Source organism: Anopheles maculipalpis, chromosome 3RL (genome assembly GCF_943734695.1).
Source record: "Anopheles maculipalpis chromosome 3RL, idAnoMacuDA_375_x, whole genome shotgun sequence".
Lineage (NCBI taxonomy): Eukaryota > Metazoa > Arthropoda > Insecta > Diptera > Culicidae > Anopheles > Anopheles maculipalpis.
Genome location: NC_064872.1, coordinates 87,909,862 through 87,969,638, shown reverse-complemented (window position 1 = coordinate 87,969,638; position 59,777 = coordinate 87,909,862). Strand labels below are relative to the sequence as shown.

The 59,777-nt window shown below is 43.7% G+C and overlaps 7 protein-coding genes across 14 annotated transcripts; 6 read left to right on the top strand and 1 right to left on the bottom strand.

Annotated features, from left to right (window-relative positions):
- Window positions 1-2,554: 2,554 nt before the first annotated feature.
- On the top strand, window positions 2,555-4,366 carry LOC126561152 (ribosomal L1 domain-containing protein CG13096-like). The gene is made up of 2 exons (XM_050217097.1): window positions 2,555-3,390; window positions 3,467-4,366. Exons 1-2 carry the CDS (start codon window positions 2,555-2,557, stop codon window positions 4,347-4,349), a joined length of 1,719 nt encoding a protein of 572 aa, XP_050073054.1. The 3' UTR covers window positions 4,350-4,366.
- Window positions 4,367-4,432: 66 nt separating this feature from the next.
- Window positions 4,433-5,569, top strand: LOC126561151 (uncharacterized). Its single transcript, XM_050217095.1, has 4 exons — window positions 4,433-4,437; window positions 4,599-4,651; window positions 4,723-4,972; window positions 5,038-5,569. Exons 1-4 carry the CDS (start codon window positions 4,433-4,435, stop codon window positions 5,567-5,569), a joined length of 840 nt encoding a protein of 279 aa, XP_050073052.1.
- A 1,436-nt stretch (window positions 5,570-7,005) lies between these two features.
- LOC126561644 (hippocampus abundant transcript 1 protein) lies at window positions 7,006-33,471 on the top strand. 6 transcript variants are annotated; one of them, XM_050217917.1, is made up of 10 exons: window positions 7,006-7,305; window positions 29,570-29,665; window positions 29,976-30,166; window positions 30,263-30,404; window positions 30,472-30,663; window positions 30,736-30,944; window positions 31,033-31,119; window positions 31,208-31,305; window positions 31,382-31,747; window positions 33,228-33,466. In XM_050217917.1, exons 1-10 carry the CDS (start codon window positions 7,225-7,227, stop codon window positions 33,320-33,322), a joined length of 1,557 nt encoding a protein of 518 aa, XP_050073874.1. In that variant the 5' UTR covers window positions 7,006-7,224; the 3' UTR covers window positions 33,323-33,466. The 6 variants fall into 6 exon arrangements, with proteins under 6 accessions (XP_050073874.1, XP_050073876.1, XP_050073875.1 ...); XM_050217919.1 differs by lacking the exon at window positions 33,228-33,466 and adding an exon at window positions 32,121-32,243; XM_050217918.1 differs by lacking the exon at window positions 33,228-33,466 and adding an exon at window positions 32,121-32,225 and having other exon boundaries at window positions 31,382-31,759.
- A 3,314-nt stretch (window positions 33,472-36,785) lies between these two features.
- On the bottom strand, window positions 36,786-37,722 carry LOC126562683 (brachyurin-like). Its single transcript, XM_050219246.1, has one exon. It carries the CDS (start codon window positions 37,704-37,706, stop codon window positions 36,786-36,788), a length of 921 nt encoding a protein of 306 aa, XP_050075203.1. The 5' UTR covers window positions 37,707-37,722.
- A 1,667-nt stretch (window positions 37,723-39,389) lies between these two features.
- LOC126561150 (brachyurin-like) lies at window positions 39,390-40,328 on the top strand. The gene has a single exon (XM_050217094.1). The coding sequence runs from the start codon at window positions 39,408-39,410 to the stop codon at window positions 40,326-40,328; it is 921 nt and encodes a 306-aa protein (XP_050073051.1). The 5' UTR covers window positions 39,390-39,407.
- A 1,279-nt stretch (window positions 40,329-41,607) lies between these two features.
- On the top strand, window positions 41,608-50,854 carry LOC126562743 (uncharacterized). Its single transcript, XM_050219320.1, has 5 exons — window positions 41,608-41,704; window positions 44,375-44,510; window positions 44,850-45,075; window positions 49,217-49,423; window positions 50,533-50,854. The coding sequence occupies exons 2-5, from the start codon at window positions 44,401-44,403 to the stop codon at window positions 50,851-50,853; spliced, it is 864 nt and encodes a 287-aa protein (XP_050075277.1). The 5' UTR covers window positions 41,608-41,704; window positions 44,375-44,400; the 3' UTR covers window position 50,854.
- A 5,172-nt stretch (window positions 50,855-56,026) lies between these two features.
- On the top strand, window positions 56,027-59,548 carry LOC126563248 (flightin). Of its 3 annotated transcripts, XM_050219879.1 has the most exons (5): window positions 56,110-56,169; window positions 57,576-57,732; window positions 58,081-58,233; window positions 58,340-58,422; window positions 59,479-59,548. In XM_050219879.1, exons 2-5 carry the CDS (start codon window positions 57,614-57,616, stop codon window positions 59,532-59,534), a joined length of 411 nt encoding a protein of 136 aa, XP_050075836.1. In that variant the 5' UTR covers window positions 56,110-56,169; window positions 57,576-57,613; the 3' UTR covers window positions 59,535-59,548. The 3 variants fall into 3 exon arrangements, with proteins under 3 accessions (XP_050075835.1, XP_050075834.1, XP_050075836.1); XM_050219878.1 differs by lacking the exon at window positions 59,479-59,548 and having other exon boundaries at window positions 56,027-56,154; window positions 58,340-58,496; XM_050219877.1 differs by lacking the exon at window positions 59,479-59,548 and having other exon boundaries at window positions 56,108-56,169; window positions 58,340-58,496.
- The last annotated feature ends 229 nt before the right edge of the window (window positions 59,549-59,777 follow it).

Genomic DNA, 59,777 nt, shown 5'->3' with positions numbered 1-59,777 from the left:
CTAATTACCATTTGAAGTGGAATGAAGTGAATCTTACTCCTCTGATGCTCAATTGTGTCTCATTTATGTCCGCGAAGGTTAACACACCACACAGCTCGTCACCCCCCGGAGAACATGTCTTTTTTGTTGCTGATTCGGGTTCATAAAACGTGACAAATATAAACAAGGGTTGAAAGCGCATTGTTGTACCACGTTGGCTTCGGATGCTGGCCGCGGTCAAAATCCGGTCCCTATTTGGTGGAGTAAGAGGTGTGAAAGCCGATGACACTGACATTGGGACTAGCGCTCGTCGGTAACGATTGCATCATGCGCATTCGGTTGCAACCAACACACGGGACGATGCACTTTCCGGTCGAGCATTACTATCATCCCCTTCGCAAGGGAAAGAATCTCAAACGAGGGGGTGAGATGAGAAGAGATTAATGTTCCCTCTTTCTCTCCCTCGCTTTCACGTAATCGAAGCAACCATTTGAAACAAAAGCGGAGAGATGCACTTTGGACTTTCCAAGGTGAAGTTCTATGCTGTGGCCGACTTAGAAGCTTCCTTTTATACTATCTTCGCGGCAGTTTGAGGACGTTGCCAGTTTACCAGGTTCGATGAGCGAGAGTTTACTTACCTCGTGTGGTCCGGTCCGTTCGATACACCCACTGCCTTGTGTAACCTTCTGAGGCGTGATGATTGAGAATGTTTTAAGGATTTTCTGTACGCTGTCCATACAGTAGGCGAAGTGTTGAATTAAAGCACCGTACAAAAAACAACTTGGAGTAAGCGTGTGGCTGCCTCAATCGGGGCGACCGTCAATTATATTTACGCCCCAGCACAGTGTGCCTGTGGAGCACAGCGACAGCCAGCTCCACGCCGCGACACATATGCGCAACAAACTTTCCACGAACACACTGACGTGCGCATTCACTAACGCTGGTGCGTATTTTTTCTATTCACACTGCTTCAAATTTCTTTGAACTGAACACGAAATACAGCATAAAAGTGAGGGTGAAAACAAACGAAAAAAAAAACAAACTCAATTACAAGAAGGGTGGTTTTGAGAGGGACGACACAACACTGCATACTTTTGCCTGTTCCGCAGGTTTTATTAGCCCGACGCGCACACCACTACTCTCGCACACAGTTGGGTCGCACCGCTGTTGGTTGCGTTGGAGACGGGGTAAAAGCTGTACGCATCTACACAACCCTTGACGGCGTGAACAATATATTTAGCAGGAATTGCTCTCGCTCGCTTGATGGGTGATAATTTAAATAATTTAAACGGAACAATGGAACAAAACGAAAGGATGTGTGGAAATAAATGCCCGAACCGTCGCTATACACTTTTTGTAACCATAATCTTGAACTTTTATTTCATCATTTTTCCCTCTCCAATTGCAAACACACGAACACAAAACCAGTTAAGGATGGCAGAATCTACCACCCAATGGAAGGCGCTGGGTTAAGAGAGGGGATGCAAAATTCTGCAATTGCACCAGCAAAACATTTAATAACTTGCAGCTGGGCACGTCGTCCTCACACGTCGCCACTCGTTAACGGTCACACATCACATAAATAGCAGGCGTTGCGTTTCTACACTATAGCAACAGGAAAGGAAAGTTATGCACCGCGACTTGCGATTCGATTCGTGCTGTGTGATGAGCAAATCGTCACGATTCCTGTACCAACAGACACGCAACAAAACACCCGTGGAGGGAAACTGATTTCTATAGAGGCGCAGCAATGTAATTCTAATGAAAAATTAGCACATATTAAAGCAATGCCAAACACGGAAACACGGCACCGGCACGACGGCGTTTTTGGGAGGGAATTTTCGGCGCGACTCACAAAAACGTTTATTGTTGTTTAGCGCGAGGCCCAGGTTTGCTCGGTAAACAAAGCGGCGGTGGCGAACCTGTCGCCACACGGAGATGGATGCTGCGGAAGAAATTTTATTCTGGCAATTTTTTAAGCACACTAACCTAACAGCACACACTCTCACAACACAGGGTTTAACAATAATTCGCTTTCTTGAGGAACGGTTTTTTTTTATAATAAACACCACAAACGAGACGACAAACGCACAAACGAAGATAAAATTAAGACACGTCCGCGCGCACCGAGAGCTGCAGTGAGAAAATAGATGGCCGTTGTTTTGTGTCCATTGCAGCCCGTGATGTTTTCTTGAAATTGAAGTGACACGCACACCACGATGAATGGATTTCAGTACGCTGCAGGGCTCGCTAAACTGTACATGTTGATGTTGTCTCTTTTTTGATTGCCTTGTGAGGGGTCGTTTATAAACTTATATATTTTAATTTAAATATGGAAATATTAAAGAAATCGTTTATTACAATTATTCCTAAACCTGTTCCTGAGTTGTAGACCATTTTTGCTTCACAAACCCAAAACAACAAATGTTATTTGGGACATGTCAAAATGCCTCGTGGACAGCACACAGCTGTCAAAACCGAAACGTCAAACAACAAACAACACGCGCACCGTACGGCGCTCACAGCACGTGCGTCCTGTTCAATTTACTAAAAGTTAATTTTTATTCACGAAAAGATGAAGGTGAAAGTAGCTAAAACTTTAAAACCTGTCGAGAAGAGTCAAGCGCTTCTGAAGAAATCAAAATCCGGCATACAAAAGACGAAAAAACTGAAGCCCGCACTGAAACCGTCCACAGCGAAGGTAGCGGTTGCGAGTGGTATGAAAGCGGCTCCCGGCGAAGAAAAACTACCCGCAAAGCCTGCATTTTCTCTTTTACTTAAACCGAAAAAGCAAGCCCAGCAGAAGAAATCTACTACAGGGAAGCAGCAAAATAAGCAAGAAAATGCTCCTTCACCGACGAAGCAAAAGAATGGAACCGGTACGGCGAATAAGCAAAAGAACGCTAAAAGTGTACCGGTGGTAAAACAGGCGAATGGAGCTGAACCTGCGAAGAAACAGCAAAACGCTAAAGCGAAGCCAGACGTAAAGAAGGCTGATGTATCGTTGGTGAAAAAAGAGAATGGAGCAGCTCCATCGGGAAAGAAGCAAAAACAGCCCGCTAAAGGAAAACCAGCGATAGTGCAGAAGAAAGAGAAAAAGGCTGACGACCAAAAGCCATCAACGGAAGCTAGCGAAGCCAATAAATTGAAAAAGCGGCTTGTATCGCAGGTAAAGGCGTTGAAATGGGCCGAACGAAAGGTTGAGGGTGGAGTGCCTGAGACAGCTGATGAGGCAACGTTGGCACTCGTGCCGGAAGAGTTGATTTCGAAGGAAAGCTTCCGAAAGGCGTTCGAAATTATCCGCAGCAAGGTGGACGATAAGGAGAAGAAACTGTTCGGCGATGAGTTGAAGTACAGCCTGCAGATCGTTAGCGTAAAGGTGCCACGCTGTCCGCAAAGGAACAGTCGAATGTAAGTAATGAATGAGCTCCTTAGCGAATAGTATGAATGCTTTTTACATACCATTTTCGTCTTCCGCTTTCTTTAGTTCACTGCCCCATCCGTTGCTTCGTGCTGAGGATGATGTTTGCCTGATTGTGAAAGATTTGGTGCGCGGTCGTGAAGTCGACTTCACGCCCACTTTGCACCACTGGGAGGACAAACTGAAAGAGCTAAACCTCGACCACAAGCTGCACATTATCCCATTTCAGCAGCTGAAACGCGATTATGGTTCTTACGAGATGAAGCGTAAGCTTGCGCACCGCTTCGAACGGTTCCTGGTCGATGGCCGCATCTCTGGCCATGTGTTCTCCTTCCTTGGGGCTCAGTTTGCCAAGCGCTGCAAGAACCCCACACCAGTAAGCTTGATAAAGGAGTCCAAGATTAAGGAAGCGATCGAGCAGGCCCTGTCAGTGCAGACCTATCGTCAAGGCAATACTGGTCGGATGGTGGAAATTAAGTTTGCCGCTCACTGGATGCCGCTGGAGGATGCGGTCGAGAATGGGATGGCGCTGCTGGAGAAGCTTAAAACGGACTTGCCGGGTGGATGGTTGAATATCCATGCGATCAACGTAACAACGGCAACGGAAAAGACACGCTCGTTCCCGATCTACGTCAGCACGATCGATCCCAATCTGGTACCGGTCCCGATGGTGGTTGGACCGCGGGAAAAGTTTGTCAAGAAGCAGCAAGCCTTGATCGAGAAGCGATCCGGTGGTGAGTACGAGGTAACCAAGGACGGTATCATTCGGAAGAAACGCAAACTGAACCTTGACGGTGAACCGATCAATGCGGAAGAATCGGACGTTGAGGTGGAGGAGTTGGAACCGGAAGAGGATGATAACTGGGTGCCGTACGATGATGACCTTCCGATACGACGACGCACCGGTGGTCCCAAACGCCAGAAGGGTCCGAAGATGAGGGTAAAGTAAGTAGATTTATTTACATTCAATATATTCAATAAAAGTACACACAATAATACCATCCCGAGTGGTATCCGGGACACCTTACCCGAATGATGTATGGCACTTGAAGTGGAAAGAATGCTTTAGCAAGTCATTTAAACGGCAACGAGAGGCGATTGAAAGAGAAATTAGAAAAAAAAAGATCGGTTTCGTTCGATGGTTGCGCGTTCTTGCTGGCTTCCTCCTATTTCCCACGGTAATCGTTAATCCTCTTAGAGTGAAGCTACGCTTTCCAGTTAGTTCCGGTCGGTGCTTTACGACAAGAAGATGTAAATTTATATAAACCCAGGCGATGCACTAGGTAGAGGTTTATTCTTAATTGAGATCTTGTCCCGCACAGTACAGGATATCGTTCAGATGGTCATGGTTAGAGTGAATTTACAAACTGTAGTGATCTTCATTTGCCTAGCGTGTGTTCTAGCGCACTCTCCTCCAGTAGTGATAGACAAGCGCGTAGTACTATCGTCCGTGTACGATGCGATCAAGGAAAACAGCATCGGTCCTCCGAGCAGCGCGCATACCGTTGGGGAAGATTCGCGAAACAAACGAAACGTGCGATACTACACTTACGACGATCCGCAAAACGATGAGTACGTATGAAAGTGTATTAAAATTGTCGATCCTCCAACTTACCAATGTGTTCCATTGCATGCAGTTTATATCCTGGGTATGGTGAAATTGTCCACCCGCCACAATCAGGGCCTGTGCAAAAACAGTGCAAACCTGAATCATCCTCGGTGCAATCGATCAGCATATCTGACCACAGCTGGACTGGTATCGGCACGTCGATCATTCACCTGCTCAAGTATCTGATCGCTGGGCTAGCCGTGCTGACGCTTCCCGTGCTCTTACTGCAAGCCTTCATTATACCGTTGAAGATTCTAATGGGATTAAAATCGGTCGCCGTGGCTAATACGCTCGTTCTCGGGACGTTCCTGTGGAAATATCTCAATCGACGTCGTTTACGGGACGACGAGGATGACGATGATGATGATGATGGTGGCGGTGGTGGTGGCGATCAGCAGCAGCTGCCAGGTTCGGGAACAATGGATGCTGGTGCTGGTGGCGGGTTTAACGGGAACGATAATCGGTTCTTTCCCTTCCGGGCGGAGGATTTCGAGAATATGACCGAGGAGGAGATTAAAACAGCGCTAAAGCTACTGCTTAAACGAAATAAACGTTGGTGATACGTCTTTGAACTTGATTGAGCGGGTATTATTGCATTAAATAGCCTTTAACAAATAGTTTTAAATAATTTTTAGGTATATCGATGGACCGACCAAATGGAAATAAACGTGTAAAATTAAAAAATAATGCGTGAAAAGTTTCAACTATCTTCCGACAGAAAATGTCAAACTTGGAAAAAATGCGCCACAATGGTCGATGATAACAAAAATTGTAAAAATATGTATCTCTCTAGCCATTTAGCTTATAAAACTCGCATTATCATATTGCTGTGCAAAATTTAAGTTATTTTAATATTTTTAAGCTGCATTCTTCAATATTCTATAATTAAATCAGTTCAGTAGAACGCCACCAGCGTGTCCACTAGAACGCCCGCCGTGCAAACGATCCGTCAAGTGGTGTGAATCATAATTCCTTTGCACTCGAGCCTTCGTTTTGCGCTACACGCCAGAACGGGACGGAAAGCGTACATTAAAAAAACCCAACGCTCCCATCTAAAGTACGTGCATCATCTGCACGAGCAAATAAAATATCAGCCAAGCAGGGAGAAAAATATGTGTGCAGCTGACAAAAAAGAAGGTTTTTGTACGCGTCGAAGGTAAACGGGATTCGGTTGTGTGTCCGTGGTTGAGGGCTTTTTCAGCGACGTACGCACGGTACGGTTGTAGGAAGCAGTGACTCCGCGAGTGTGTGAAACAATAGAGCAGGGCATCAAACACAAACACCTCCGCAAACTTTTGGAGGAAAATTCATATCAACGACGGAAAAGAACAACAGGCCGACAGCCCACCCCACCAGTAAGTGCTGTAGCTTGTAGGTAGTAGCCACTGATTGTGGCCACTGTTGCTTGTTCTCCCGTGTTGGTGACGTATTTTCTAGAAGTTGACGGTGTAACCGCGAAACACACCATCGCGATTTGACGACGGCGAGATGAGTGATTTATGACGGATTTTGCTACTGCCTGGGTTTATGTCCGCGCGATTGCTGCGGTTAAGGTGGCGAAAACTGTAGCATCTTCTACTGTGCGGAAAAACGCCGTGAAAATGCCACAGCGGTACGAATAGTGAAACCTCTCGGCTAGTGTCCGCGCGTGTGTGTTTGTGTGAACCATCCTGCGTTCCGGATCAGCGGAACTGTGATGTCGGAAAACCGCTACGAGGTGCCCTCAGTTGATAGACAAAGCGTCACGCATCGACATCCGGCAGGGAACGTATCCGGTCACAAACAACGGTTGCAAAAAGAGCTTTGCTTTAGAACGTGTTCCGGGATTCATCATCCTCACGGGGGTTTGTGCTGTTCAGTTCGGCTGTGAAGAACTCGCCGCGTCGATATTAATTCACACGAAACACGCGGTAGGAAACGTGGGAGCTCGCTGTGTACTTCGTTTGTGTTTGTGTGTGTTTGATTGCACAGGTGCCCGCGATACAGGTGCCAGACCCCACTGCTTTCGCGATCATATCACGCTCCAAGGCCTACCGTGACGACTGCGAAGCATATCGACACTTGAGTACGTGTGGTTGACATTTCGATTGCCACGATTGGGCGCGACAGGATACGGTTGCTCGTGGACGAGGAGGAGGAAGAAGAGGAGGAGGAGGAGGAGGCGGCTGCAGCAGGCTTACGGAACTGGCCAACGTACGGTGCCGGAAAGTCAAACATGACGAAAAAATCGTTACGGAAACCCATCATGGTGCTGCGGAGCCGTAAGACGGCCATCATCAAGGACGGCGTGATAACGGTAAGACGATTATTCTAATTGAGCAATGGTACTAATGTAGAGTGTCTCTGATGTCCGGCTGCTTGTCCTTTTTTTTCGATTAAGCGTTGAAGATGAAGCAAGAAGAACCCGTTTGTCTGAAGCAGCGCAAGCAACAGATCGATCTATCCACACGCCTTAAAGACATTATATGGTCCCCAAGGGCGTGTGCGAATCTTTCCTCTTCCAGCCCAGTACCAATTGAACAATCAAATTAATACTAGAAAAAAACAAGCATGTGGTTTAATAAGCTCCTCCCGTGGCACTGACGAAGGTTTTGCTTCTCGAGTTGTAGTAATAATCAGTGTCTACGTGGTAAGGTACGTGAGACAACAAAAGTGGCCCAAGACGGAGGACTTGAGCTTGGACGGTGCCGCCTTGGTACGAACGTAAGCGTACTAATGTAATTTGCATGAACGCGAAAACCGACCAATCTGTTGCGATGACGCGAAACGGAGAAGAAAAACAAACGGAGAATACACAGACCACCGCCGGTTAGCTGTTCACCTTGAAAAGAAAGAGAAACCATGGCCCACGCTGTGGCTTGTGGGGCTAGTTGTAGGACTAGTTTTTTTTAAATGATGAAGAGTGTATGTTTTTGCGGAATCTCCACCAAAATTGACCCGATCATACTTGAAAGACAGGCTTTCCTTCTGCTTTCGCAACAGAAGGTGTAGTAGCTAGAGGTATCGGAACTATCCTGTGGAAAATGGGCAATGTTTTTTTATTTAAGTGTTAGCAACGTACGTCTAGTATAATTAGTATCCAAAGAATATAGGTGTTTAATAGTCCTTCATCGTGGTCGATGAGATATCCGCTTACAGAACACTGATAAGGCTTAAATGTATTATTAACTGGCACCTGAAATTGATGATTTAATACTTGTTTTTTAGAATTAAAAAAACCGCTACCGGGTGGTAACAATTAAAACACAATCAGCACCATTAATGAAGAGTAGGTGGTGATCTAGCGAGGGAACAGCAACAGTTAATTGACGCACCGTGATCATCATGGTCTTTGGATCGATTCAATTCGTTGCTTTTCGAATTTGACAGTCAATTCAAGCGGAGTTTGTAATGTTTTTTCGGATCCTGTTTTTATACACACGTTGAAACGCACTTATGATGCGGTATGGTACCGATGGTAGACGAAGGCTTTCAAAACAGAAAAACAAAAAATCTCCTCTGTCCACAATGCGGATCCAAGATAATAGTACAAGGAGAATGGAATAGACGACGTAAAGCAAACGTAAGAAAAACACGTTTCATAAACTTGAGACTTTAGTTACTTTCTACTTGGCACCCAAGACTTGTATCTCGCTCGCCGGGGCGAAGTTACATGTGCATGTACCAGCTGATCAGTTGAAACGTTCATTTCGATGGTCTGCCAACGAGAGGTGATCACTAGAGACGATGAAGACCGGGTAGAGGTAAATGGAGGAGGGGTGTAAGGTAAGGGGTGTGTAGGGGTGTAAACACGCGTACATGAACTTGACCGTGATATTTAGCTGCGGGCTCGAACTCTCAGGGCAAACCCCCGGAGGTTCGTAATGATAGTGGATTATCGCTCTCTCTCCCCCTTTCCTGATCACCGGTTGTGACCCTGTTCGGGTTTTGTGGAGTCAGCAACTTGGCCGAAGGTGTTACCCTTCACGGCGAGACGAGTAGTGCGTTAGAAAAATGGCTTAATTACTCATTAGAAGATCAGCTTAAACATAATGTCCATTGATGCGGAGTTCGTAATACGGATACGTTGATCATTTTCGAAATCTGGCCATGCTGTCGACAGTATCAACTGTGAAACTTCGTCGTGTAGGTCAGTGCTGATCATTCGCACCCGACGTTCCAACTCCGAGCGAATGGAGTTTGTATCAGTAAGAATCATTGACAATAGCATTTCTCACATTCCTTCTGCATTTTTTTTTTGTGTAAATATTATTGTTATGCTGATTGCAATTGCTTTGTTTCGTCCAAACGTTACGTTGTTGTGAAATGCCTGACCATATTCCATGGTACAAAAGTAAAATAAATATCTGAAACCTAAGCGGATCCATCTTACACGGCCACACAGTACCGGTCAGATTTCACCAAATGCTAGGAATGTTCTGGCATGGTTTGATCCGTAAATAGCATTCGGAACTGATGATTTCGTTGCGTTTTTTTTCTCCTGCCTGTATTGATCCTTCCAGAGCAGTTACAAACAAACAAAAGATGGCGCAGCAATGCTTTTACAGATGGCCAACGGGGATGTTACGTAAATTCACCAACAGTACGCTGTACTTTTGGTACGCGTTAGGATTGTATGTGGTCGGCAAAGTGTGGTCTTTACGTTGTTTTACTTTCTTTGTGTTTTACGATCATATGTGACCCATTTTTTACCACCGTTTTGCCACGAATGTGTTGCTTTTTTCTAGTTTCTTTTGCGAGATGAAATTTTTGAAATACCCTCAGGGAGTCATCGTTTTTCTTCCCTCAGAGTTTCAATGGAAAGATTTGCGCGGTTTGAAGATAACTGACAGGAAGCAGACAATGTACCAACTCAGGGTGCTATTAATCTGTATCTGTTTCATTATCATGTGTTGTTGTCTGTTTTATACGTTTTTCATCATTAAAATTGTCTGAAAAAGTTGGTTTTTCTTTTAAGAATTTAGTTGTGTGTCAGAACAATGTTTCAGCATTTTATTTCCGCAAAATCATCGATTTTTGAAAGTTATTCTTACAAAAGAACTGAACTGATTTCCTGAAATATGCCACCAAAATTGCGAGCCTTTCTTCTTAGGTTCCCTCATCTTCTATAGCCCTATTAGATCGGAAGGTCCTTCCATATATAGAATGGTTCCATGAGGAAGTTGCAATTGAAATTTAAATCAAAGCAGAAGCAGACCCAGAATCTAAAGAAGGAAGAGAAGAATCGACTATTTTTAAAAGCATTTAAGCGCAAAACATAATAAAACATAAATAATCATTTAGCAATTAAGTCACTTATATGTAGCCCTAGCGGCAGATATTTCGTTTGAAATAAATAAATAAATAAACAACCATCCTACGCTTGCCATTTGTGATTGTCGATATGCAAGTTTAAATTAAATTTCTAGGTTGAAGGTCATACAAAATTATTAACTTATTTGACAAGCGGAGTATAATTTCTCGTCACCTTTAAAAAAAAGCGCGACCAGCAATTATTATTACATTTTTAATTGATTCAATCCCACTCTGTGTGAGAGAGAGAGAGAGAGAGAGAGAGAGAGATAGAGAGATAGAGAGAGAGCCTGCTTTTACGTTGAAGGGTACTCGGAAATGCATTACTGCAAATAATTTGCGAAGTAATTATCTGCACATGATGCAAAGTAATGCCAAAAAAAAAATGGGAATTAAAAAAACGTACATCAATCAATCTCCACACGTAGATTAAAAATGTCAAAAGGTCAAATATGCTCTCCCCCACATTCCGGTCCTTTGCTCGTCTGTTTGGTCTCCGAATCGATTCACATATCACATATCCTCTTGGCACATCAATCGACCCAGCAGTTTGGTGCAAAGCCGAACCGGAAACAGCAAGCAAATGGATTTTTAACAGTACCCATCACACACAACTCCTCGTCCTGACCTATTTGCTGTTGTGCGTGGGGTGGACCGTTTGGGTTTTCTTTCATTTGCATTTGTCCCGAATCCGGACGCAAACGAAGAAAGTCTGACAAACTAACAGATCAAGCGTCCCGGTACATGTGCTTTTGATTAACACCGGGCTTCAATTCGCGACGGACCCTATCGGCGGACTTATGTTGCGAAATTGAACGGATTGCTATTTCGTTTTGCTCACCTTTTCGCTTGCAATTTCAATTATCAACATCGATATCGTTATCAGTAGTGGTGGTACGATGGGCGGCAAGCCACCGGGGGGAAAAAACACGTCTAGTGTAGCACACATCTCGATGTGCTCGGTCACGATGGGTCGATAGATTGGATGTGAGCCGTATTACTCCAAGCAATAATTCTTCGTCCCTTTGGAGGGATAGGGAGAGAGTGAAGGAGAGAAAGGACGACGTTACCATGACCTGGGTTTGATGCGATAACTGGCAAACTGTTGGATTTATTTCGTTTGTTTTCTACCTTGTATCCACGGTACAATCGTCCAAAATTCGCCTTCGCGTAGTTCATGCTGGTCCGATCGAAGCGGTTCGGCGTTTCCTGACAAGTCATGTTCTTCTATCGCTGTTACACAAAATTGACCAATTATTGATTTCGTAACAGCATTAATTAATCTGTTTTTATCACACCGAGTTGTGTATGACGATGACAGACGATCGAGATCGGATTGAATTTATACGTCTGTATAGCTTGTGTGTTGCATATGAATCTCATTTAAGTTTCACCGACCAGGCGACTATTTGTGAGTGAGTGGGTGCCGATTTCGAGTTCAAAGTAAATGTTACTAATTAAATGAGTTCATTCGTGAACTTACTTGAGCGGCAAGTTTCAAGAAGGTGGCTGGCTAACGATGAAAAACATAATTGGCATTATCAGGCACCACGCACCCTCTACTTCTGAGACGAGGCGTGAGTTTAGTTGATTTATTTTAGGTTACATAAAGTTGTGCCGAAAAAAGGAAGGACTAACCGCATCAACACAAGCCTGATAAACTTTGCTTCGATTCGTTTACATTCGGTTGTAAGCTTCTGTGCCAGATGTTCGCTGTTTGTAATTTGCTAAATCACTTAAAAGGTACAGTCGCTAAAATTTGCTCGAAATTTTTCGTAATGCAATCACACCTGCTAAATGCGCCAGTTCATGGTGTTAAATGATCAAGTGCGTTTGGGTGTGTGCGGCGTTTTGAACATTGAAAAGTGTTAAAATTAGCACTGAAAGTGTGTCAAAATTGATATTTCGTCGTTGATGTGTACATCTGGTTAATCTTACAAAGTGCGTTAAATTATACAGTTAATAACGGAACTGTAGGTGCATATTTTTTTTCAGTAAAACAAAAACATTTATCAATTTCCTTCCGCCATTTTGTGTATCTCTCTGCCAGCCGGGGATGTCTTACGTGTTTTATTTATAGTAAAGATTCGCGACTTCCACTCCAATATTGATTGAAATGAATTGAAGTTGATCAAACTGTTTGCCTTCTGCTGCTGTCGTCGGAACGCCACCGCGACTCTTTGCTCTTTTCCACAGCGTCCTTGTACTGCAATGTCGTCCTCACATCCTTACCGTTATGGCTCCTTCCGCTCCCCAGCCACAGCATTCTGTGTCTGGGCTTTGCCTGCACAGTTGCTTGCACCGCTGACCGTGTGCAATTGTCCCCCGTTGATTGAATTTGCATGGGTGCAGTTCTGTCTTGGTGTCCGTGTCGGTTCCAATTGCAATTTTCTGCCACTGGTTGCAGTACGACACACTGCGAACTGTTGTGGATTTGTCCTAGAAGAAGAAAGAACACCCGAGATAAAAATATTTAAATTTGAATCAGCAAACGTGTCTGGATGTGTATGTAATAAAGCTAAAGATTAAGATCTTATGTATTTGAACTAAACTCGACATATCTGTTCCAACTTAGTTATAGAAGCGTATTTAAGCAATTTCCCTCAATTAACAAGCAATTTTGTGTGTTCCACTTATCAGCACACTAATTCAGCTGAATTTAAAGTTGCTCTAGATGAGATGCAGGAAAAGAGTGCTTTTCTTGTGAGTGATGGAGAAATGAGGGGTCTTATTTTGATTAATTTCATGCTTCTTCGCCCACCCAGGGACTCTCCGTGGCGTGATGCTGACACGAGTCCCATACAAACCAACCACCAAGCTGAGATGCTAGAGAAAAAGATACAACGGCACTGGCGCGCGAAAATCGAAGAATCACCATTTTGCATCGTGTCCTCCGAAGTACGGTGGTGGTGTGGTAACTCTCAAGCGCCAGCCACCTAGAGTTGATCGCTTTATTTCTCCGGCCTATTCTAACGCGCGTTATCGTTATGGTTGAGTGTTGGGCGAGCTCAGCTAATTTATTGTTGTCACCTCTTCTTCACTTGCTCTGCGGGTGATGATGGGGCAGCGAAGGCATCGTGGTTACCCTCGTGCTGCTGCCCGCGACCGTTGACGTCAATTGTGGCCGGCTGTTGATTGTGGGGCTTTATTGTTAAGTTTTCCTGTGTGTGGTGGTGCTGGTCGGTCGCGTGGTTTTGCACATTGTTTCGTTCGCCGCTGTTCGTGTACGCACGCGATCCAGTCGAAGGCCAAAGGGAAGACACGTTCGGGGTGAAAATGTGTCCGAACTTGGTTTGGAAAAACTGCATTTGAGTAGGACGTCGATGGCACCTGTGCATAGGGGATGGAGGATTATTTATTTGCGTATTGTTTTCTTCCGTTACTTCCGTTTTGATTACGCTTTGGGACATAAGAGCTTTTTCCTACGACTTACCCCTGGAAGTAGGTAGTTTAGCATTTCCGTTTCTTATTGCAGCTGCTTTGTAATAATCGTCTTGAACCTACATATGTACACAACGTGTGCTAATCTTTAATTTTTAGGTCCAGCTGTAGAATTAATCTCTCCATACCCATTAAGAAGCTGGCACAATTAAACCCGATGAGATCATACACCATTATTCCAGAGTTGGCTGAGATTTCATTTAAAAAACCCCAAGCAATTACGCGTGTGGGTGTTGGGATGATAATAGTATATGTGTGTGGAACTGGCGCGTAACACAGTATCGAGTTTGTGGCGATCTTTTATTTGCATAAATTGTGTGTGTGCTTTAAAAATAGTCGGTTCTCCTCCTCGTGCTGAGAGTGGGACAGGGCAATTATGAAGCAAATTTACTGTTGCTAAGTAAACTTTGCTTGAACAAATAATTTTAGCAGGGGACAGTTAGAGTCCCGAGCATGACGAAATGATGCTGTTTGACTGCTGTTAAGCTTACTAATATTTATATTTTTTGTTTTTTTTTTTCGTTTTAGGTAAGCTAACTATAAGATCTTCCAGCTAGCTCTTACACACGCTTTGAATAACACCGATGATGATGATGACGAAGGTACAGTAAGATATAGTCAATTCACTTCCTAAAACGATAAGAGCTAGCTAGCAGCTAGCTAGCATATCTATTGCTTTCGGTAGCATGTTTTTATGATTAAGAACGTACTAACGCGAGCAAATATGCTGTCTGATGTAGCAAATATGCTGAAAATATGACTTTGTAGTTGAAATTACCCATGGTGTGCAATTGTTCAGGTAAAATTGGCTGTTTCAGGACATGACGTCGGGATTAACGATCTTCTAGGTATTGCGGGCCATCTAATGGCTTACAAGACTTGCAGATACCACTCAGTTGGATATCCAATTCTCACATTCTTCCTCACAGTCGCCCTGACATTCTGAAAGCCTCTAAGTTAGCTCTACTTTATAAGCATGAATTTAAGCATAAGAAAACTATGCTTATGCATTTTAAAAGCATAAAAAGTTAACAATTGCAGCATAAATCCTGTTTGTAACTGTTAAATTGCACTTATCGTTTGAAGCAACGTGTGGCATAGGAAACGATAAGTTGGATTCCACCTGTCAGTTGTAGTCAGGCGACTGACACCAGAGAGCATCCGAGCATAGATTCGTGTCAGCCCGTTTTTGTGTGCCCACTTTAAATAACATTATTCGCTCACTCTCTCCCGAATGGCTTGAAGAGAATGAAGAACGTTTGCGTTGCACTCGGGTTCGGGGTGAATGTTTTACCAACACTTTACGCGGTCCTGCACTCAAATGCACGAAGAACCACACAAGCTGCTCTGGGTAAGAGAGTTGCCTCTTTTGCGATGAATTCGGCCACGAACGAGCAGCGATCCTACCTACCTTCCACCACTTCCAGGAACGTAAACATAAACCCCCCTCAGTCCCAGCTCCAGCCCCCCACGGTTATTTTGTGTCCTCTCGCACACATGCACAAGGGTTCTAATGGGGGTTGAGAAATATATTGTGCCCCCTTTTTGTCGAGAGCGCGCGCTCACCCTAGCGGACGACCGATCGAAGAGACCAGCTCTGCTCGGAAACAGGTTTTGTGCTCTTTGGTCAGCTTCCTACGCGTGGAATTCGTGGACCGTAGTGCCAGTTCGTGGTTTACCATCGAACGCGTATGCAGCCGTTCGTCGTTTTTGGTTTCTTATTTTTTCGGTGAACAAAAATGGTGGAGCTTTGTGGTGTTGTGGTCGGATCGTTACAGCAACGGTGACTGCTCTTGCAAAAGCGCACCGTTTCGTGCCAGTCAACTAGTGGAAAACGACAATTATTAAAACGACGGAAAAGCTTTCGTGCTCGTGAGGAAAGATAAAAGATTCATCCTAGCAACCAGAGGAAAGTGTTTGAAGCAGCAGTGCATAGCAAAGCGAACGAGAGCAGCGCGCGCGGTGAAGAAGAGGTTCCGTGGTGTGAAAGAATTTTCATCGAATCGGTCGGTGGCGTAAGAGCAAAGAATACGGAAAGAAATAATCCCGTGCGAGATAAAACTGCATTCGCGTGTGCTTTCATGTTTCGCCACTGCAAGTGCGACAATAATAAAAGAAATCTCCATTGGTGGCGTGCTTCTTGCTAAGGGTGTAATCTGATATCCAAAGTTTTGCTGTATAATTTGCATTTCTTTTGTCTGCAATCGAAAAAGCAATCGTTTGCTTCGGTGCAAGAGAGAAAGAGAGTGCAGTTATTTAAAAAAAAAGGAATACTAAAGCAATAATTCCCTGTGGTAATCGGTTTCGGTTGACAGCTCTACTAAAAGCAAAAGTATCAAAAAACCCCAATCGAAGCTAGAAAGACGTGAAAAAGGCATCTTTCGGTTGTGGCAGTAGTGTGACACGAACTACATTGCTGCTGCTGCTGGCTCATCATACAACCCCTGTCCGATAGACGGACATATTTGGCACGATACGGACAACAACACACGGAATGCAAGGCACGACAGCACAACAGCCAGCACGGCAACAGCAACCCTGCCCGCAAGGCAAACAGCAACCATCCAGAGTATGTATTGGAGCCTACCCACGGTAGAAAGTGATATTAGTGAGCCATGTGATGCTACCAGTAGTTGGGGCTTCGAAATGGGTAAAAAAGCGACGGTATCTTTGTTAGGGCACTTGATCCTTCGTATCATTAAATTCTCTGTTTTTATGTAGTTATGCACAGCATATGGCTCTTCTTCTGGCTGATGTACTACTATTCCTCAAGGATATATCCTAATACAAAGAGCGAGAGAGAGTGAGAGAAAAAAAGAACACATAACACGACACACAACGCACACGATATGCAAGTGAAGAAGAGTTTCCAACTAATCGTGTTTTGAACTGAACGCTAAACACGAACGCTATAAGAGCGGACCTACAAAAGAAACGAGCCATCAAGAACATCCTGTCCGCGAAAGGGAGGAACCATCCTAGTGCCACAAAAGAGAACGTAGAAAAGAGAGATCCTTTCATCCTTGAATCCATCCTCGTGAGACAGTTGACAGCTTTCGGAGCTTCATTCTGGCTCCACCAAAACATCAGGACAAAACGACAAGTTCCGGTCGTTCTTTTCAAGGTTCCCAAAATACTGGTGTGTCGCTGCTTTCTTTTGCCTGTCCATTCTTTCCCGACTGGAGAACGCTGCTTATCGTACTATCTAAAGCGGTCCAGGATAGAGGAGTGCGTGTTGAGAGCATTGGTTGGTGTTTCGCTTCGAGAATGAATGGGAACTGGTAGAGGGCAAAAAATTAGTTAAAGATTTCCGCCCTTTTCGTCTGGGCTTCTTCCTTTGCGAATCAATTATGTAACAGCGTCACCGCGATTGGGTGGTGACGACGCTTGTACACGGATTGAGAGCTGTAAAGCATATCGTCCTCTTCCGGACAGTCGCCCCCCAAAAGCGCGAAGCCTTATGTCGAAGGCCGATGGCAGTTTTGAAAGAATGGTTTATTTTCTTCTATTATTGATTGATTTTTACCACGGGCATGATGTGAATGAATATGTCCCTTGTGCTATCAGCAGTAGCTAGAAGCGTACGATTACGTAATGAATTGTTTGCATACGGCGCGCTCTTTGCTTGTGTTTCGGTGGGCCTAAACCGGTGAACCTATGATCTCACATGAGCACATCCGGCAGAGGTAGATGAGGGGTGGTGTGTGTATAGTTGAGGGATGCTGTCATCACACCGCATGCACGATGATTTGTTGCACCACGTTGGTTGGTGCGTTGCAATCGTTCGACTCAGTCGCGAGACGAATCGTCTGACGTGGTTCGCCTGCGGGCCCATCGCGCTATACTGCCTAGAATGATGATAAGTGGATGGATGGCGCGTTGCTAGGAGCGGGGAATTCCCACACCCATCTTTAAGGTCTAGGTCAACCCGCTTTGCTATTGGCACGATCTGTGGTGTGTTGGCCAGATTCGCCCTTTACTAATGGGAAGGAGGACATCATTTCTTTGCGGCCTCCACTCTTTCTGATACCTGAAAGTCCGGTTTCGGTTCGTTGCTGTACGTTGACCATGAGCAAGGACACACCGGAAAAGCTAAGCAGATAGCTGTTAGGAAGAACTAATCGAAAATCGCTTTGGAACATTGCCCCGTGATTGGGACTAGTTTTATTTTTTGTGTGTTGTAGCGAAGATAATATATCCTGCTAATGCTGTAGGTGCAGAAAACGCGGGTGATTGTGATATCGATTTTGGCAGCAGTTAGTGTGTTACTCTATGGCCAGGTTGCGGGTTATCGTTTGGTAACAGCAACTGAAAAAACTAAACCTCACAAGAGAAAAATGAGTTCAGACGAAGACAACATGGCGCTAGTTGTTTTGGCAAGAAAGATTGTTAGACTTTTTGATGATAGCTTGCATTAGTTGCTAGTAAAAAGACCTCTTCTAGGCGAGTGGCAGCTATCATTAGAAGTTCTTCAACTTTTTTGACCCTACAAAATCTCAAGAAATTTTGGGCTGTCATTTCTAGCTATTCTTATCTATGTTTACTCTTAGCTGAAAAAACACCTCAGCCCAGCCAACATGGTAAAGAACTCTGGGTGGGAGATGATATCCGATCCAAGGGGCTTTTGACGATCAAAAACTCTGCCAGTATGAAATGGGTCATATCCAAGTTGTTATTGCTAAATATGGCTTCATCAACTGTTTTACAACTGTATGCAAAACTAGGATAATGTTGGAATACTTTCCTATCGATCCTACGTCTAATATGGGATCCAACCAGAAGCTAAAATTTGGACGACGAAATTCGCTTATAACGAAAACTCGGCAACAGCACAAAAAGGATTAATGTGGTGTATATTTAATCTCAATTGCCTTTAGAGAACACCTGCATTATTGCGAATGCTAATAAGATTAGCTGCATGTGATACGACATCTAACACCCGCGCGAGCGTGCGAGCGACTTGGGCAAGGCGCAATCGATGTGCTAATGAGCGAAAATGATTGTTGGTGGTCGGTCCCAGGTATAGACCGATCCATTGACTTGTTGTCGCTAGTGATCGGTCCGGGACACAAAAATATTCCTTCGGTAAACCAATGCTTTACCAAAGTGTAAACCGTCGGATTTGTTGCATATTTCATGAGATTTCTCAAAACACATCAGCACCTTTGTTTAATTATTTTGGCTCGTAATGCGGTGCTAAGGGTTTGTTCGGGGTCTTTGCCAGTTTGTGGTGAGCCCTTTCTGACCTTTTTCACAAACTTATATCGTGGCGTACTTCGCTTGTGGTGATGGTAGGTTTTTGCTTCCGTGACCGATAATCTGGTCATTTCTGTATTCCCGCAGCGGGTTTTCACTACGTGAAATGGATTGTTTGCGACCAAGACTGCTGGACACCGAGCAAATGGGTGCGCAATTGAATGCCAAATTTACCTTTGTCATGTTGCGGTAACCACGGCCACTGTGTGTGTGTTTTCCAATCCATTTGATTGTTGTTACTGGTACCATGTTGATGGTACGTGTTTTCGCGATGGATAAACCAACGACGTTCGGCCGCGTCCAGCTTGAGTGGATGACGTTTCGGTCAATATTGACCAAACTCTTAGCACCAACTATCTTGGGGACAGTGGGATTTGAAGGCGGAGGTGCGAATACAGACTAGTATTGCTCTACTTCCTGGCCTATCTCGCAAGCACTCAAGCTCTAGAGGGGGTAAGTTCGATAATGGAAGAAACGAGCTGGAAAGGGGCTGATGGAGACAAGCTCCCGGCACGTTGATTGTGTTTGATCAGTCATTCAAAGGAAAGTGCTAAATTAGCACCTTTTTGCCTCGGTGAACGTTGCAAATGTGCATGAAATTTAAACCCGCCGGCAAAGACTCCGACGCCGACGATCAAGTTTGTAATGGAGTTTGTTCTGTGTCTGGACAGGCCTGACTTTAGTGGTTTATCTTGGAGTTTTCATTAACAAGCATTCAAGTGTAGTGGTTAGTTGTTGGTTTATTTAGACAGAAAAAGTTAAATAACGTTTAGTTACAAAGAAACAATATATTGGCTACGCGTTACGGCTTTATTGAGCGTTTTTTAAATGAAATCCCCATATGAGCTTTCAATGGAGGCGCCTGGTGTTGGTTAGAATGAATGAAGCTCAGGAGTTTTTTTTCACACGAGTTGACACATTTGCGGTGTATATTGCGTTCTAATGCACCATTGTGTAGGTCTTACTGTTTTTCATTCGATACTGTTCTGTGTGCGATTCTGAGTAAAAGTCACGCCCAACCCATTAATCAAATAATCTACATCTTGGTTGATGTTGTAGTTGTCCGCTTTTTTTTCTACAGCCTCTTTCTGTGTGTTTATTTTTACATCCCATCCCTTAAGTTGGTAACAGTTTTTTTTTTTTTGTTCGCTCTTTTTCCCTTTTAGTTCCTCGTAAGCACGAACTGCGACCGTATGGAATATCTCGAAGCACATCATTATGAGTTGGGTTGTGTGATTTTGGCCGCTTGTACAGCGAAAAACGAACGAAACGACCAATAAGCCAAAGTTTATTTTACATCATTTTTCCGAGGAAAGATGTTTCTGGCGTTTTGAATGAAAAGATGGTAGAAAATGGGTATGCAAAAAGGAAAACCGGCTAAGAAAACGGCGAGAGGTGTGTTTTGTGTTGTGCATTATCGTTATTATTATTCTCTTTATTGCAACATTCCGAAGAAGTGCGCAAGGTAGCAAGAAAGACACAGCCCAATTGCCTCCGGTCCGGTCCATAGTCGGAGGTTTTCCATCGGTAGTAGTGATGGAAAAGCGGATATTAGTGGTTGGACGATCGGTCGATAAACGCTTCAATGTGCGTTATCTGTATCTCAGTGTGTGTGCCCATCGACAGGAATTGTGAGCATTATTAGTGGCACGAGACGGGTCTCTCAGCGTGCGAGTTCGTTGTCCCGTCGGTCGAGGACATATATCGTTAGAGTTTTCTTTATTGGAATGCGATTCCATGACGGGTATCGTCATCGTCAATCTTTTCTCATTGATGGCGCACCAAACTGCTTTGAGGAATGTTGTCTTTTTTTGGTTTTTTCGGGGACAGTAATGTCATACATCACTCGGAGCGTGTTCATATATGCGGCTCTATTTTCGAGGGAGAGAAGGTCGAAATCACAATAAAAGAAGCGACATTTAATGGCAGATTCATAATACTTTTTTATTATTGCTTTATTCCGATGTTGTGCATTGTTTTCTATTTTATTAGAGCTCGGTTTCGATTTCCTTTGACGATGGCGTCATCATTGAAAAGAGAAAAAAACGGAGACCACCTATGCGTGTCTCTGTGAGTGCACGTGCACCCGGTTCGGGCGTACAGACCTTGAGAAAATCGCTATCGACAGCTGTTGTAAATTACTGCCTCACTCTCTGTGGTGTATGATGGCGTCCGTCCGGCCCATGCCGGGTAAGTACTTCGGAAAACGCAACCACACAGACGAACTGAGCAGTCGGCATCGTTAATCGTGAGAGAGAGAGAGGGCCCCTTATTATTGCTATTGGTCCGGTCTAGCACAACCGGATCCATCTTGTCCTTTCGCCCAACACCGCCGCCGAGAGGGAAAAACCGAGTGGACCATATTATAGAGCGGTGACTGTGTACACATTTCCTTATGCTACCCACAAATGGAACCATACGAAAGGGAAAGGGAATGCTACCAGCATTGGAATGTGAGGCAACATTTTCCTTTGGGACATGCGCATTACCGTTCCCTAATGTGGGCCCATCTTGGGACTGGAATGGAGTAAGCGATGGATGGATGAACTTGCCTGTGTCGTTGAGAAAGAAAACGAGCCATACCACGATTGCTCCGGCTGGTGGAAATAAGGCTGTCTGTCGGCTCCTGTTAGCCGCCGTGTGGCTAGAGAAGACACCACACGTTGTTGATTTCATTTACGAAAACAAAATGCCTATTTCCTCCTGTTGTGAGAGCTGCTGCTTTACAGATGGACCGTTCGACCACACCGAGCACTCACCACTTCCGGCAGGGGCATTGGTTGGATTGTGGATTCAATCCGATTTGCTCTCGAATCTGTGCACCAGACGCGCTTGAGACGCTTATAATAAATTTATTAAAAGAAAACTTTTGCATCCGAAGCAGATAAAGGGTCGCTACCCGGTCCTTGCTGCAGTAACAATTAGTCTGATTGCTCGAAAACACTTCAGACCAGTAGTTTCGCTTGAGGCGGGGATTATATACTTTTTTATGGTTGCGTCCCGTGCCAAGTGGGGATGATCTCAGCAGGGGAAACATTTCTTATCGTATGTTTCTCTTTCGAGTGCTGCATAATCGTTAGAGCGGCGGGATTTACGCTAATTACTGATTACTGCATCATGCATCAGAAGCTCCGGTTGTGAGTAATGATGATTAGCCGAAGGAATTTAGGCATACGTTTTTCCGACGTTGGAATAATGTTGGGGAATTTTTTATTTCATTAATCAAAGTCGTTGTTAATGAAACAATCGAGAGCAAAGTTTATTTCTGGTAATACAGTTTTCACAGTCTTGGAGAACATTTCCAGTATCACAAGCATCGTATCGTCATATCATCGTAGCAAGTATCAGTACAAGCATCGGTTGATTTAGCATTTAATTTTTATACTCAGTGTCACATTTTCAGATGATATCACAACTGCAATTTCAAGGAAGTTCGTAAAAATATTTTTTTCTAACTAACTGTGGGAAACAAATGTCCGCTGATTCTGTTGCGTAAATGAAGCTTTTCTTGCGAAATCATCTAAAAAATCCTATCACTAGATCAACGTGAGCAATAATCTAATTTGTATGAATTGTTTCTATTGGATTTAGAATTTACAAAAGTGTCCACACAATTCTTTTTATCATTAAATTCACATTTTGGTAGCTCAGAAATGGAACGGCCCAAGTTGTGCCTCCCATTTTACGCTAGTGCTTCTCCGAGCGAATTTCGCTCAGATTAAGGTGTTTTCTACGCTTGTCCTGAGTCGCCTTTGCACAGGAGTTAGTGTCCCCAGGAGCATCATAAAACATAATTCCGTAATGTATCATAAATCGTTTATCGCAGCTGCCCGGCGAACGGACGGTCGGTCGGCCGGCTTTGGAGGAGGGAGCCTTTTTTAGGTCAAGGATGATGGGAAAATTTACTGGCGAGGATGAAATTTGATCTCGCTCTTTCGCATCTCGAGTGGTGCGTGTGTGTGTGTGTGTGTTGTGACCCGCGGCCGGTGTTTTGTTGCGCCTTCCGAACCTGACCCAGACGTATTTTCGGCTTCAATTACACTTCCAGCTCGACTGCGTTCTCGTTTTGCATTACTTCATTGACCCTCGGCGTGAAAGGCGACCCGGTTCGATGTTTCGGGGTAGACCTCCAAGTAATGGTGTGCCATTTTTTTTTATTGGCATAGCAGCGAATGTTTGTTTGGTGTTAAAAATCTGCTCCAAAGAGGATATATGCTTGCTTTAGGAGGATGTTGTTTACGGGAGCAAATGGCTCCCGTCAATTGAGAGCAGCAGACCTGCCGGTGGTGGCCTTCAAATGGTTTTGTGATTTCGCAGAGATAAACACAATCGTGAACTGAATTGCTCCGCTTTTGCTTTGATTGTAGTCATTTAGAGCGAATTTAAAGCACCTAATGAAGGAGGATTTTTACAACAAGATTTGTAACTCTTTACTATTATAAATATATTCGTAATATTTACGCCTCTTTAAAGGATAACAGAATATCAATATATATCTTTTGTCTACTGTTTTATGCGAAGGAAAAGGGATCATTCTCAATAGGGATACTATTCCCAAAAGACTTTTCATTTACTTCAAGCAGTACATCCCCATTTCTGTTCCTACCCGTGGTGATTCTGTTGGCAATAAATCACAACCTCACTGCTGTAAATAATCGATCCAAACAGCGCGACATTTCGTGACAATTTCAGTCTTTCAGCACGTTCGGGGAGAAACTGCGAGTCACGAATGCTGACCTGTTTCTGTGTGTGTATGTGTGTGTATGTGTATTGTTCGCCGTTGAGTCCGTTCCTTTGGGCTTTGATTGGTTTTCCAATAATCGAGCACTAGAAAACCGAAACCGACCGACCTGCTGCGGATTTTCGGTGGGCCATATCCTTCTTGTTGCACTTATATTGCACACGGGACAAACTGCTTTGCACCTTGTATGTGTGCCTGGTGCATTACCGTAGCCTCAAGTCAATGCAGCTGTACAAGCGTTCAAATTTTAAGGCAACATGCTGAACCACATGAGTAGAAGCTTTTTTTCGGGACACAACAACTTGACTATCGTTCGTGATTACACCTTTCCGTGACTGTGGTTTAGACCCCAGCGGTCATAGGGTTTTGTACTGCAACGGGTAACCGCAGTTTGAGCTTGCCAATGGTTTACCCACGGCAAGCCGACCTTTGGCAGTATGGTATATTACTGATTTCTGCAGTAAGGAAGCTTAATCTTTTCACAGTAAGTTCTGAAGGTTGATCGTGGTTGCAGTAGGAAAAGTTTTCTGTAACATGTGTTAGGTTCAATGTGTGGGTTCCTCAAAACAGGACTCGGATTAATTTTCCTGCGCAAGTAATGCTATAATGTTTGTTGAGTATATGGAATTTTCCTTTAATAGCAGATATTTGGTTACTCATGTGGCCATAAAATTGTATAGAAATTGTTGACCTATCGGCCACCAATCTAGAAGCCCGCCTTCAAGCGAGAAGATGAAGCACACCAATTAATCTTTCTACTATTATCGTGGCAAGCGTTCTTCCAACCCACCTTCTATTTCTATCAACATTGATAATAATCTTAAGCTTTGAACAGAGTTCATGACCTACGATAGACAACGTTTAAGTTATGTGTGTGGGTGTGTATTTTAGGCTAACTTTTTTATCATTTCTTGCGATTATGTCCTTTTATTAGAACATATTTTTACATGTGTTAACTTGTGGAAGATAATTTTTGTGGTTCCCGTCGGTAAGTTTACTGCCTAAACAACAGTACTAAACGCATATCAAACAGATATAGTCATGCTTGTGCCTAACTGGGAACTACTTCCAACTCGTTTGCTTTAACTTCCTGACGTACATACATCGTCGCCATCCAACTTTGATTGCACTCGAGAAGGCATATCAGAGCAATGTTTTATTCATCTAGCTTGCATAATGTTGTGTGTCGGGCCGGACAAAAGCTGGCCGGGGATTTTTGTTATGCATCTCATCATCCGCTGCTGCATTAGAAAGTGCGTTGAGCAATTTGCCCCCTTCCCTGAAGCTGGCCTAAAACAAACTCCGGTTGGTGTTGTTTTTTTTTTTAAATTCATTATCTTGATGCTGAAAGAGATGGATGACACACGGGGGTGTGCATATTTTGTGTAGTTTCTATGTTGTTCCTATTGCTGTTTTTGCTTGATCCATTTCAAAGTTAATCACCCTCCGGCGTGGTAACGACGGGTCAAGCTTAACGCCCTCGTAGCTGCAGAAGCGTAGAACGTGCTACAGCTTAGAGGAGTTTTATATTTCCCTGCTGCTTTTGATTGCTTTTAAGCTTTGCCATTGAAAACTCAGATTGTGTTGAAGGGAATGTTGTATGTCTTGCTTTGCCGGGGATTCGCATAGAAAGCAAGATGAAACTGAAAAGGTTAAGTGTTCCTTCTACGGCCGAAAGGTGGAAATTTCCATTCGAAAGAACTTTGCCTGTCGTATTAGCTGTATGGAAAGCAATATTTTCTTTAGCTGAACATTCAATAGGCACGATGAGGAGGATGAAGCACAATAAAATACAGAATATAGGCTCATGGGAGCGTTTGCTCAAAATAGGTGATGTAGGTTCTATATTTTGTGTCGCTTTAAAGAGCGTCCACAAAGATACCGTCTCGCTATTACCCTTTCGGAAAAGATGGGTTATTGTTGCGTGTGTGTGTGTGATCGCTAAACTAACGTTACTCAACAAACATCTATTTGTAGGTGAGCAATCATTTCGCTTGAAGCAAGACCAGACCCTGGTCCAGGAGTACAAGAAGCTACGCAAAATGCGAACCGTTGGTGGTGTACCGTTGTGAAGAAGTATTTATTGTCAAACTCAGTGCCTCTCAACCAATAACACAAAAAGCAAGCTAGCAAGCAGCAAGAAATCCGTTCAATTTTCACCACAATTCAGCCACAGCATCGAGTGGCACTGGCGAATAGTCTAATCGATTGAAGGTAGTGCAGTAGTAGAGTGTACGTTGCAGGTTTACCAAAACGCCGTTGGTTGCAAGACGTCCAGAGACATCATATACTTCCCAGAAGGCTTGCCTGGGTGCAATCAGCATAACAATCACCAGCAGAGAAAGCAGCAAGGAAGGAACAAACGCAGAAGCATTATTTCCGTTCGACTGAAAGCTTTAATACACGGGCCAAGGCTGCGTTCGATCTGAACTGATAGAGTGCGAATGAATACCTGTGCAAACCAGAATCCATAAATCTACCGAAGAAGTAAACGGCCTATAGAAACAGAAGCATATATTTTCATTCACTGAGCAGTGTTTCGTTTTTGGTGGAGCCGACGGAGAGTACCGGTGGACGGAACTCCCCCTAACATTGTGTGTGTGCTATTCCTATCATACCTCAACCTTTTCCAACTGTAACGGCTGACAACAAGAGATAAAATAGCTATTTTTTCATCGACAATATATTTGCAAAGTTCCTAAGCGGGTGGGACGCAAAACTTTTGACTCTTAATGAGAGTTATAAAGATTCAAATTAAACATCAAGCAGCAGCAAATCATTTCCCGAACATAACACCCACACAACGTTAAGCGAACTGCCTGAGGGACTTCGTGGCAAGTGGCCCAAATCGTATCCGTCAAAGCGCAAGCACGTTTTGCGAAAAGCATCAATAAGTACAAGCCACGACGGACTACGGCAACTGCCGCCGGGTTAGCAATTCCGTCCGTCCGGTACGGTTGATTGGCGTCGGCGTCGGAAGTTGGATGCGTATTGTACGACCGGCATGGTAATGTACATTGCCCTCCCATCCCTCTACAAGGTACCCTGCGTCATAAACTAACGCCGAACTGAGGTTCATCCATCCGCACGTCGTACATCGTTGTTGCCGTCGACGTCGCCCTGAGTTATCGTCCGCGTGGTGTTAATTTTAGAAGCATCCCGCGGCGCAACCTGAGGGACGGATATATCCACACAGCACGGTTGTGCGCTAACTGGGACGGCCAATTCCCCGCACTTACTGTGCCAGCTAGTTCAACAAAAGACGTACGAAAATCACGCCGTTGACAGATGGGCAGACTGGTCTCGGGGAACTTGGTGAAGGACAGCGAGCCCAGATCACAGAAATTATCGCAAAAAAAACTGACGAGCGAAGAACTCATGAATTCAACTGTTGAGTCTTAAACCCCGAAAAAGGGAAAACATATTCTTTATAATTTTTTACAACACAAAGAAGGAAAGAATATCTATCTACGGATCTATTTAAGGACACACCAGAAGTGTTGGTTAAATGAGCCCCAGTCGGTGTCATTATTGTTATCACTGTTGTTGTTGCGGTAGCGGAAGTTGGAACAGAACAAGCACTGGCAGTGGACGTATCGGTGGAAGAGGTCCGCTGGGTTGGATGCAGCTTTGGCAGCGCAAAGTGGCAATCGCTGGCAGCAGGGAAAAGTTTGCCGATTAACCGTGCGGTTTCGAAGCACAAATAAGCACAAGTAGAAGAACAGGGTCAATTCGTCGGAAAAGCGAAGTAACGGGGTAACGGTAATAGTACAAGTGATGGAGCATTCGTCAATGTTGTTGGCCGGTGGTGGTAGCGGTAGAGCGGATGACAGCAGCAGCAGCAGCAGCACGAAAGGTACGCAGGTGGGAGGAACAGCAGTTCCTGGTGGTGGTGCTGCGTGTCATTCGGTCCAGCAGTTTCGGCCAGCGGCAACCGGGAATGCAAGTGATGCGGAAGTCTGTGATAGAAGTAACGTGGTTACTATGGATGAAGTTGGGGAGACCTTACCACTTGCCGGACGGCCATTGGATGCAGAGCTGGCGGAGGACAACTGCACCGATACGGATGATCAGAATAGTAATTATCTAAGCATTAGTAATAGTCGTAGCAGCAGCTGCTTTGACCTACCCGGCGAGTGTTCACCAATGATGGGCATGGCCCGATTGCAGACGTCGAAAGTAGACGAAAGCAGGGTGACGCTTGTAAACGAAAGGTACACACTACAATCGGAACAGGCCATTGTACCTGCACAAGCACAGGCACAGCTCGAAGATCTGCCGGTGGTGGCGAGCGGAAGTAGTAAACTTTCTGCGTCAAAGCAACGGCTCGATTACGACGAAGAAGATGCAGAAGAGGACGATGATGAGGATTCGTCCATGTTGACACATTCGGCCGCAACGACGGCCACCGTTTCGTCCAACAAATCTCGTCTACTGGTATGCTCGGACCAGCAGCCCGGATGCTCCAACAGCAGAATTCAGGATGCTGGTGTTTGTTGTAACATAGTGGACAATCCGGTCAGCGATACGGGTACGGTGGATGTGGGAAGTGTGGCGAACAATGCTCAGGACGGTCCTCGCACATCAGTAAACGGGATGTCTAATGGAACTGTAGCGGCCGGTGGTAGTGGTGCAAATCCACACAGCCGAGTCACGACAACTCCCTCAAATTTAAGTAATTGCAGTGGCCTACCGACCGTCACCATGGTGCAGCTGAAGCAGAGCAAAAATCTCATCTACTTCCTGCGATTGATCTTCAATCACTGTAAGGTTGGTAGACCCCGGGATATCACGTGCGGAAGTGTACCATTATTGTACCATGTGGTATAGTCCCAGCAAATGCCTAGCTATGCTTTCTTCCGTCACTGTTGTTTCGCGAGTTATTGTTTTGTGCATTTTATTTCTGCCAGCTCGGCAAGTACATGCCATGCGTCTGCATCATGTTATTATTTGCTGGTTGGTTCCCATTTTAAGAGTTATAATTTGTTGGCGATACGCTGTATATGCTTAATTGAGAGAGGGAGAGAGAGAGTTCCAAGCGAGTGGTCAACTGCATCATGGTGCGTAATTGCCACTCGAAAAAGAGTGGTTGTAGACAGGGAAATTGAAGTTTGCGGTTTTTCGATAATTTCATGTAGACATGACTGTGAACAAGGTTTCGAAGGTTGTTTTTGAGGATGAAATTCAAAATGATATACGTGGATGTTGTCAGCTTGTTGCTGGTGGTTTTCGATTGAACATTGAAGATCCCGTAGACGATAGATTCAATAGTGATTCGATTGGAGTTTAAAACGGGATTGAAATTTTCCATGCCAAACTCTTAAATTAAGTTAGGACATAATTCATTTGATGATTAATCTATTTTAATGCTAAGTTAAGCATTATGGTGCCAATTATTCTAATTTGTGGTTCATTTGCATATTGATAATCTCTCGGTACATATTAAGCTATGCAATCTAGCTGATAAGGAATGAAACGATTAGCTGAGGCTAACCGACCTTGTCCCTCCCGACGGTTCAAGTTATTTTAATAAATAATATCATAAAAAGGCTTTTGAAACGGCCAGAATTATTTCTGACATGTTGACACGTTGCGCCATGCTATCTGATAGGAAATATCGAAACATATTCGTTCACCATTATTATCACGAGTCAAATTAATGCGCCCCACTAAGCCCATAGAACAAACTTCAGCTGCCTTCGTCATCATCGTGGCTGAATTTTAAATTACATTTTACGCCTTCTGCCCACCATTTCATCAAACAATAAACTTCGAAGCGTACGCAAAGACTAATTGTTCTATTTTCACTCTTTTTCCCCATGCTTTTCAGAGCTCCGGTATAGGAGAACCGAGCGTTTATCATGCCTTAGTAGTCATATTTTTGGAATTCTTCGCCTGGGGTCTTTTAACGATGCCCGTCATAAATGTAAGTATTACAATGCGCTATGGGCGAAAGCTTGTAAGTGATGTCACGTGGAATGGGGCCTCTATTTCTTTCCGTTTCTAAAAAAGTTAAAGATAATACGGTAAATTGCGGTGACAGTTACGGAACGGTACAAATTGTATTAGATACGTAACGTTACGATTGCTTAAAAATAGATAGATACCTTACATAACGCCCTCACCGTAAAATACCGTGTACGTCTGGTAACTTCTCCCGGTGCAAGAGGGGTTCTTTCAACTCTTCAACTCTTCAACTCTCTGTTTTTTGGTGTTTCTTCTACCTTTTTCCTTAGGTCCTCAATCAAACTTTCCCAGATCATACCTTCCTAATGAACGGGTTGGTAATGGGCATCAAGGGCATACTATCATTCCTGAGCGCGCCACTGATTGGTGCCCTTTCGGATGTATGGGGCCGGAAGTTCTTTCTGCTAATTACCGTGTTCTTCACCTGCGCTCCGATCCCCCTTATGTCGATCAACTCTTGGTAAGTGGAGGGTTGAGCTTACATGCCACTCAAAAGAACAATATACAATTCCAGGAAGATATTTAATCCTTACGCTTACATTTGCTTCTTTTCCAGGTGGTTCTTTGCAATGATCTCAATCAGCGGTGTGTTTGCGGTAACGTTTTCCGTCGTGTTTGCATATGTAGCCGACGTTACGACGGTGGAAGATCGATCACGAGCCTATGGCTTGGTGTCAGCTACGTTTGCTGCTAGTTTGGTATGTATCGAATGGCTTCATGACATCGGTTGAATAGTAGTGCTTGATTGATTATGTCTCTCGGTAGGTTATTTCACCTGCACTCGGAGCTTACCTGAATGACAAATACTCGGAGCCGTTAATTGTTGCCCTGGCCACTGCAATCGCCGTTCTGGATGTGTTCTTCATTCTGGTGGCGGTGCCGGAAAGTTTGCCGGAGAAAGTACGACCCAGCTCCTGGGGTGCCCCAATCAGCTGGGAGCAGGCAGATCCGTTTGCAGTAAGTAATTGAAAGCCACCGTTTTGAATTGGGCGCATATTGTTTAACATCGTTTTCTTCTGCACCTTCTAGGCGCTCCGTAAAGTTGGTCTGGATCAAACGATTCTGATGCAGTGTGTAACGGTGCTGCTCTCTTATCTGCCAGAAGCGGGACAATATTCGTGCATTTTCGTTTACCTGAAACTGAAAATGCATTTCAGCTCGATCGATGTATCGATCTTTATCGCTGTCGTCGGTATACTAAGTATACTGACGCAGGTCATCCTAGGTGATCTAATGAAGTAAGTTTTTAACGGTCACAAAAAAACCGACGGAGCGAACGAAAAATTAACTTGTGGGTTTCCTTTTCATTTCACCGCTTTCTAACAGGGCACTCGGTGCAAAGCGTACAATAATAATAGGATTACTGTTCGAAATGTTACAACTGCTTTGGTATGGTTTTGGCAGTCAGACATGGTAAGTAGTTAAAGACGGAAGCAGAAAGACGAGGAACAAATAAATTTTGGTGTTTTATTTACTGTGTGAATTTGCTCTCTCGTGATAGGATGATGTGGGCAGCAGGTATTCTTGCTTCATTAGCGTCAATTACGTATCCGGCCATCAGTGCATTCGTGTCGATACATTCCAACCCGGACCAACAAGGTAGACGAGTGGAATTTAATGGCACTCCAGAACAGGACTAACGCTTGATTTCTCTCACTCTCTCTTTTTTCATCAGGTGTGGTCCAGGGTATGGTGACAGGAATGCGCGGTTTGTGCAACGGTCTCGGGCCAGCAATGTTCGGCGTCATCTTCTACGTGTTTCACGTCGATCTGAACGACGAGCATAATGTTGCGAGCCATAGTCTTAACGGTGCCGCCATCGGTGCGGTAGCTGGTGGTGGAGTATTCGACGGATCCGATGCAAAGTTTGTGCGCAACGAGACGCTACTCGGGGGCTCGGTCCACCATCACATCGAGGACGAGTATTCGCAGCTCATGCCGGGTCCACCGTTTGTGTTCGGAGCGCTAATGGTTATATGCGCCATCGCGGTGGCAGCTTTCATTCCGGAGACGCCAAGCGATACCATCCGACGGCCATCGGGTGAGAAGAAAAGTAGTTATTTCAGACTTTTTTTCATTCTATGTGGGTTGAAAGCAAAACAGACACACTAACAAACAGCAGCAATACAGCATCGATTAACAAGGGAAATCATCGTAATTGAGTGTTGTAAACTAATCCACTAACCAACAAATGACGCTTTCTGTGATATTAGTTAATCTGTTGTTGTTTCTACAATCTAACACATATTATAAAAAATTATGAACAGTTTTCTGTACCGCATCGAATGGATAATGGGTTTTGTGATTTCAAAATTTGTTAATTGCCTTTTAATGCAGGCCTTCTCGTTGTTCGTTGGCATCAAGTATTCCCACTATTTCTGTTATTTTTGCTTCTTTTTTCAACCCATTTTCAGAAAGCGGCTATAGGAGCCAAGACAGATTGACCGTTCTTATTGGAGACTGATTAGTACGGTGATGATGATAAGTGTGACAAAACAGCCCGGGGCGATGCAACGAAAAATCCAAAGCAATTGCCCCCAAAGCGGTCAGAAGACAAGAAATGGACAGAAAAGTGCGCGAGCAATTGACTTTTTCATGAACCTCATGACCACATCCACCACCTAACAATTTTATGCCCATTAACACACAACCATACTTGCACACCCATTAAAGCTACATTTTGTGTGCCGCACTTAGCCCACTGTGAATAGTTTTTGGGATAGTTTGAGCCTTGCTAATGTAACAACCTTAAATTACTACACATGCTCGTTTTATCTTCCCTGTTTGTTGTAATACACTCTCTTCGAGAGGAATTCTTCGAGGGAATTGCTCATCTCTACAATGGCAGATTGGTACTGAAAGTAATTATATTTTTTGTTTTGTGTTAGTGTACCAAACATGTCTTTTTCTACGTCTTTTTTCTACTCTCTTCTTCTATATTGTATGGTATTTTACAACCGCCACGAGCAATATAACACCATGATAAGTAGTGTGATCATGATTTACATTTTATCTGTTTGCTTCCTGATGTTTGCTGGCATTAGTAGTGTTGCAGACAGGGAAAAAAACTGCTGCAAACACTTAGAATAGATACTACAATTGAAAAAAGCTCTCATCATTTCATTCAAGTGTGTGCTGTGCATACATATTTTCTTCATATCAGTATATGCCTTTGAATTTTCTTCTACTGCTGATTGCTTGTGCTAAACACTATAATAAAATAGTTTCTTCGAAGAAGATTTTCTATATCTTGCCAAAGTAGATAATACCTCAGTAAAGCGATAAATAGGCATCTAAATCTGTACGCTTAAGCTATACAAACAGTTAAACTCGTTGAGCACTCTTTTTCGCAACACTATTCTCCAACTTTATTCTTTCTACGCGAAAAATTTCTTTTCCGCTGTAGTGTATTAGATAACCAATAATCATACATTTCCTGTACAAATATAAATAGAGTATGTTGGGCAAAATTTTGCATCTCTGCATTCTTATAAACTACTCTCTTTTCTTTCTTCTCATAGGGCTCTCGTTGGATGTCGATTATGAGTACGAGCGTGGACGTAAGGTAGCTGGCCCACTATCACCACTGATGCACCAGGACTCTGCTCAGCTATAGTTGTGTTAAATTGTAATCCCTAGCGCACGCTCTGCTCCCGTTGGTAGTGGTGGTGTTGTGCGCTCGATAGCATCCTATTTGCCGTCATCAATAGTTTGTACAATGTAGTGTAAGCAAAAACCAAAAGCAAAAAGCAGAAACATTTTGGTGACACAGAGAAAGTAGCGTTCCGGTGACATATGTAAATCATGAGGATCTTAAGGCTGGGGCGTTTATTTTAGTATGATGAGTTGGAAAGGCTAAGTAGCCGAAGCAAGGGGATGTGTTGAAAAAAAAAATGTATTAGTCCGTTCATATTGCCTCCTTAAAAAACCTTATTCTATATGCCATCTGGGATGTGGTAATTAAGGTTTATTCTTTTTTACGATTTGTTTTTACTGTCTATATTGTTTGTTAAAAAGAAATGTGTTATTTAATATGCACGGTTCAATCTTTTTTTTTTATTTGCTCGTTGCGGGTATTATTATCGACCTATAAAGCATTCTTTACTTTTCGTTCACAAAAGCATACTTGTTTGTTGGGGTCGGAAAGCTTTAAAACAAGAGAAAAAAACTGTTTGCAGTCCGGAGGAAAAGTTTATAAAAAAAATCCCCATATAGTTGTGGCACAACGAAATAGTAGGACCGTTTAAGCTCTTTTAGAATTTTGCAAAGTATGTCCAAAGTTGTTTTCCTCTAGTCTAGTCAATTGACGGACAAACTTACTCGGGAAGAATTAACAGAAAAAATGAAACCCGTATGTTACGATGGTGGGATGATAATGTGTAAAAAAAATAGGACTGAATGATAGAAAAAGAAAAGGGAAAGAACGAAAGGGAAACATGCGAGGAAGTGAGTATTTTTGTTCGTGGTTCGCCTGCGTCTACGGCAAAAGCAAACCAAGAGTGATAGTAGGATTAGATTATCGATTAGCCAGAACCAGGGAAGACGATGAAGCAGCTATTGTGCGTGCGTGCGTGCATGTATTGTGTTGTGGAGGGGGTATGTATGAAGAAAGGCGGCAAATCAGAACGTTACAGTGTCACACAGAAACACACACACCCACACGCAGATCCTAATCCCGTATCGTATCGAAAAACAAAGGCACTACCATTAGAATTATTTTTCCGCTGCCGAGAAAGGAAAAGGAAGATGATATGTGTTAAGTGTAGCTGTGTAAATTATGTTTAAATAGGATGTTTTTTTCCAAGAATACAGTGCACATAGTATGACTTCTTCGATTCGATTTTACTACAGAAATCCGGTTCAGAAATGATGAGGATAAGGAATAATAAATTTATTGATACCACAGTGCTAATGCAAGCAATGAAAAGGACCCCTTTCAGTCCGTTAACTTGTCGTAACGCGCATTTTTACTTGTTGTGAGCAGTAGCAGAAAATGTTTGCAAAAAAAAAAAAGATTTCCTTTATAATACCGCCTGCAAATGAGAGCATTCAGCAAGAGTTACTTGTTTTAGTAAACAAACTACAGATCATGAAATGTTTGAGTCGGCTGGTGGGTTGGTTGAATTTTGGGTTGGCCCCCTTGTTTTGTTTATGGGCTCTATGGGGAAGCTCCGCGTCCCGATAAGGAAGGATAATGCCATAACACGTATCTACACAGTTGACATACCAGCACGAAATCTTTAGTGTAATATAACAACGGCATCAAACTGTGAATGTCAGAAGTATAAAAGATACAAACAACAACAAGTTACATAGCAGAACCAGAATTAAAGCAACAAATCACGAGGAAGAGCCATGTAAAATGCCACTCACGTCGCTTTGCCGTGCAGTCGAACATCATCATAGGTTCATAGGTGGTTCGTGGCCAGTAAAAAGGTGGCCGCGGTGTGACTACTGCTACTAGGCGTGTCAATACACACAACACTGTTAGTCCAAAGATTATGAATTAACTTGAAACTACTACTAGCGCCTAGTGAGTTAGTATTACTACGCATCAACGCCCGTTTTATGAGAGGAAAACAAAAAGGGACACGTAAATATGTCGTTCGTAAGCGTAGTGAATAAACAAAAAAGAAAACATCAGAAACAAAACAAACAATAAAATACCCTTAAACGTAAAGAAATCCTAAAACATTAACAAAAAAACGTGGGAGAAGGAAAACAACTTCCAGTTGGTTTTTGTGGGTGTCCTCCCGTCCCAAAATTTTTCTGCATCGATGCAACGAAAAGACCGAAATGACGCTCGCCGTAAATAGCAAAGATGGCGTTCGTTGCAAATGGCGGTGAGGCCTGTACTGTAGAAATACGTTTTTTTGCGATATCACAAGCCAGATGTAGGAAAAACGGTTGTTTTTTTATGCATTGTTCTAATCGTAGAGTTGAATGAACGTTGGATCAATCAAAAGACACAAAAGCGAATGCGTACAAGCAGCTGAGTATTGTTATATTGAGCCGTTTTATCTTAACACTTGGCCACTGTTTTTGTATGTTGGCTAGTAGTGCTACTACACTTACTATTTTCTCCCCTGTGACTAGTTGCAGTCTGAAACACACACACACACACACACACGCGCACTCACATATTTTAGGCACAATATAAATGCCACAATCAACAACACCAATGTACTAAAGTGTTGCTAGCGTGTCCTTTCCGTTTCATCCGTGTGTGTGTTCGTGTGTGCGTGTCATTGTGTTCCGATAATGAAGGGCTTCTCTGTTTTCTAATGGCTACGTTTGATAAAACAATTTGTTTTCTGTGTTCATTCTGCGATGGCCATTTCCCGGGACGCACTCGGGAGAAAAAAAATTAGAGCAATAGGCAAACAATTGAAGAGGCACCACAACACGGTGGCAGATATACATATAACGAAGAACAGCGAAATCAAAGCGTGTTATACATACATCCTTTTTTTCTTTCAATTATCCTTTTCGCTCTGGGTCTCGCACTCCCTTTCTCTCACAGTTGGAGCTTTTAGAAAGCTCGCGTAAGAGACATGCGAGACAGAGTGAAGAGGTATTTGAGAGCAAACTTAGTAAACAGCTCCCAGTTAAGTAAATTTGTAAATTGTAAGTGAAGAAAAGTGAAGTAATAATTAGCATGGAATGAGAGAATGTGAAAGAGCGAAAACCGTACACATACACAAATACGAAAAAAAGGGTCAAAACAATACAGAATCTAAATCGGGTAGAAAAACCAAGCTGTTGTAAAACACGAGGTGATAGTGTGTTGAGTGAATGTGTATAGCGGAAAGAATATACGGTGTGGTACGTGTGTGTGCGAGCGCGCTAGGTTAATATAATAACCGTGAAACGTTGATCGTGTTGAGAGTATCGTGTGTGTGTGTGTGGATAGGCAAACGAATGAAGAAAGTAGAAGAGAAATAAATATTGGTAAAATAATTTGAACCCCGGACCGGTGTCCCATTTTCATCATGGAAGAAAAAAGAAATAGTTTGGTTAATATTACAACAACAAATAGTTTTGGTTTGTTTATTTTTAGTTTAATTAGAGCACCAAATTTATGGCAGCAGGGTAACGTCGGAGTTCTCCTGGATCCAGGTAAGGAAGGAGGTGGTGCGGGCAAACACGGATGGCCAGTTAAGTTCGCATCCGAGAGCCAATCCGAACGACACGACACCGAGCTGAACGGTGGTTCCGTCGCGCACAATGGTCAGCGGACCGCCAGAATCACCCTGGCAGGCACCACGGCCCGAATCACCCGACAGACAGATGTTCTCCGGCTGAACCACACCCGGGAAGCGCACCGAGCAGGCAAGGTTCGTCTGGATGGGGTTGTTGACGTAGCGCAGCACAGTCGAAGCCTCCTGGATCGAGTCGGAGAAGCGGCCGAATCCGGACACAGTACCGATCAGACCGGCGAAATCATTGCCAATATCGCTCAGACGTGGCAGTGTAACGGGCTGGATGCGATCGCTCAACGTAACTGGCGACACAACGCGCACGGTAGCAATATCGTAACGGATTAGCGATGGGTTCCAGTTCGGGTGAAGGCGAATTCCGCTCTGCTCGAACGCAATGCGCACCTGGCTCGGTTCGTTGGCATTGGTACGGTCCTGAGCACCGTAGATGACGAGACCACCGGTAGCAACATCCACACAGTGAGCAGCCGTCAGCACGTAGTTGACGGACAGCACGGAACCACCGCACAGACCAGTACCAGTGGCAAAGTTGCTGAGAATGGCGACCTGGTACGGGAACTGGCCGGGCTGGGCAATGTAACCGTTGACAATGCGCGAGTTGGCACGGACGCTGGACGGCATGCTGCGCACCTCCGTCAGGTACTGCTTCAGAATATCCTTCGGCAGACGGGCCAGGTACTGGGGCATACGAGACATGGGGCGAACCTTTGACCAGTCAATATCGTCGGTGGCCGCAACGGCACACACGAGCGCAAACAGCGCCAACAGGGAGAACTTCATCTTAAGATCACACGCACACACAATACACGCACACGGGACGAAACGTACCGCGAACCTTCGGTAGCTAGTGGGCCGTAGGTGCTTGGAGGGTTGTATTTATAGCCACCGATTGGTAAGCTAATCGTAGGAATACTACCGATCATAAACGCCTATCTCGGCACAAGTCCCTACGCCTATGGTATTATATATTCCCATATCGCTGTTTCCTCGTGATAAGATCATACACCGATCTTACAACGGATGCTTACCGACCATGGCCCAGTGTGTAACCCTTAAGACCCACTTTAAATGTACGTCACGCAAGGGATACACATATCTCGCCTAACATTATTGGGGTAGCTCACAAAACGGCACGATACTGAATAATCTCGTTCGATAAGGTGGTAGTTACTACTGGTCAAGATGATATTCGGTTCACCTGACGCAATTATCGCAGACAATCTGACTGGTTATTCCCCCAGATAAGAGTCTGTTATCCGAAAGCAGTAGTAACATTTTTTTTCACTTGTTTTCTAGAACATCACAAGCAATTTGTACGGCTTCGAGGATTGCGTTTAATTAGGTTAAGATCAATTAGAAATCATAGATTTAATGCTTGCTGGATTGCTTTCGTCTAGCTTCATATTTAACTTTAAAATGCAAATTTGGAACTTGTTACTTAAAAAAATATTTGAAAAGACCAATCATTCAGTCACTAAATGCAATTATTTTCCAAACCAATCCCAATAATCTGATAAGTATAGCGGAACTTTAAATTTAAATTCATATTTTGTGTATGTTTCAGATTCCCACCACTGCTAGCGCTGCAATCGCCAACGCCAATGGCGACTCTACGTCAGACGTTCGAAAAATGTATCGCGCAGCGTTCAAAGCTCAAAATGACGGTTGTCGTATAATGTGATTTGGAATCCATTCTTTCGTTGACAATACGGCACTGGACCGTAACTCGAACGATATAATTTATTTACTTTTTAAAATATAAAAAAAATTGTGCGAAAATTCCATTGTATGAGTGTTTCATCTAAATAGTTTATTTGCAATCAAACAAAATTAACGGTTTCTTAGCAAAACTCACACATCGTACGTAACACGTTCCATATCTAGGTGTTGACCGTGTCGTAATCGTACCGCTTTGCGTATTCGCGAAGTGACCTTGATTTATTTCTCCTTCATTATCAATTGCCCACCAAGCCCCTATCAAAATTCCAAATAACAAATTTCGCTATACCCAAATCGGGATCAATGACACGCGTCAGTGCTGTACGATAAAGCGGGTGAAGGACAAAAATAAATCAGAAATCTGTTCTGTTCTGTGTGCAAAATATGTAGGTACATTGATATATTTTCCCACATGTGCCTACAGGTGTCATTCATGATAATTGCAATCCAAATCCGGGTTTACCAAAGTTTACCTTATCGACAGACTGATACTGCTGGATGGCGCTGAAAACACACGCGTTGAAAAATCTTTCCCCGAAACAGAAAAAAAACCGATTAGACGGTGATAAAGGGGCAACATTTAGCTTAGGACTAATCTTGCCCAGTGGCATTCGGCTGTTTTGCTTTGGGATACTTTCTTTATCGCGTTAATCAAAGTTCTTCACCCATTGGGACACATTCTGTTGGCCTATATAAGACCGAAAAAGCCCTTATCATCGACCATATCTCAGTTAGGTTCGGTGAGACAGGAAGTTGTTCACGATGAAGCAAACCATTAGGTTTCTGTGGTTGGTGAGCGTGTTGATAGTTGTGGTTCATGGAGCAAGTCTTCCGACGATCGATTGGACACGTGTGAAGCGAGTAGAGCAGCTAGATCACTACTGGGCACGTTTACCTCCCGAGTTCCAGGTGTATCGGAATGTTTCCCGACCGGCAGCTCGCATCACAAACGGACTCGAGGCTAGGCCCGGTCAATTTCCCTACCAAGCGCTGGTAATGAGCGAGTTCGGCATGCTGACAGTGTTGTGTGGTGGATCGGTGTTGACGCAAAACTTCATCCTCACAGCGGCGCACTGTGTAATGTTTGATCAAGTTAATAGAGCTACCGGTGGTATGGCCATCTTCGGTGCACACAATCGATTGCTGGTTGAATCCACTCAACAAAGGATACGGTTCTCTACCAGCGGCATCATCGTACATCCGTCCTATACCGTCAGCAACTATCGGTTCGATGTGGCAGTTGTTCGTCTCAACTCGGCTCTCCAGTTTACGCCTTTCGTTCAACCGGTACGACTACCGGGCCGGTTTGATGCACGCCAGTTCGAGGGACAGATTGGCACGATTAGTGGGTTCGGACAGACGAGCGATACCAGCTCGGCGTTTGCAACCATTCTCCAGTACACGGTCAACACGATCATGAGCAACAGTGCGTGCATCAGTCGGTGGGGATCACTGCTGATCGAAGCGCAAAATGTGTGTCTTTCTGGTGATGGGGGCCGATCGGCGTGTACCGGTGACTCGGGAGGTCCATTGACGGTGCAAGAGTCGGGCGTTACGCTGCAGATCGGAGTAACGTCGTTCGGATCGGGTGATGGGTGTACGCGAGGTGTTCCTACGGTTTACGCGCGGATCACCTTCTTCTTGGATTGGATCCGAGCCAACTCGGATTACGTTGATAGTTGAGCGGGGGCTAGTGGAGGAGAAGTAGTGATAATGTTGCGACATTGTGTTTCTTAGGTACGTAGGTCTATAGGTAGGGCTCTAGATAATAAGTAACGACTGCCACACTGTTAGTGCTTAAGAAAGTTTTTTTGTTACTATAATAAAAGTTAAATCTACTACAAATTGCAACACATTTGCACTACAGCGATACAGACAGGGGCTGCAGCTCTATTTCAGGTACACCAAATCTTCGCCGGCAGCTCATCAAACTTCGAACAAAACTCGAACCCCGTCAACGTCAATGCCAAAACGCGTCTTCATAAATCGCGACCAAGGGCACGGCACACAAATAAACCCCGCACACACACACACACACACACACACACACACACACACACATGCGGGAGCAACCAAAGCCTAATCCCCTTCAGCAAACGGGGCAGATTCGTCCGAATATCTTCTCTTGCGGGCTATTACTATTTTTAAAACGTCATGCTCAATCTTTCCAAAGCGAAAACCGCGTTTGACTCGTTTGGACACGAGACGGACATTGATTGTACGCCGTGGTCATCGCCATCGTCGTCACTCATCCATCTGACGGAAACACTCGAACCGTACCGAAGCATCGTGGAAGCTCTTTGCTCGTTTTTGTTGTTGTTTTTGTCCCCACATCCTGAATGATCAGGTTAATCATCCCGGTGATTCGGTTAGTCACAACGCCCGTGGGGTGCATTCTTACGTTCAATTCAAAGTACAGGCGACCGATACACATGACGAAGCAGTTTAATTTAGCTGCACACAAACACAATCGTCTCAGCTGCTGTGTGTTATCTGATAAATCAGCACCAAGCGTTGCACGGGGTGTGAAATTGAGTGATTAAACGGTTTGTTGTTAATCGTACGCGCGCTCTCTTACTATCTCAAAAATATTGATCCATGCTCCCGCTCTCCCTAGAATGAAAACACACATGTCAGTGACATTTCCACACGCAAAACATGGATGCGTATGCGCACTGGGATGAACGGGAGCTTGCGCAAGTGCGCTCACCAGCAGGCAACAACCAGCCAACCAACATTCCCCTGTAAAACTGCAAACCTGAGAACCTGAGAATCATTATAACAGTCCCAACGGTAACCGGGCGCCTTCAGTCGGAAGCCAGGACTTGAACAGGAATCGTGTGCAACAGGTTAGAGTGCGAAGTTTGTGTGCCTTGTGATCTTTTCTGTTAAGTGTGGAGTCAGTTTACTGATAAGGTTTTGTTGTACTTTGCAAAGCTAGCACAAATAGGAGCCCCGTGTGTGACGAAATCGTTTCAATCCAGTGAGAAGAAGGCAGCACAGAGCGGAGTGAACAAGTGTAGCTCTAGAACTTTGCCCACGTTTGCATATCCCCTTAGGTAGGTTTTGTTGTTAAAAAGTGCTTTATATTAGTTGTATGTTTTGTAATGCGTTCAAGAGTTAAGAATGCTTCACCAATCGCGATCAATTTATGGCCAAAAAAAATTATTCGTGGAACGACAAAAAACGAACAAAACTGTACGCTTTAATCTATTTTGTGTGCCAATACAAATTTCAAGTGGAAATCTTTGCCGACGTTTGACGAGGAGGAGAAATAAAAAAAAAGCATTCAAAATAAAAAACGTCCAACCGGTTCGTACGTGGACGGCGGACTTGAGGGTGGTTCTAGTGATCACGTAATATTTTTACTTTATGATCTCACATCAACTCTTGACTCCGGCGGTTCATTTCGGTTGAGTTTCTTTTTGTTTGATTTCTTCCATATGGGTTGTTGATGCAGTTGAGACAATCGGTTTCATTTTCCATCAAGACCGAGAAACCGGTTTATTTGAACCTGCCAGTGGAAACATTTACCAGATGTACCAGTCTGCCCTTGTTTGTTTGCGTGTGTGTGTGTGCTTTTTTGTGGGGGAGCTAACACGGGTGCAATACTATTTTTAATGTGCAACTCACCAATTGCTGGGACCACCTGTACGGTACTAGAGTGCAAAATGAGCCCGGTACAAATTGCAATGTTCAGTATCGCAGAGTTATCGCAGCGGTGGACCTGGTCAATAAAAATGCCATGGTCTTTCAATCAAAAACTTAATGGAGGCGCCCGGTCGTTTGTGGGAAATGTGATGGAGGCGCCTGGTGCCTAGTGTAAACACGTTTTTCTTGGAATGCAGTACGATTTGTAATACGTTTTATGTTAGTATGTGAAATGAGCTTCTAGTCATTACTTTACAAACTTTTCCCAAGGATGGGATCCGATCCAATACGCTATCTTTGCCTCTGGTTGGTTTCACGTGAAATCGTACACGCTCATCACGAGCAATTACTTGTCACCTTAACTAATTTTAGTGTTTCCTCTGCACGAGGAATGCACCAGCATGCGAATCTGATCTGTAACAACAACCTTAACTCCTCTTCAACCTAGTTGACTAGTATAAGAAAAAGGGAACACCCTTCGTGTGTAAAAATCACGTTCTCTCCCCTTTTTATGGTGGCACAGACTTACCGCAGAAGGTGAATGAGATGTTCACGATGTGTGTGTGTGCTGTCTTCCTCCTCCCGAAACGCCGTACTCAAGACGGCATATTTTTGTCGACGGCGGACGACCGAAACGTGTCGCGGTTGATGAGTGTCTATTTTCGATACGCTCGTAACCTATTGCCTCTCCAAGCTGGGGTGGGGGGGGTGGCTTTCGAGTGTGTCCGAAAAAAATGGGGCCATAAACTGCTGCCCCAAGCTATAAGCGGAAAGATTAGTCGAGTCTTTCGAGTTGAACTAAGTCAAGGTTTACGGTGGTTTGTGGCTGTTGTGTGGAGTTGCGTACCCTAGGTGTTGTCCTAATTCGGTACAGAGAAGAGCGCGTGTTTGGATGCGTGTATGAGTGTGTGTATGTTGCAATGGCTGCCCGTTTTTGGCGCGATGCAGCACAAAGATTGGGTCCCCTAATTAAGTGCTCGGTTGTCGCGCTGACGACAGAATGAGTGACAGAAGTTCTACGATGCAGCGAAGGGTGTTGTGCACCGAAAACGATTTCTGTGCCATTTCCCGGTAGCTACGAGACAGCAGGGTTTGAATTGAAGGCAGGGCGTTATTTTCAGCTACCTTTTACGTTCCTTTCAAGCTGTTGACCCTATTCTAATGGGTGGTACAACCTGGGCATGTAGATGCGGATCGCCGAGTCGCTTTAAATAGCGAGGGAAAATGAAAATAATTCATTCTTTCGAGTGTGGCGCGCTACATTGGCGAAGGAATGCAGATTAATTAGGCCAGCATCAAATAAACAATTCCCGCGCTTGTAATCGGCCAAATCGGCTAGTGGTGGTGCAAGTTGTGTATTTACCTTTGGCCATCTTTTCTAAACCATGCAACCGACCAAGCCAACAAAACACTGGTCAAGATGACAGCTTCACGAGTGAATAATTTTAATGACAAACACTCGCTCGTGCGCTCTGGGCCGGAAGAAATTAGTTTATTTACTTGGAGTGTGTTTATTTTTCAGCTAGGGCGCGCGCACGCGTAACGCTACGTAACGCTCGTTCCAGTGAATTCCAGAGCTGGAAAAGTGGAAAACAGTTCATTCATTGATTGACGCACAATGGTTGTGAAGCAAAAAAAAAGAAGAAGCACAACCCTTCGTCAATCGCAGCGTAATGATAATCACTTCCAGATCCGGTCTTCTGTGCGTGGATGAGTTGGGAGCCTGATCGTCAAGATCACAAGGTGGTTGTTTATGTGACTTAACGCGCAACGACTTGCCATTAAAACAATGTACACCAACTGTGGCTTAACACGTTGGTCATGAAATGTTCATGGTCAATGAGGGAGAGCGGGATGGCTGTTGAGCGTCGTAAATTGTGGAATGTTTACATAAACACTGATCGCTCGAACGCGTATGACCGGGAGATTGAACCTAAACATAGGGTTAGGGACAGTTTTCGGCATAATTTGAAAGGAAATGTCTATGTACGGAAGCTTTAGTAATTAATAAAACATATCATTCACCTAAATGTATGCAAAATTTTGAAACTCATGAATGTATTAACTGTCTTTTTTAGGTAAACTAAACAACCAACCAATCACAATGAGTGCTCGCAGAGGACTACGTACGCGCGTGTATGACGCCAACATGAGCATGGTGGAGAACAACTACCGGGCCGCTCTGGACCGTCTCGAGAGGAGCCGTCGTGCACCGTAAGTATCGGGATCGTTAGCCGTTCTTCGAACCGGAACAGCCATAAACTGTTCGGATGCGGATGGAAAATAGTTTCAGCTGGGTGGCCAACAGCAGCTGTCGTCGATGATCAAACCTTTTCTTGACACGTGTGTGTGTGTGTGTGTGTGTGTGTGTGTGTGTGTGTGTGTGGGACCAAGGTTGACGTCATAACGACACGACGGACATTCGCGACGATGTAAACATTAATTTCCATTCCGACTTACGCGGTTGAAGGGCGATTTCTTTACCGGTCGACTTGCTCTTGAACTCATCTATTCGTACGATTTCTTTTCTATGCACACTCCGCCTTCCATTAGGTCACTCGATCGGGAGGTGAAGCCACGTGCCTCACCATTTGTCAGCCGGTACGACTTTAACGGTGCAGAGATTGACGACGAACTGCAGATCGCTCGGAGCCGCGCATCCAAGGTGATCCACGAGAAGTCGGTCATTGACCAGCGGGCGGAACAGTTCCGCAGCTCCAGCCTTGCACCGGCCCCGGTCAGCTCGGCACTCGCGCTCGAGGGCGAGTTCGACGATCAGGTGAGACTCAGACGGTATCTGTTGAGACGCTCGTGGGTCAACCATGATAACAGCGTCATTTACGTTATTCCGCTGCCGAGCGATGCGAGCTACTTCCCGCGTTGCTACTACGACTACTACTACAGCTGCTGCTGATCCAACTACGGAAGCAGAACATCCTATAAACATGTCCTCACTTCTTGACTTCTGAACTGGATACCCCGTTTATGTTTTGTGTGGTTTTTGTGTGTTTTTCGTGAAGCAACTGCCAGTGGTTCTTCGTATTTGTGACCCTGACACATTAAATGGAGATGCTTGCAAGATGCTCAGAGAGTTAAAAGAATATGGTTTTGCTGTACAAATTGCATCACTTACAGCGCCTACAGGTATGCAATTTGTAGAACAAAATTACAATCTTAACACTATATGAAGCTACTTGTCGAGTGTCTTCCAGATAAATTATTTGTTCTTCTGTTCTAACCAATCTATCTGGCCTTGTCATGGCCTCCAATGTACCTCCCCATCCCTACTCTCCGTTTTGTGTCGTACTAATGTTACTACCACCATCTTAGCGACGAGATTCAAATATGTTTCCAACGAATAGGCTAATCCGTCGGTCAGATCGAGGCACAGCGATGCCAGCTTGAAGCAGGATTGTTTGATACGTTACCTGAGTTTTACGTACAAGTGACACTACCATAAATTTACTTTACAAATTTTTAAACACGAATAAGGTTTAGCGAAACGGTTTAGGTGTATCGTCACAGTAATTGGATTGTTGCGCCAAGCGGTTGCGTTGTGATGATAGTTGATTCTTTTTCAAAATTACTAAAACTTATTTGATAGAAACAAAACAAAACAAAATTTAAAACGACGCTTTTAGCAAGCGAAACTAATTAGCGAACGAATTGAAAGTTACAGTAAAAATGTTACAGTAGATAAAGGAAGAAACCGAAGAAAAACGGGAGAACATAACACGCTTCGTATGTTGCCTGCCACAGTAGTATTGTCCTTTTTTTTGGGAATGTTGTAGTTAGGAGCGATAAACAAATTTACAAAAGAAATCTATTTACAATAGCTAGTAAGAAACGAACCTTACTTGAGGTAACTACTATCATAAAAAAATCAAAAAATTTAGTATAATTTTGAATTTGAACAAGCTGTGAAAAAGAAGGCTGTTTCCGTTTCGGTGCATGCTCAGAACACAGCGAGCAGTGCACACACGCGTTGTCAGTTATCTCTCAGTCGTCCCACAGTGAAGAGCCACAGTGGTAGCCGTTTTTTGGTTTGTTTGTGCATCCCGTCCACCATCCCGGTATCCGTGGTTTGTACGTGAATAAAATGTGATATGACTCGGAGTCAGCATCCGTTGTTTCCACGCGAATCTGTCCTTGGTTTTTTTTTGTTTTGGTGTTAGTCTCTCGTTTTTACTCTACACGTGGCGATCGGTACCGTAAGTTCTTGATACAGTTAATCATGCTTGGTCGATCGTGTGAACTTTAATACCATTGCCATTGCCTGAATTGCCTGACATCATTCGTATGTGTGTCTCTTTAATCCGTTCCTACTCATGAGTGGCTTTATCTTCTTTTTTTTTGTAAAGAATTTGTGGTAAATTAGACGAACTGCAAGAAATTAGTTGAGCTATTTGAGTTAAAGAAATAGTAAAGGAAAGGGAAAGACAAAAAAAAAACACATTCCTGGAAACATATTTAATCAAAATTGTAAATAAGAGGATCGTATTGCATGTTTGTGCTACTAACTAACATACTCCAAATTAACAGTTTGCTAACATTTTTAATAACGAGTTGTAGAGAGTGATATCATACTATTCGGGGTTTTCTAAGTTAAAATGATTTCCTTTGCAGTGTTGCTGATGCGCTCATTATAACAGTATTCGAAGAAAAGAATGAGAAATATTTCAGATAACAAGTGAAGTTGGTGTAGCTGGTTTCTATTGACCAGCTCTTAATTAAAGACTATTAGTCGAAGAGTTATCAATTCCTCTTAATAATCTATGGATCTATATATGAGTGAAGTGTTTCTACGTAGGCCAAAAAAAAAGTAGCATCGTAAAATAGTTTTCTCCAACAGCTTCCCCAAAGAATTCTTGTCCCTTCCGTAGGGTAACTTTGGAGGTTGTGATATATCTTAGCGGATGTTATGTCTTGGAGCAAAAATAACAACAGAATGCTTCCTTGTTATGTACGTCCAAAATCACATCAATGTTGTATCTTTTGTTTGCTGAGGTGCCACTAGAGGACCCTTTGATTAGACTAAGAGAAGCATGTTCCTGATGTGCTTGACATCGAATACTAATGTGACGAAATCTAAAGCCTCTGTAGGCTTATTTGTGTCCATGGCATCATTCGCTCAGTTTGAAACTATTTTATGATGTACAACAGCTCAAACCCTAGCTATCAACAACAATTGATATTCCCTTAGCGAAGGTTGAAACACTTAAATTCGCTCGATGATCTCATGCCTACATGCGATCGCGATCGTTTGTAGTGTGGAAATAACTTTCCATTCTTTAACACACCACGCTCCGCCACTTGACCAGTCAAAACAAAGATTGATGACAGTGGTTTGTTATGGTTGTGTCAAACAAGTGCCCATCCCACTGCCATGGTCGTGTGTAGTCGTCGTCGTCGTGTGCACATTGACGTACTTTGAAACCAAAGGTAGCCTTCGGTGTGCCGTTGTTACCTTGTTGACTTTGCAAATGTTTGTGTCGTTATCATAGCGGAGTGCTTTTTATAGAACAATATTAATATAATATTCTTCTATCAGCCGCACTGATCGGTGCCAAAAAATCGGGGGGAAATTTGCAGCAATTATCCGCAATGATGCTCTTATCTAAACAAACACCACACACTGCACCGTGATGATAAATGTGCATTCCTTGCAGATGCTTCGACACGCTTCAGGATGCTCACATAATGCTCTCATCACGCCATTTTGCCAAATAGAAGAAATAATTTAAGTGTGCTTTTGTCACTTTTTGCGCTCCCCAGTACAGAGCAATCAGCTGATTGATGGCTCGACGATATTTTGTGTGACTGAACCGGGTGTGACTGAACCTTGAATTCTTTCGTCTAGCAAAACGCTTCTGAAAGACACTGATGACTCAGCACCGTACCCACTTGCTAGTACACCCTTCTTGCGACGGGTAGCATTTTCAGGGGGCAGAGAGGGCTTTTTATCCGAAAAATGTTATGCCACCAAAACCGGTAGCACCGCAAGGTGTGTGTGTGAGATGAGTAAGGTTTTATTTTCATTTGCCCACCTTCCTCAAAACACCTCAATTATCTCTGCTTCTTCTCCTTGTACCACCCTGTGTGCGTGTTGTGTATTACGCGAAGCGATGGCAGTAATTTTAAAAATATCATCCTTCCCATCGAGCAGGGAAGAACGCGACTCGCGACTGCTAGGGTACGTTTATGACCAACCACCAGCGAGCCAACCAGCCATCCTGATAGGACGCCGGACACCGTCTGAGCAGTGTGAGTGGCCGTAACGCTGCACGCCTAGGTGTTAAAAATAAATTCTCGTCAAATGGCAAAGCGGCAACGCGAATCGGCCCCATCCGACGGCGTGTAATTGTACCGCGTACCGCGTGTGTACGGAGACGGAACAAAACTCGTCAACATTCTTACGCCAATACGCCGATTGTTTTGCGTGCAATTTCTTCTTCGCTTTGTTTTAGCGAATAGCAGGAATGTGTTGGCTTTGAGGTGTTTTTTTTTGTGGGATTTTATTGTGTTTTGATAATACATCGAGACATGTGGCGTTAATTTAAACCCTGAATGGATGAGTAATTTAAAGCGGTACAAAGCGACACTTTACTGCAACGGGTAATTATGGGCCATTTTATTGCAATTTGTTTTATTAACTACAAGATTTAAACAGCTTGTAAGTGATTCTGTTTCAAGTTGCAAATCATTGACCGTGGGTAAACCGTGGGTAGGAAAACCATATCATTTCGTGGTATCAATGATTCAAAAATAATCCAAAAAATTGTTCTAAAATAATCTCTTCAACTATCTTTGCGTCAAATCCAAATTAAAGTTTTCGCTGAATCGGTGTAAAAACTTTACCTTCAAAATGTAATTTTTCATCCCCATTTTTATACTCTTTTTATCCATCCCTTCCATCACAGGTCCAGGCAACGCTTGATCGCATTCGCGCCAGCAAGAATCTGCTCAGTCAGCTGCAGTCGGACGATGCCCTGGAGTCTTACCGTACCGAGGCACGCTCGAAGCTAAGCGAACAGACTGCCCGCAAGCTGGCGGATAAGCTAGCGACGGTAAACAGCGAAGAGGACGAATTCTCCTCCACCGGTATGACGGCACGCAAGGCACTCAAGGTAAGCGGAAAAGGGAGGGGGAAAGCGGGGTAAGATCCATTCGCCTGCTTGCTAAGGAATTTATGCTCAAAAAAGGGTATTAAGTCCTCGTTCCTTCATTTTAACGGCACTCGAGAGCAGATAGACGTGCTAGACATGGAAAGTGACTCGAAAAGGGGGACAGAAAGATGTGCTGGCAAACTAACTGTTGTGGAATCGGAATTTATGATATGATTTAAAAATATTCTTTGTAGTAAATCCGGAACTTGAAGTTACTGTTAGGATTATTTGAGAAAAATCGTGTTGAATTCGTGACATTTTTTAAGGCGGGAGTAATTAAACGTCTAAAAGTATGCAACAGTAAAAAAAACACATCTATTAAGGACACAATTTTGTGAGCTTGGTTAGCACATTTCTCTGTTCCTTTCGAGTAGTAGCAGTTCAGAGTTCCTTGCCAATCCTTCGCACCCTAAAGTGTTATTATTTTAAATTTCCTTTCATCATTCACTCTAAGCACTAATCGTACTAAACGCTTCTGTATCATATCGCTGCTTCTTTTTCTTCATTGCTTTCTTTTCCGGTTGCACCATGTCTTCTTCCTTGCACTACGTCGTTCCTCTCCCCTTTCCTTCATCATCCTATGGCTCTTTCATGGTGGCCTGTTTGATGCTGATCCGTGTTCGATACGTCTGCAGTACAAATACCGCAAATATCTTCGCCGGGACTAAGCCGGGGTGCGGAACGGATCGGTCGTTGTCTGGGACGCCACCATAAACATATCCTACTATGTAGATGTTATACACAGAATGCCAACTCCTGGTCGGTAGATGACAAAAAATGTCTTTCTAAGGAACTTTTGTTGAGCATTTTACGCTTTTTTCTCATCCTAGAGATAGCAGAAGTTTGAAATTAATCATCCGCTTAACAGTATGCCAAATTCATGACAAAAACGACCTTCTTTAAAAATAGAAATTCATTGTCACCATAGAAAATGCATTCATTCACCCATCGAACCATTCAACTCAAACGTTTTTAAGCAATAGCCTCTAGTCTTGAACAACCTTTTCCAATGTTTTGCTCCCGTTTTGTTCCCTCTATAATCTTTCCCGTGGAACGTCAACCGCGATCAGTTCCGTGCCAGTACCGAATCGTCGTCCTTGGCCAAAAGCTCTCAGGCACTCAAGTGGAAAGACGAAACGGCCGAATCGTACGCGAGCAAGCGTGCCAGCGCCACCAAAGCTCGCCTGCAGGACATCGACCAGGAGATTGAGGAGTTTGAGGCGAAGCAGGCAGCACGGGCTCGGCGTAATGCACAGCTGAAGCAGTTGTTGGCGGAAACGGCCGCCCAGGATATTGTGCCGGCGAGCCTAAGTGAGCACGCGGACGGTATGAAGGTGACGACGGGTGTGCTGAAGGTGAAAACTACGCAAAAAAAGATGGTCAGCTTTTAAGCCGTGGTTGTAATGGGAAGAGAAGGATAGGGGGAGGGGAAAAGGAGGAAAACTGTTCTTAACAGGCACGTGTGTGTTGTTGATTTTAGTTTCAATCTCTTTCATTCTCGTGTAATATTTTGTTTAATACGTACAAGATGTAGGGCTATCTAGCTGATAAGATCTTAGTTTCTATCCCAAATAAGAAGAGGAAAAAAGATAATGAGGAAAACTGATTCAGAAGGGTAAAGGAAAGTGAAAGTGCACACAATCTCTAAGTAATGTTTAAAAAGAGTGGAATCTCGTAGGAAAATACTGGGAACCAAAATCGGCCCTCTAATCCGATACACGCAAAGCGATGGCTTTTTATACTGAAAGACAGCAATATGTTAGTAGCAATAGCACGTACAGCATGCATCAAGCCGGCGTGTGGCGTAAGACGAGTGTGTGAATATCTATGTGTGTGTTGTGTGACTGTATGTATCGGATTCTTGTAGCCGTGTGTCGCGAATCTGTTTTGTTATTTTTTTTCTTCTTTTCGTATGAGTTTAAAATGAGAAGTGACGCGGCGGTTTCTGACTGTTGTTTTGTTTTTCGGTTAATTCGTCCGTTGCAGTGTACTGCGCTTCCTCTTGTATCTTTCTACACCGGCAATGCGTACGAAACCAGTAAAACCCTAAGTTAACCGATGTGAAAACATGATGCATAATAAATGATGTTTATTTACTTGTGGCGTGTGTCTGCGAGGAATCGTTTTTTTAACGGTGGACGACATTGGAAAATTTGAGAACCAAAGTACAACTTCGTGAGCGGATGATGATTGTGATTAATTACGTGTAGAGGGATTTATTTGGTAAAAGAAAATACTGGAAGAATTATGAGATTTCTACGCAAAACTAGGGAAGGAAGTGTGTACTTCAAAGTTTATATAAAATAATTGAAAAAATACATCAAATTTTTGTGTTTAATTCTAAACAAAAGCAATAAAAACGAGTTTAAAATTAAATTTTGCAATCGATTGACGCTGCAAACGAATTAGTACAACGTCAAACTCATAGACGCATCGGTTTTAGTACAAAAATCCACGTGTTACACTCTATTGCATACCTTTAGGCGCTTTCCTTTGCTCTCATCCATCTGCTTGCGGTAAACGAAACCAACGCAAAGCTTGTTGCTATGACACCACGTACCGCCACGTCGAGTGTGCTTGGATGTAAAATATTGCTACAAAAGACACCCGAGAAATGCCAGCTGTCGTGCGTGAGCAAGTAATTGTACGACATGACACTTACTTTTCCTCTAACTTTAAAGCCAACGTACCCCGAGAGGCCTTTGTAAGACGAAACTAATGTAAACGACTAGTTTGTGTCTGAGATTACATAAATTTACACATACTCATGAGCAAGTAGCGGTGCGGTGGATTAACAGTGTTAACGGTTTTTGGTGGGGTTGTAAATTTCTCCTTTCCAAGCCTGTCAGCCTGTTGGTCCACGATCGAGTGCATTACTGTGACTGTACGGGTAGAGCACAAATGCGTTGTCTCATTGTGCAGTCAATAATTTACTCTCGAGCTGACTCGTACTAAATTGACTGCTTTTGCGTCACCATTACGAGAAACGAATGAACGTAAGTGGAAAAATACACACGATTGGGAGACCATTTGTCGCCAATAATTCATCCGTAAATATGTTTATATGACCGGAGAAAGAAAGAGAGAGAGAGAGAGAGAGAGAGAGAGTGAGAGAGAGAGAGAGAGAGAGAGAGAAACAAAGTCAACAGCGTCAAAAACATCGCTCCAAACGATCAGGTAGGCCAGGTGTTGTCGCTGCTGAATGATTTTGATGAAATACTTCGTTCGTTTAACCTCGAATGAGGAGAGGAGAATTAGTAGATCTTTTCTCGTCATCTCATCAGATCGTTTAAAAATGTAATTTATGGCTTCACAGGAATGGAAAAAGTGGTACGTAATGTTAGTCAGATGAGTGTTTACATTCCAGCCGAAAGGGTAAGGTCAGGATCAATTTAGCTGCCATCACACTGAGGACATCAACTCGTGTGTCCAGTAGGACATTAATTAGGTTTTTGTAGAGGTAAAAACATGTAAAACGTAATGCTAACTGCTACAAAACCTTGTAGAAAGTAACGATGATTCAAAATACTATTCCTTATAACGGTACCTGTATAAAATAAAATCTATGCCCTTGTAGAAGAACACAGAGTTTTCCTTGCAGGTGCCACATGCCGTCTAGTTGACACACGCCAGCTGCCGTTTGTCAAAGTACATCACATCTTTCGGTATGTATTACAAGCACCGCAAATTGAACCTTAAACCCTTACCGGACGTTGAACAAGATGTTCAAAAAGAAGATATCAATTTCATAGCAATTGTTATGAAGTTATCATACTTGAAACAAGCTCTCAAGAAACATCAATGTGTCCCAGTCATCCCACCAACAAACACTATCCCTGACCGGAACGAAGGACAGCCCTGGTTACTCAATTCGCTCAATCCTTGACACTGAAGCCGAAATCGAGCACGGCCCAGGCCATTGTCCTCCAAAAATAGGACATCTTTGCGTCACATTTAAGTGCCGTTGCACTGTGGTGGGAAAGAAGATGCGAAACAATTCGCCTTGTGGGGACGGGGAACCTGATGCCGCACTGATGCGGCGCTGTTGTTGTACGGCTGACAGCATGAAAGCGCGAATTATTTCCGGTGACTAATGGATGGAAGTATAAATGGTCGGTCGAGCGCAGCGTGAGGATGGGGTTTTGGAAAATGTTTTGAATTTGTTTTGACAGAAGAAAAATGTTTTGTCGTTGTGAGGTTGGTCTTTTTCAAGCGAATTATTTTGTTGAATTGTCCCCGAGGTGTGCCTTTTTTTGATGGAAAGAATGAAAAGCATATTGTGTTCAAAGTTTGTAGAAATAAAATGTCCTAAAGAATATTTAATTTATATTGATTCACTCCCCATTATGGCGAGATAAATATTTCCTTCCTGCAATGGAGACGCCTGGTGTTTTATTCATTTTGAGTCACATCCCAACTATCGTACAAAAGGCGTTTCACGCATCACACAATCAGTTTGTATTCGATGTCCACTTTCCCTAAAATAAACACCCCCTCTATGCAACTACCTTCAAAAGCGTGCACGTCCTCACGGTCCGAAGAAACACAGTGCTTGTCCTTTCCGTTTCAGTACGGGGCCCTGTCCTCGAACACACGCACACACCCACAGGGCATAGGGCTTTACGCTGCAAAAATGAACGGAACTCGACTGCAATGATGCACCTCGAACCGACGGCCGACATTCGGTCGGAATTCAGCGGCGTGCGCAAGTATTACGCGAAGGAGAAACAAAGAAAGAAAGAAACAAAAAACTGTTAAAAATAAGATAGTTAATTTTACCTCAACGAATCGCACTGTCCAATTGCAACAACTGTAATGTGTGTTTATGGGCCAGCTGCTGCTGCTGCTGCTGCTACTACATCAGGCTCTCCTTTCTACCTACTTCGGTACAATCGTTCGAGAAGGATAGTTTTACCACCGCCTTACCTGGCATCTTCCGAAGCAGATTTCGGTTTGAATTCTTTGAATAATCGCGTCGCTTATATCATCATCCCACACGGTACCTTTTGTAGTGCGTAGCTAGGTAGAGAGCGTGGTGGTGGCTGGGTTCAACTGTCGGGACTGTCGGATCTCGTTTTTACTGAGGATGATGGATCGGGCCAAATGTGCTCCGTGCTACATGAGGTGAAGCGAGCCGGGAATGTATCGTACCGAGACAATGAGCGTGGGATAGTTGGGGTTTTAGTGAATTATAAACAATTTCTCGCTATTTGTCGAGTGACCAGTACCCCAGCGGGTGCTAATTAGTCGCTGATTGTGGACATGAAGGGAACTATTTTAGCCTTGTGCATGTTAAAAATGCGAATAAAAATCGGGGTGAATGTTCCAGGGCTTATAATGAGGATGCGGAATAATATTCTTGCTGGCACAATTGCCTGAAATTGTTGTACGTAGCACACCACACCATAAATATTCCTAAAATTACTCTAAAAGCAGCATATTCGCCTGGGATAACATGTAGCTGCATGTATTCAAGGGTGGAAAAGACTTGACAGATAGGCATGCATCAATAAAAGACTGTTTGTGGGCTGTTTTACATATAATTTAAATAGCTTAAAGTATTAAGTCAGATGAAAAAAAGAACTTTTTGCAATAACTTGGCGTTGGAAGATGGATCGAGTTCGATCAAGAAAAATGCGCAGTCCAAAGACGCATCCAACGGTATGCAGAACTTCCCGATCGAACCAGCAACGATCGAGATAACTCACCCATTTTTAGTCCGATCGGAGCAATCTGCATGTTGTTGGGTGCGTCTTTGAGTCGCTCTCAGTTTTGATCCGATTCTGGCGTTCCGCATTTCGTTGTATTGGTCTTTGGACAGTTCATCCTTTTGTGGAACATCTCTCTTCAATTCTTCCATCCGTTGCCCAGCCAGCTAGGCCCACCTGACCGGTTAGGCCTCTAGCGTCTGCCAGTTCCACTCATAAGATAAAACACTACTAGGCCTTAAAATTATTCCATACTAAGTGAAGCTCGTTTTTGAAATAGATAGCCTAAAAAATTGATGATAATGATTTGAAACACAGCTTAAAAAACCTCTTACAAGGAACATAATTTACGCACACAGAAAGTAATGGATCTTTTTCGATCTTATTTATATTTTTGACCTCTTACTCTGGCCATCTCTCTTTCCAAACCCACTGTTCGGCTATTCAATTGCCTGCTTCCGCTGACGAATGGACACACACACACGGCGCGTACGACTACATCGTTTGCGGATCGACGTGCAACGTTTGCGGATCGGTTTTGGTTGCGCGGGAATTTGCTTTTATGGCGCGCACACAAAACCTCCCCCCATCGACAGGCCCTACTGAGGAAAAAAAAAGGTGTTTCCACTCGAACGTGCAAAAATTGTCTTCAACCGTCCTTCCTTTCCCTTTTTGCCTCTTGTATTCCCTTCGAATGGGATCGCCAACATCGGACGGTTCGGTAGAGATGATCTTCGTGATCGTGACACGTACGAGCGGGCCCCGACTGTGCCAAACCGAAACCGAGCTTTCGAGATGCTGCCGTGTTTTGGGGAGTTCTTTTCCTTTTTTTCAAATAATGGGGCCGCAGATGTTGGGGAGGGAAAGAGGGATGACCCGAATGCTTGAACGCTCGACAAACGTGTCGATTTCGATACCGTGCAGTTACGGGAAGCAGTCAGTCTCTCTGTTCATTCCACCGGATTAGCAAGTCAATTTCAACAGGTACGGCGCGTGTTAGTGGCTTTTGGATAATCGTTTTTGATCAAGCGGTTTGATAACCTGTTCGTTGTTGTTTGTGTTTTTGGTGTGATTAAACTGATTTTTGTTTGTTGTTTGGTGAAACGAAGAGTTGTAAGCTAAAAGGACTTTATAAAATGTATTGAAATGTGACCAGAAGTTGTATCAATATTTGGTTGTTCAGCGTGATAAGATGTTAGAAAGAGAATTTTTTGTACTGTAATTATTTTTAACATTCCCATTTCATGGATGAAATCATCAATAAAATTCCTCCTTTGCTGGCAGCATTTCAATGATTTTTTTTCCATTAATTTTGCTCTTTTCACGGTAAAATTGTTTGTTCCGTCCGTGTTACGTGTGTGCATCGTTAGCAGCAGCTAAAATTGGCCTTTATCGACTGGCGTGAAGATAATTTATTATTCTCCCCCGACGCGGCCCGATAAATTGGCCTCGTTAGCACATGCTTTAAAGTGGCTTGTAGAGGAAGGAAGCGAAATTAATTACGCACAACGATCGATGAACGGTGCGCGATTCGATGGATAAATCAATCGGCTGGTGAAGCAGAAGAGAAAAAAAAATACAATTTTACCTCTTTGGCCACTCTTAATTAGCGTGCAAAATTCCCCCACGAAACAGAATTTCAATGTATTGTTGGCACTGGATTTGTCTGTACAAAGTTAACCGCAATGCTTTCGCATACTGGCAACAGTTAATGCTTCTCCCATCAACGCCACTTCACATAAATCATTCGTCAAACGCTCATCTTCGGCCAGAGCAGCCGAAAATGACTGAAAAGCTGTCACGATCATCGCCCGGAGGTATCGTGCCACAAATCATCGGTGGACCGGTGGTATCTTTCCACCCGCTCTTTGAACCCTTTGACAGCTGCAATGTCAGTTGTTTCGGGAGACTTCCGCCTACTTGAATCGTTCCCGTAGGCCGGCAAAATGTCACCAGCAGACGTTGCTGGGCGACGGAACGCCACGCCATGCCGACGCGACACCACCCGAAACAGAAAGACCAGATGCGCTGAGTCAATCTTGAAAATCGACGAAAAGAAAGAAAAAACGTTAGTCCAACAAAAACCCGTTGTGTGTGCGGTCTTGATACTGAGACCGTGCTCAACGAAATCGATCGTTGCACTGTTGCACTATCGAGAGATGGGAAAGAGGGTGAAAAAAGGATGCCAAAACGAGCGAACAGTGCACCAAGTTGGATGGCGCAACCGTTCAGCTAGGCAATTACAAATAATGTCTAATTTTAATCACCGACATTCAAAGCCTTGTGAGGCGGATTTCTATATGTTTGTGTGTGTGTGTGTGTTGGTTGTTTGTGTGCTGTTTGATTCAAGGTGGTTGTACTGTAAAATTATTCAGTTTCTGAATGATACATTTATTTTCTCTCAGGTACGTTTACTCACAGTATCAAATAAACCGGCCTAACCATGGATGATGGTGCTGCATCCACTGGAGTCATTGTGAAGAACAAACCGGGCGCAAAGCCGCTTAACATCGTCGATGACTTTAACCGTCGCAAGATGCCACTTTACAAGCACTGGGTTCGGTAAGTGATAGAAAAGTTGATAAGGAACTTATATCGGTTTATAATTATATTTTTTATTGGCTAAAATAAATAAAAAAAGAATTAATCAGATGATCATCTTCCTCTATTAAACCAAAGCATGGCATACTTTCAGGCGCTTAACGCTTGACTTTGAGTTAGGCGCCTAAAAGTATGCAAAACGTGATATTCACTTTTCTAGTCGATTTGTGTCCATTTTCACGTTTTCGAATATGGAATATTTTGCTCCATGGTCGAGATGATATTATGATCTGATATTATGAACTGCTAATATTATTTATTTATATATGAGATATTTATAAAAAATATGTTATCTCTAATCCACTCCAGCCCACAATTCTTGCAATACAACTACATGTACGACTACCGCGTGAACTACTACGATGACGTCATCGACTATCTGGATCGGCGATCACGAGGTGTTGCGTCGGAAATTCCTCGCCCTCAGACCTGGGCCGAACGTGTCCTAAGAACCCAGAAGAAGTGAGTTAATCTTGTGTCTTTCCCTCTGCATCGAGCTGATTCTGGCACTATTTGATCACAACGGCTTTATCTCAACTCAATTTCATTTTTGCCTAATTCTTTCCAGCGCCACACGTGACATCAACGATGTGTACAACTACACCAGCATCAGCCACAAGAAGGACGACAAGAAGCTTATGTACACGCTAAGTAATCAGATCAAGTCGTACAACTGCCACTCGAAGGCATACACTAACAGAAAGTACCGCAAGATCCTCTAAAATGCGTTTTCCCTTTTGCTTTTGCTTTTGTACCTGGGGCAAGTGGCAAGTCAAAAACATCAACCACCGAAATCCCCAGCTCCGGAACCCCGTAACTCTGGCTGAGGAATTATTTTTTGATCCTCTAAAGCTTCAACTTTCTCCCACTAATTTGTGTGCCGCTCGGGATATATATTTTTTTTTTATAAACGAATGAAAAATTAACAAACCCTCGCAAATAAAACATAAAGCAATGCTTCCGCTTGTTTAGCTTATGAAATGCAGTTTTGAAAAAAAGAATCTTAAAAAGACACAAAAAAAAATATGAAGAAACAATGCAACGCCACACCAAAACGAACAAAATGCTTGTATCGCACAGCCACCTACAGAGAGACTCGAAAACGAAAACGAAATGTCGCCCCAAACCAGGATTTCCTTTTACCCTTTTCCGCCCTACTCGACACGATCCCAAACGATCCTTTTGGAAGGTTCGCTTTCGAAGTTTGCTGTAAGCGCTGCAGAGTCCTTGGAATTCGAAACATACCCACAAGGGCGGTGCCGCTTCACTTGACCGACTTCTCGGGCTACGCATTAGATTACAGTGTTAAGATGTGTTTGTGTTGCTTTAGCGCTGCACTTTTTGTTAGCTTTGTTTCGCTGCACTTTTATTAGAAAACCCACCCACCCCTCCTTCCCTTAAGTAAGTTAAGGCGCGCGCGAAACCTGTGTAACCTGATAAATAATTACCACCCAGGCGGGCACGTGAGACTGCGGGGCAACGAACCGAGTCCGTGATGATGAGCTTGTGGTTCTTTTTTATTTCTATACATGCTTTGTAATTATCGCTTTTGCTGTCTGTTTATTTATTTTTTTGGTTTGCAGTTATTTTCGCTTTTTTGAAGCTTTGTTTGAGCAAATCAACAAACTGTACTAAACATTTTTATTAATTCTTTCTTTTCCTCAACTTTCAATGTACAATGTACAACGGCACTGTTCGGTGCGATAGGGAAAAGTCGACCACTGGTAAGGCTCTATCTGAGCACTACTTACCGAGGCTGGTGACCGGTTAGGAAGCTTAAGAAAACACACACATTTTCACATGCCTAGTCCGTGTCGGTGGAACAGCACACAGAGTAATGGAAACAGCAGCAGGAATTACCCACTGTTTTGTACAACACCTTTCCGGGACACCCGTTGAACAGCTTTTCAAGAACGAATTTCAATAAACGAAAGTAACTTTAAAACTAAGCTGAATGTATAGATGTGTCTGTATATTAATATGGGTTTAGTACAATTGGGAACATT

Coding starts and splice junctions, on each gene's coding strand:
- LOC126561152 (XM_050217097.1), top strand. CDS start 2,555: ATGAAGGTGAAAGTAGCTAAAACTTTAAAACCTGTCGAGAAGAGTCAA. Junction 3,391..3,466: donor CCGCAAAGGAACAGTCGAAT/GTAAGTAATGAA, acceptor CGCTTTCTTTAG/TTCACTGCCCCATCCGTTGC.
- LOC126561151 (XM_050217095.1), top strand. Junction 4,652..4,722: donor GTGCTTTACGACAAGAAGAT/GTAAATTTATAT, acceptor TGTCCCGCACAG/TACAGGATATCGTTCAGATG. Junction 4,973..5,037: donor GACGATCCGCAAAACGATGA/GTACGTATGAAA, acceptor CATTGCATGCAG/TTTATATCCTGGGTATGGTG.
- LOC126561644 (XM_050217915.1), top strand. CDS start 27,517: ATGGAGCATTCGTCAATGTTGTTGGCCGGTGGTGGTAGCGGTAGAGCG. Junction 28,510..29,569: donor TGATCTTCAATCACTGTAAG/GTTGGTAGACCC, acceptor CATGCTTTTCAG/AGCTCCGGTATAGGAGAACC. Junction 31,120..31,207: donor GGTTTTGGCAGTCAGACATG/GTAAGTAGTTAA, acceptor CTCTCGTGATAG/GATGATGTGGGCAGCAGGTA.
- LOC126562683 (XM_050219246.1), bottom strand. CDS start 37,706: ATGAAGTTCTCCCTGTTGGCGCTGTTTGCGCTCGTGTGTGCCGTTGCG.
- LOC126561150 (XM_050217094.1), top strand. CDS start 39,408: ATGAAGCAAACCATTAGGTTTCTGTGGTTGGTGAGCGTGTTGATAGTT.
- LOC126562743 (XM_050219320.1), top strand. CDS start 44,401: ATGAGTGCTCGCAGAGGACTACGTACGCGCGTGTATGACGCCAACATG. Junction 44,511..44,849: donor GAGAGGAGCCGTCGTGCACC/GTAAGTATCGGG, acceptor GCCTTCCATTAG/GTCACTCGATCGGGAGGTGA. Junction 45,076..49,216: donor AGGGCGAGTTCGACGATCAG/GTGAGACTCAGA, acceptor CTTCCATCACAG/GTCCAGGCAACGCTTGATCG.
- LOC126563248 (XM_050219878.1), top strand. CDS start 57,614: ATGGATGATGGTGCTGCATCCACTGGAGTCATTGTGAAGAACAAACCG. Junction 57,733..58,080: donor CTTTACAAGCACTGGGTTCG/GTAAGTGATAGA, acceptor AATCCACTCCAG/CCCACAATTCTTGCAATACA. Junction 58,234..58,339: donor GTCCTAAGAACCCAGAAGAA/GTGAGTTAATCT, acceptor AATTCTTTCCAG/CGCCACACGTGACATCAACG.